Source organism: Dromiciops gliroides, chromosome 3, assembly GCF_019393635.1.
Source record: "Dromiciops gliroides isolate mDroGli1 chromosome 3, mDroGli1.pri, whole genome shotgun sequence".
Lineage (NCBI taxonomy): Eukaryota > Metazoa > Chordata > Mammalia > Microbiotheria > Microbiotheriidae > Dromiciops > Dromiciops gliroides.
This window is the reverse complement of record NC_057863.1, coordinates 668644273-668715444: the sequence shown is the minus strand read 5'-3', so window position 1 is coordinate 668715444 and position 71172 is coordinate 668644273. Positions and strand designations below refer to the sequence as shown.

Genomic DNA, 71172 nt, shown 5'->3' with positions numbered 1-71172 from the left:
AAAGGGTTTTATTTGTGGTAATAGGGAAGGAATCGTTAGTGTGGGAGAGACTGAAAATGGGTGAAGGACGGGGATATTAGAGGAAGAAGTATGTTGACACAGAAGAAGGAGTTGAAGGGGATCATTTTCACACATAAGGAGGTTTGCTTTAGCAAGCAGAGGGATGATCTTCTCATCTGTGACTGGGCCAAAAAGGAAAAGAAGACATCTGACTTATGTGAGATGAGAGAAGATAGCCCTGGATAAATGTCCAGTTTCTTTCAGTGAAATAAGAGAGCAAGGTCTCAGGTGAGAAGGTGTGGATAGGGGCTGGGGATGAATGAAAAGATGTAGAAAAACTGCTGTGCTGAGTAGCCCAGGGAGTCGGTCAGGGCGATCTCAAAGCATTGGCTGGCCATGATGAGGCCCCTCGGAGATTACGGAGCCTAAATGGGTAGTGGACCCAGGCAGCCTGGATGCATGATTTTCCCTCTCTCTCATCCGGTAGCACCTGAGGGTGGAGTAAAAGCTGCTGCCTTACTTTGAAGTCATCCAAGGAATAAATCATCAGCCCAAGTCCCTTTCCTGATTTCTGTGGCTCGGTGTCTGTCCCTTCCTTGGAGAATTGTTGGCCAGGTTCATGGAGGTGACCACCACCTCAGTTTAGGAAGCGGGGAGGGAGAGACTAGCAGGCATCCCATTGCATGAGATCCTTCGGGATCCAGAACAAAGCCTCTGGGATCTTCAGTATTGGCTCTGGTCAGGTTTCATCAGGAGGTGATGACATGCAAGAAAGAGACAAACGTGGCTGACTGGGGCAGCTAGGTGGCACAGTGGAGAAAGCACTGGCCCTGGATTCAGAAGGACCTGAGTTCAAACCCAGCTTCAGACACTTGACACTCACTCGCTGTGTGACCGTGGGCAAGTCACTTAACCCTCATTGGCCTGCCTACTCCCCTCGCCCCTCCCCCCAAAAAAAATCCACCATTGCTGAGGTCTGAATGTATTGTTAACAACCAGGAGAGAGACCATAATACAGGGACTGAGGCAAGGGGTAGTTCCTGGGGGCAGCTAGGTGGCACGGTGGAAAAAGCACTGGCCCTGGATTCAGGAGGATCTGAGTTTAAATCCAACCTCAGACACTTAATATTTACTAGTAGTGTGACCTTGGGCAAGTCTTTTAACCCTCATTGCACCCCCCCCCCCAAAAGTGGAGAGGAGTAGGTCCTGCTATCAGTCACGGGCCCAGTCAAGAAACACTGATTAAACACTTTCTGTTTTTATGCATTGTGCTAAGCCATGAAGATACAAAGGAAGGCAAAAGACAGTCCTTGCTGTCAAGGAGCTCAGAATCTAGTGCAAACAATGAAAGGGAAAGAGAAATGGGAAGAATAAAAGTGGAGACAATAAGTCTATTAATGTGGACAGAGCATGCCCACTCACAAGGTTTGTATTCTAGTCTTAGCTGCTGGGATATGGGTCAAGTCACCCAGCCAATCTGAGGTCATGGCCTGAGTTGTGAATGTGATGAAAATGCCAGCCCATCCTGTGTCACTGGTTTCTTGTGAGGATCCCATGTGTGTGTGAAGTTCTTTGTAAATTAAATCATCGTTGGGATGTGAGCTAATGACATTTTATAATCATTGATTTTGCCCATGTAAGTTTGAAGATTCTTTTCTTTGCCTGGGGCAACAGAATGTAAATGAGGTTTTGTTCTGCTGGTGAAGGCAAGGGAATATAAATAAATATGTGTCTGTAGAGTGCCAGTGTATTTCTGTTTTGTTATTTGTTTCTTTCAGAAGGAGAGATCAGACTTGAAATGAAGGAGAGTAGTGCAGAGCTAAGCCTTTCTCTGGAAGAAACTCACAAGCAAAGACTCACAAGTGACAGTCCCTGTGACTTCTCTTGGAGAGAAATCTGTGCCACACATCAGAGAATCCCCACTGGAGAGAAACTGTATGACTGTAATCAATGTGAAAAGACTTTCAGATCCAGTGGCCATCTTGCAGCCCATCAGAGAATTCATACTGGAGAGAAACCTTATGAATGTAATCAGTGTGGAAAGGCTTTTATACAGAAGTCTAGTCTTAATGGGCATCAGAGAATCCACACTGGAGAGAAACCTTATGAATGTAAGCAATGTGGAAAGGATTTTAGAAAGAGGTCTAAACTTAATGTGCATCAGAAAATCCACACTGAAGAGAAACCTTATGAATGTAAGCAATGTGGAAAGACTTTTAAACAGAGGTCTACTCTTCATGTGCATCAGAGAATCCACACTGGAGAGAAACCTTATGGATGTAAGCAATGTGGAAAGGCTTTTCCAATCAGGTCTAAACTTAATATGCATCAGAGAATCCACACTGGAGAGAAACCTTATGAATGTAAGCAATGTGGGAAACTTTTTACAATCAAGTCTAGTCTTACTGTGCATCAAAGAATCCATACTGGAGAGAAACTTTATGAATGTAAGCATTGTGGAAAGGCTTATACTACCTGGTCTAATTTTGAACAACATCAGAGAATCCACACTGGAGAGAAACCTTTTGAATGTAATCAGTGTGGAAAGTCTTTTACAATAAAGTCTGAATTAAATGTGCATCAGAGAATCCACACTGGAGAGAGACCTTATAAATGTAAGCAATGTGGGAAGGCTTTTATAAACAGTTCTAAACTTAATTTGCATCGGAGAATCCACACTGGAGAGAAACCTTATGAATGTAAGCAATGTGGAAAGGTTTTTACAAGCAGGTCTATTCTTAATGTGCATCAGAGAATCCATACTGGAGAGAAACCTTATGAATGTAAGCAATGTGGAAAGGCTTTTTCACAGAAATCTAGTCTTAATGTACATCAGAGAATCCACACTGGAGAAAAGCCTTATGAATGTACTCAGTGTGGAAAGGCTTTTTCAGATGGGTCTGTTCTTAATGGGCATCGGAAAATCCACACTGGAGAGAAACCTTATGAATGTAAGCAATGTGGAAGGGCTTTTGCAATGAGATCTACTCTTAATGTGCATCAGAGAATCCACACTGGAGAGAAACTGTATGACTGTAATCAATGTGAAAAGACTTTCAGATCCAGCTCCAATCTTGCTGCCCATCAGAGATTTCATACTGGAGAGAAAGCTTATGAATGTAATCAGTGTGGAAAGGCTTTCAAATATAAGAACAGTCTTGCTACACATCGTAAGATCCATACTGGAGAGAAACCTTATGAATGCAATCAGTGTGGAAAGACTTTTACACTGAGGTCTAGTCTTAATGTGCATCAGAGAATCCACACTGGAGAGAAACCTTATGAATGTAAGCAATGTGGTAAGGCTTTTAGAAACAGGTCTAAACTTAATATGCATCAGAGAATCCACACTGGAGAGAAACCTTATGAATGTAAGCAATGTGGAAAGGCTTTTACTACCTCATGTAATTTTGATCAACATCAGAGAATCCACACTGGAGAGAAACCTTATGAATGTAATCAATGTGGAAAGACTTTTACACAGAAGTATAGTCTTAATATGCATCAGAAAATCCACACTGGGGAGAAACCATTTGAATGTAAACAATGTGGAAAGGCTTTTAGAAACAGGTCTAAACTTAATATGCATCAGAGAATCCACACTGGAGAGAAACCTTATGAATGTAAGCAGTGTGGAAAGGCTTTTAGAAAGAGGTCTGGTTTTACTGTGCATCAGAGAACCCACACTGGTGAGAAACCTTATGAATGTAAGCAATGTGGAAAGGTTTTTACAATGAGGTCTAGTCTTACTGAGCATCAGAGAATCCACACTGGAGAGAAACCTTATGAATGTAAGCAATGTGGGAAGGCTTTTACACAGAAATCTAGTCTTACTGTACATCAGAGAATGCACACTGGAGAGAAACTTTATGAATGTAAGCAATGTGGAAAGGCTTATAGAAAGAAACACTCTCTTGTTCAACATCAGAGGATCCACACTTTGGAGAAACCTTATGAAGGTAATTGATATGGAAAGACTTTTACACAGAACTCCCATCTTACTCAACATCAGAGAACCCTCTCAGGAGAGAAACCTCATGAATGTGGAAAGAGTTTTACTCAGTGAGACACTCTTGCTCAGCATCAGAGAATCCACAGTGGAGAGAAACCATAGGAATGTAATCAATATGGAAAGGTTTTTACATGGAGAGATACTTTTGCTCTACATCAAAGAATCCACATTGAGAGCAATTATGCCCGAAGAATTATTAAACTGCCTATAGCCTTTGAACCAGCAATATCACTATACTATCTCTTCACAAACATGATTTGAGAAAAATTCTCTTTGTACTACAAAAGAACTGGAAATTGCAGAGGTGCTATCAATTGGGGAATGGTTGGTCACATTGTAATATACAACTGTGAAGGAATACCACTGTGCTATAAGAAATAATGAGCTTGGGTTTTGGAAAACATGGGAAAATTTGCACAAAATAATGAAGAGGAGAATAAGCAGAACTAGGAGAATTTTGTGTATAGCAATGCTGTTAAGTCATTTTGACTGTTATATATACCCAAATTAACTACAAAGGATATGAAGACAATATTTGAGAAAAAGATTATTTTGTTATTACATTAATAATGATTTTTATATATGGGTCCCAAATATCCTCTCCTTTTTGCTTAACTATTCAAAACCTCTTCTCTCAAGAACGTTGCTGATGTTGCCCAAAGAATTCACTCCACCCACACCATCTTATCTAAGTGGAATTCTTACTCTAGCCTCACCAGGTAGGACTAGGTGGAAAATAGATGCTTTTGTATAGATTGCTGGAGGTGACATGATCTAGGAGAGTGCTGACAAAATCAGTTATGTCTCTCAGTCCCTCCTGGGTAAAAGCTCACCTCATAATATTCATTCTCTATTATTGTGCTATAAGAAATAACAAGCAGAAAGGCCTGGAAAGACTTGTGTGAACTGATGTATAGTGAACTGAGCAGAACCAAGAGAACACTATGCACAGAGACAACAATATTGTTTGATGAAGAACTGTGAAAGCTATTCTCAACAATATAACGATCCAAGACAATCCCAAAGGACTATTGATGAAACATACTATCCACCTCCAGAAAAGAACTGATATTGATGGAAAAAACTGAAGCATGCTATTTTTCACTTTCTTTAAATTTTTTTATTCGAAATGACTAATATGTACAAAATAACTAATATGGTAGTGTTTTACATAATCATCCATGTATAACCCATATCTGATTGCTTACCACCTCAGGAAGGGGGGAGAAGAGTGAGAGAAGGAGGGATAAAAATTGGAACTCAAAACTACAAATAAAAATGTTTATTACTTTACCTCTCTCAATTGTTTTGGTTTTTTTTTTGGGGGGGGGGGGTGAGGCAATTGGGGCTAAGTGACTTGCCCAGGGTCACACAGCTAGTAAGTGTCAAGTGTCAAGATTTCCTGAAGTCTTATAAATTATCTTAGGTTGGAAGATTGTGTATCTCTGTCTTTTTGTAGGTTCTGTAGTTTCAGAATCTATTTAGAGGCTTGATTTAATGTTCTTTTTGAGGGAACCGAAGGAGAGCTCAGGCAGCTTGCTGGCTTCTCTCCGCCATCTTGGCTCCAAAAATGTTTATTACTTTAAAAAAAAAAAAAGATTCACTCGGGTGCATTGTCCAGACCTGTTAGGAGTGGAGAGGAGTTCACTACATTGCTCCCTCTCTTTCTGCCACCCCCAGAAACATTATCCTCAGTTTTCATAAGTTGAGAAAACTGAGAGAGATGTTAAGGATTTTGCCCAGAGTCACACAGCTATTTAGTGTTTGAGGCTTGATGTGAACTAAGGTCTTCCCCCAAGATGACTCTTTTTGTAAAATTTCACTCATGACATTAGCATAATATTAAAAGTATAAATTATTTGGGGTAGTGCTGTCATTTTTATTATATTAACAGAACTTAGCCATGAGCACTCAATATTCTTTGAGCTTTTAGGTTGGCCTTCATTTCTTTGGGAATTCCTTTGTAATTGAATCTGTACAACTCTTATATGCTTTGGGAGACTGATCCCCAGATATCCTTTGCATATTTTACTTGTTCAGAATAGGATTTCTCTTTCAATTATTCCTTCAATTACTCAATTATTCCTTCAGTTATGTACTTTGTTATTATCTAGAAATGCTTAGTTACTTTTGAACATTCATTTTGTAACCTGTAACATTGCTTAAGCTATTAATTGTCTTTTTGATACTTTGTGATTGCCTGGGTTTTTCCCAATAAATCATCAAATATATCATCAGTGAACAGGGATAGTTTAAGCTCTTTACTTGTCTGTATGCCTTTACTTCCTTTCTCTTGTCTTATTGCTATTGCTATCATTTCCAGAAGAGGGGAGAGAGTAACCATCCTTGCTTCACCCCTGCATTTATTAGAAAAGATCCTAATATAACCCTATTTCATGTGATACTTGTAGTTTTAGATATATGTTTTTGTGATACTGAAAATGGTCCCACCAACTCTATACTTTTCACTATATTTTTAGCATAAGTGGGTTGTCCTTTCAGACTACCAAAAAGTATTTCATTGAGCTAGAAAAAAATTCATATGAAAGCACAAAAGGTCAAGAATATCAAGGGAATTAATGGGAAAAAATGCAAAGGAAGGTGGCTTAGCGGTACCAGACTTAAAACTATATTATAAAGCAGCGGTCATCAAAACTGTTTGGTACTAGCTAAGGAATAGAGAGGATGATCAGGGGAATAGGTGAGGCACACAAAACACAGCAGTCAATGAATAGAGAAATCTCCTGTTTGATAAACCCAGACTCTCATCTCCAGGATAAGAACTCACTATTTGACAAAATGCTCCGAAAACTGGAAAGTAGTGTGGCAGAAACTAGGCCTAGACCAACATCTTACACCATACACCAAAGTAAAGTCAAAATGGATACAAGATCTAGACATAAAGGGTGATACCATAGGCAAATTAGAAAAGGAAAGAATAATTTCCTTGTCAGAACTGTGGAGAGGGAAAAATTTATGACCAAAGATGAGATAGAGAACATCATAAAGTGCAGAGTGGGTCATTTTGACCACATTAAATTAAAAAGTTTCTGCACAAACAAAACCAGTACAAACAAGATTAGAAGGAAAGCAAAAAGCTGGCAAACTGTTTTAAAGGTCTCATACCCAAAATGTATAGAGAACTGAATCAAATATATAAGAATACAAGTCATTCACCAATTGAGAAATGATCAAAGGATATGAACAGGCAGTTTTCAGATGATGAAATTAAAACTATTCTGAGTTACCACCTCATACCTATCCAACTGGCTAATTTGACAAAAAAGGAGAATGATAAATATTGGGAAAGCTGTGAATTGATCCAACCATTCTAGAGAGCAATTTGGAACCATGCCCCAAAGGCTGTAAAACTGCACACCCTTTGATAAGGAAATACCACTACTAGGTCTGTATCCCAAAGAGATCACGGAAAAGGGAAAAGGACCCACTTGTACAAAAATATTTATAACTGCTCTTTTTGTGACAACAAAGTGTAGAGAATTCAGAGGGCCAGAGGCCTTTTCTGAAGTTCCCCTCCCCGCGGTTATGCCCAAACCTTTGGGCTGGAGGAGGAATAGTCAAAATATTCTGAGATTCAAGGACAGGGAGTAAGGAAAACAGCCTGGGAAAAGTTCTCCTGGGTCTCAAGATATAACCTAAAGTCAGGTGCTTGAATATGCTCTATCTGTCACTTATAGCTTAATGGATGCTTTTGTTATTCAAAAATTTTCTCACGAATTCATGCTTTGTTTCACTATAAGAGGATAGCTAGGCAGGGGAACAAAGAAGCTTGCTGCATTTTAGAAAGGAAGCCTGCCTCCTGTGCTTCATCCTGCCTTCTGCCCCTTTTTCATTCCCCAGATTTGAAACACAGATCATTTCAGCAAGGAACTGGAAATTGAGGGGATGCCCATCAGTTGGGGAATGGCTGAACAAGTTGTGGTATATGAATGTAATGAAATGCTATTGTAAAAAAATATTAACTGCCTTACTAACCTGTAAACTTTCTATAGGCTGTCTGAAAGCTTTTAGCTGGACCCAATCTGTAAAAGGTTTAATATGTGAAGAGCCAATTGGGAAGCTCCCCCTCCCCCACTGCCTCTCCCAGCCTAATAACAAAAAGATTAGGAATCTCCTTTCAATTTAAGCAAATACCAGGGTTTATTGAGGTGAATAAACTTAGAAATAAGAATAGAAGTAGGATAACACAACCTGACTGTGTTTTAACTTTCTTCCTGCCGAAATCTCCTCCCACGTCTTTCGCCTGTGGGTGTGGGTGTGGCTGCCGCTGCCACGGCTGCCTACATTTACAACCGCCGAGCCGCATCTCCTTCTCTGGTCATGCCCCCCTTTCTCTGTAGTGTCTCCCTGCATCTCCTTTCTCAGTCCTTCTGCCAACCACCACTCCTCTTCACTACCTCCTTCACTCTTCACTCTCCCCCCAGGCTATATATCCCTTCTTTCCCTCAGAAACCTCAGGCCTGGGCCACCCCACCCCCCAAGCTAATTTGCTGGCTGCGTCCAGGGAAGGTGTTCAAGGCCAGCAGGGGCACTAAGCCCCTGTGCTAGGTATGCCTGGAGCCGGGGGCTGGGCCAAGAAACCCTGGTCATACCTGGGTTTTCCATGCATATCCCCGATGATCAGGGTGTGGGCTCACAAGGCTTACATGCCTGGGGCAGTTTTGGGGAGAGCAGTAATGCTGGGGGAAGGGTGCCTGAGGCTAATTTTAGCCACTTACACTATTGTGCTATAAGAAATGATAAGCATATGAATTTCAGAAAAACCCAGAAAGACATGAATTGATGTTGAGTGAAATGTTCTCCAAGAGAACATTGTATACAGTATCAAAATTTTGTGATGATCAACTGTGATGGATTTGGCTCTTCTCAGCAATGCAATAATCCAAGACAATGGAAAATGCTTTCCACATTCAGAAAAAGGACCCAGGCAGCCTGGTTTCATGATTTTCTCTCCCTCATTCAGTAATATGTGAGAAGGAGTGAAGGCTGCTACCTTCCTTGGAAGTCATGCAAGGCTAAGATTTTAATAAATCATCAGCCCAAATCCCTTTTCTGACTCCTAAATTTCTGTCCCATTCCTGGAAAATTGTTGGTCAGGTTCATGGAGGTGACCACCACCTCAGTGTAGGGAACTGGGAGGTAGAGACTAGCAGGTATCCCAGAGCATGAGATCCTCCAGAAGCCAGAAAGAAGCCTCTGAGACCTTCGGTATTGGGTCTGCTCAGGTTCTGTCAGGGTTAGGACCTGACAAAGGTGACTACTTAGAGGTGATTGAGTGCCAGAAAGGGACAGAAACAGGGCTGAGGCCTGAATGTGCATTTAACAACTAGGAGAGAGACCAGAGTACAGGGACTGAGGTAGAGACTAGGGCCTATTATCAGTCCTGGGTCGTCAGGAAATGTGGAAAGGCTTTTACATGGAGAGACACTATTGCTCTAGATCAGAGAATCCACACTGGAGAGCAATTATGCCCAAAGGATTATTAAACTGCCTATAACCTTTGACCTAGCAATACTACTACTAGCTCTATTTGACTTGAGAAAAAGGAAAAGAACCTCTATGTTCTAAAATATTTATAGCAGTTTTCTTTGTGCTAGATAAGAATTGGAAGTTGCAGAGATACTGTCAACTGGGGAATGGCTGAAAAAGTTTTACTATATCATTGTGATGGAATACCACTTTGCTATGAGAAATGATGAGCTTGTTGATTTTGGAAAAAACATGGATTTGCACAAATAAATGAAGAGCAAAATGAGCAGAACTAAGAGAATGTTGTGTACAGTGACAGCAATGTTGTTTCATGAACAACTTTGAGTGATTAAGTCATTTTGACTATCATAAATACCCAAATTAACTACAAAGGCACTATTTGAGAAAAATGATTATTTTGCTATTATAATGACTCTTATATATGGGACCCAAAGATCCTCTCTGTTTTGTCTGGATATTCAAAGCCTGGTCTCTCAAGGACATTTCTGACCTTGCCTAAAGAATTCACCCCACCCAGGCCATCTACTCTAGGTGGGATTCTTACTCTAACCCTACCAGGTATGACTGAGTGGGGAATAGATTCTTTTTTATGGATCACAGGGGATAGAATGATCTAGGAGAATGCTGACATGATTGGAGTAATGTCCCCCTGTGCCTCATTTGAAAAAGTCCACCTCTTATGATATTCTTTCTCATTAATGGTTGACCAAAGATGATTTCTTCCTTCAGAGGCACCCCCTTTTCTAAAGGCTTTTAAGCTTTCAAAGTTGGGGGTAGGTCTTTTGGTTGCCAAGAGAGACCTATGACAATCAATTTAGTAATTATATGCTAGACTAATTAAGAAATTGATTAATTACCAGAAACTCTGTCTCTCAGAAAATTTTTCTTCACCACATATCTGCATCTAGGTAAAGACCTGATCAATAGACATATCAATTTTGCATAGGTATATGTGTTTGTATCTAATGGTAGCCCTCTCTCAGTTGGATGTGGGGGATGGAAGGGAAAATAAAAGGGAAAAAAGAAATTGACATGATAACTTTATTATGTATTTAAAAGAAATAGCAAGCTGTACATAATAGGTTTGCAGTCTCATGTACAAACATCCTTTTTTCTCCTGTGTTATGGAAATGCATGTTTTGTTTCAAAAATTCAAAGAAAGGGCTGACAGAGGATGAGATAGTGTCACAGAAGCATGGGAGATGGAGGGTACAAGGGCTTGGTGTTGTGATGAAATAATGAGATTTAGCAGATACTCAAACACCCACCTGGAGATTAATCTAGACTGATTGAATCAAGTGAGAGTGATTAACTGCTGATTAGCCTACTTCAAGTTAACTGTATTGTAATCACACCTTGAGAACACCTTCAGAACCCTTTCCCTCTTCAAAAGTGTTTTGCTTTTGACTGCCCCCTCCCCCAATTTGTACTCCCTTCTATCACCTCCCCCCACCTTATCCCCCTCCCCTCCTACTTTACTGTAGGGTAAGATAGATTACTATGACCTATTGAGTATGTATGTTATTTTCTCTTTGAGACAATTCTGATAAGAGTAAGGTTCACTCACTCCCCCATACCTCTCCCATCTTCCCCTCCACTGGATAGGGTTTTTCTTGCTTCTTTTATATGAGATGCTTTACCCCATTCCACCTCTCCCTGTCCCTTTCTCCCAGTGCATTCCTCTCTCACCCCCAATTTTATTTTTTTAAAGATATCATCCCTTCATATTCAACTCACATCTGTGTCCTCTGTCTAAATACACTCCAGCCAGCTACCCTAACAATGAGAAAGTTCTTATGAGTTACAAGTATCATCTTCCCACGTAGGAATGTAAACAGTTCAATCTTTTAATATACTTTATGATTTATTTTTCCTGTTTACCTTCTTATGCTTCTCTAGAGTCTTCTATTTGAAAGTCAAAATTTCTATCCAGCTCAGGTCTTTTCATCAAGAATGCCTGAAAGTCCTCTCTTTTATTGAATTCCATTTTTCCCCTGAAGGATTATACTCAGTTTTGCTGGGTAGGTGATTCTTGGTTGTAATCCCAGTTCCTTTGCCCTCTGGAATATCATATTCCAAGCCCTATGATCCTTTAATGTAGAAGCTACTAAATCTGGTGTTATCCTGACGATGGCTCCACAATACTTGAATTGTTTCTTTGTGGCTGCTTACAATATTTTCTCCTTGACCTGGGAGCTCTGGAATTTGACTATAATATTCCTGGGAGTTTTCATTTTACGATCTTGTTCAGGAGGTGATTGATGGATTCTTTTGATTTCTATTTTACCTTCTGGTTCTAGAATATCAGGGCAATTTTCCCTGACAATTCCTTGGAAGATGATGTCTACGCTCTTTTTTAATAATGCCTTTCAGGTAGTCCAATAATTTTCAGATTATCTTTCCTGGATCTATTTTCCAAGTCATTTTTTACAATGCGATATTTCACATTGCTGGGGCAGCTAGGTGGCGCAGTGGATAGAGCAACGGCCCTGGATTCAGGAGGACCTGAGTTCAAATCCAGCCTCAGACACTTTACACTTACCAGCTGTGTGACCCTAGGCAAGTCACTTAACCCCAATTGCCTCACCAAAAAAAAAATAAATAAATAAAAATGAAAATAAATATTTCACATTGCCTTCTATTTTTCCATTCTTTTGTTTTTGCTTTATTGTTTCTTGATTTCTCATAAAGTCATTATCTCAATCCTAATCTTTTTGGGGGGAGGGGGGCAGAACAATGAGGGTTAAGTGACTTGCCCAGGGTCACACAGCTGGTATGTGACAAGTGTCTGAGGCTGGATTTGAACTCAGGTCCTCCTGAACCCAGGGCTGGTGCTTTATCCACTGCATCACCTAGCTGCCCTTCAATCCTAATTTTTAAGGAATTATTTTCTTCAGAGAGTTTTTGTACCTCCTTTTCCGTTTGACCAATTTGGCTTTTCAAGGCATTCTTTTCCTTGTTGGTTTTTTGTACCTCTTGCCATTTGGCCCAGTCTGTTTTTTAAGGTATTATTTTCTTCAGTATTTTTTTGGTCCCCTTTACCAAGCTGTTGACTTTTTTTCATAATTTTCTTACATCACTTTCATTTCTCTTTGTATTTTTTCCTCTACCTCTCTTACTTTATTTTCAAAGTCTTTTTTGAGCCCTTCTAATGTCCTGGGACCAATTCATATTTTTCTTGGAAGCTTTCACAAAGGCTGGTGAGCTCACTGGGGAACTTGCTGCCTTTGATAGTCATCAGGTAAATGGTCAATCTAATTTCAAGACTGACTGAAGGAAAAAAGCAGCATTTATTATGAAGCACCTACTAAGTGACAGGAACTGAGCTAAGCATCTTACCAATACCTCCCTTGATCCTCACAAGAAACCCTGAAAGGCAGGTGTCAATTAGCTTGAAGCAGTATGTAAGGGCCACCTCTCCTCCAGACCACAGGGAACATATGCTCTCTTGGCCTGGGATGCAGAAGGAGGAAGGATGCAGTTCATTCTCTCTCCCCTCTATCCTAGGTATGAAGGCCTTCTGAACTTTCAGACCCATGTGCTCTCTCTTTACTAATATTTAATATGCTTTAATAAGTGCTTAATTCCCAAAACTGGTGCTGTAGCCTCTAATTTCTAAGTTTTAGTATTTGTTATTTCCTCGTGGCTTCAATTTGGTATATTCAAATTTTTTAGAGTGGTTGTTGCTTGGCCTAGGTTTTGTATCTCTCGGCCAAGCTTAGCCTCCTTGAATCTTTCTTCCACAGCAGCTTCTGAACTATCAGAGTCATGTGCTCTCTCTTTACTAATATTTAATATGCTTTAATAAATGCTTAATGCCCAAAACTGGTGCTATAGCCTCTAATTTCTAAGTAACACTATATTAGAAACCACAGCTAATTTACCTAAAACTTAGGACAGAGATAGGCATCCCCATCTAATTTCTTTTTTTTCAGGGCAATGAGGGTTAAGTGACTTGCCCAGGGTCACACAGCTAGTAAATGTCAAGTATCTGAGGCCATATTCAAACTCAGGTACTCCTGAATCCAGGGCCAGTGCTTTATCCCCTGTGCCACCTAGCTGCCCCCAATTTCTATCTATTCTATTGCACTGGTCTACCTCTCTATTTCCTAGCCAGTACTAGATTACTTTGATAATTAATGCTTTATAATACAGTTTGAGATCTGGTCCTGCTAGACTACCTTCTTTTGTATTTTTTTCATTGATTCCCATGATATGGAAGGCTGCTTTTTTAAAGAATGGCTTTGCTCTGCCTCAAGTTCATAAGGGGAATGAATCCCTTCTTCATTACCATGATCACAAAAAGTAAGAAGCAGAAACTTGATCGAGTTAATGAGAAGTTTCTTTAGCATGAATGTAAGGGACCTGCAGAAGACTACAAAATACTCAAAATTGCCCCAATTTTTATACTCTTGGTCAAACAACTCTGATATCTTTCCTTCACCAAACACTGCTTCCCAGTTGACATTGATTGCAACTCCATTTCCTTATTCTGAAGACATTCTAATTTTGAGAATATCCAGATGTCTCTTTTTATACAATCCTGCAGTTTATGAACAACTTTATTGCTTCCTCTTGCTGTTTTGCAACTTGGTGAGTTGGCATGAATTATTTTCATTTATTTCACCATTATATTACAGGAAAATACAAAATTTAGCCAATCAACATCTCCATCTCCATCTTCCAAAGAAAGCCATATCCCCATTAACCACATTCATAAGATTTCATATACAGTTTGTACCCAGAGTTAATTTTCTTCTGTCCAAAAAGCTTTGTGGTCCATTTAAATGTCTTTCATCATTCATTACAGTGATAAGATTCCTATTTCCTGTGAATTCTCTGATGATAAAGAAGGGATGATTGTTGTTGGAAGGTTTTATCACACTTATTACATTCATAACATTTCTCTCCAGTGTGGATTCTCTGATGTTCTACAATACTCTTCTTATATTTGAAAGTCTTTCCACACTCATTACATTCATAATCTTTCTCCCCAGTGTGAACTGTCTGATGTACTTTAAGAAAAGACCTTTTCGGGGGCAGCTAGGTGGCACAGTGGATAGAGTACCGGCCCTGGATTCAGAAGGACCTGAGTTCAAATCTGGCCTCAGACACTTAACAATTACTAGCTGTGTGACCCTAGGCAAGTCACTTAACCCCAATTGCCTCACCAAAAAAAAAAAAAAGTACAGAAGAAAAGACCTTTTCCACATTGACTACATTCATAAGGTTTCTCTCCAGTGTGGATTCTCTGATGTATAGCACATATTTCTCTCTAAGTGAAGTCACACGGACCATCACTCATGAATCTCTGCTTGTGAGTTTCTTGCACAGAAAAACTTCGTTCTTCAGGAGTCTCTTTCTCTTTAAGTCTGATCTCTCCCTCTGAAAGAAACAAGTAATAAAATATACACACACACATATATATCATTATATTCCCTTCCCTTCATTGGCAGAATGTAAATTGAATTACATTCAATGTCCCGAGGCAAAGAGAAAAGTCTTTAAACATCAAGGGCCAGAGAAAGCTAATGTCTCCATTGAGCACATTCCTAAGACTTCCTTCCAGTATGAATCCTCTGATAGAAAGTAAGAGATGATCTCTGGCCAAAGGCCTTCCCACATTGAGTCTATATGTTGCTTGTGGTGTTGTTTTTCAGTTGTCTTGGTCACATCTGATTCTTCATGACCCCATCTGGAGTTTTCTTGGCAAAGATACTGAACTGATTTACCATTTACTTTTCCAGCTCATTTTACAGAGGAGAAATTGAGGCAAACAGCATTGAGTAACTTGCTCAGGGTCACAAGTTTTCTCTCTAGTCCCCATCAAGCTAGCATGATTCATACTGGAAAGACACCTTATGAGTATTTCAATCCTTTGAAAACACCATTAGCTCACATCCCAAGAATGATTGAATTGACGAAGAGCTTCATGGACAATACCACTGGATCCTCACAACACACCTGGGACCCAGGCAGGCCCAGCATACTCATTCCATTCTGAACCCAGGCTGTGAGCTTGTACAGAGACTTGACCCAAATCCCAGCAGCTGAGATGGGAAGCTTTCCTTGCCACTGCCTGCCCTTTCAGTCCTTTCTTCATAGATGCTGGGCCATTTATGCACATATAGTAAATATTCACATGATCCCATGATCTATACTATCTGTATACATAATATCATTTCCCTGGTGACTGCTCCTAGTCCTATTTTTCTGTTGTAGTATCTGAGATCAAAGGATGAAGACCAACACTGGTTTCTTCATTCCCCTGAGACATGAAAGCTTTGGTTTTGGCTCATTACTGTGAGATTTAAAATTGGATATTAGATCATAAATCTCCCCTACTTAACCTTTCCCTTAATTTATCTCCCAAACTAGTAAATGGAAGCAGCTTTTGGTTTTCTAGATAGACCTTTTTATTTATAGTTATGATAGTCACAAGGTGATGTTGATTAGAAGGATAGGAAAGTAGAAACACAATACAAATCGTCTTAAGTCTAAGCTTAGTCTATATTCCTTATAAAAACTCACCAAACCGACAAGGCCACCTTTGGAGAGAGAGTCTGTGCCGCGCCGTCAGGAGTCCCACCAAGCAGGCAAAACGGCCTACTCTCGTTCTCTCCACCCCGGAAGTCAAAAAACCCGGCAGGCAGTCTGACATGCGCAGCAGGCGGACTGTACCTGGCAGGCAGTCTGACATGCGCAGCAGGCGGACTGTTCATCTCCTCCCCAAAAGGGTGGTCCTTGAAAAACTGGCGTCTTTCAGTTATCCTAACCGACTGTTAAAAACTTTCATATTTTACCACATTACCTTGTTGGGAGAGTCATTACTTGTTTCTTTGTAAAGATTTATTTTTAAATGCCTTGGCTTTGGGACAGCTAGGTGGCACAGTGAATAAAGCACTGGCTCTGGATTCAGGAGGACCTGAGTTCAAATCCGGCCTCTGACACTTGACACTTACTAGCTGTGTGACCCTGGGCAAGTCACTTAATCCTCATTGTCCCGCAAAAAAAAAGGTTCAAATAAATGCCTTGGATTTACTAAAATAAACATAATATCTTTGTAATAAACACAATTTTTAAAATGTGTGCATTTTCCAATGTTTGAAAATGTTTCCCCTGGAGGAACTTGAGTCTATCATCTTTGGTAAGAAAGTAATAGTGAAATATTATAGAAACAAATGTTGAAAACTATCTCTCCATATAACTAGTGTGAGATTCAAAACTGGATATACAGAGCATTAATCTCCCCCTTTAAACTTTCCCTTTTATATATATATCTCCCAGGCCAATAAGAAAAGGAGCCTCTGAGCTTTAATCTGTGAGGGATAAGCTGTTATTGCTTGGGAATTAATTAGACAACAAAGGTGAAACCAATTAGGGAAATAAGGAAGTAGAAATACAGGTGAATAGTCTTAGATCTAAGCTTAGTCTATGTGATCCCAGAAATTAAGCTGGTTTAAAGGAATTTAGGATTTTACTTTATAAAACTCACAGAATCCCAAACTGCCCACCAGGCCAAGAACCAGCACACCCAAGACCGAACACCAACCACGTGTTTCCAAACTCCTCTCACCAGAGTGACACCACAGCTAAGTTTAACAGCCAGAGAGCGAGAACTTCCATTCCCACCCTCACTTTTAAGTTGGTGTCTTGGAAGTTCCTCACGTGTTCCTCCCCAAAAGGGGAGGTCCTTCAAAAGCCGCTTCAGTAGCATGCGCAATCTTTCAAATGATTCAGCTAAAACTTCCAATATTGCTCTTTACCACAAATAATTTTTACCACACTAGAAAATAATACAATAATTTTATGATTAAAAAAAGAAAGCAATAGTATCCTCTTACAGCCTCCACCCATCCCATTTGCTAGTTCACAAACCCCCTGGAGGTTCAAGACAAAGAATCCAAGGGATCTAAACTAAACATTTGTTCATGTCACCGTAAGCAATAAAGAATGGCTCAGGTTTGTTTTTCCTTGTGGACGACAAACATGAACATGTTACAACCATAATAGGTTTCTTTTGGCAAGAATCCTATACTGTCATGATCCATAACATAATGTTTGGGGGATTCATGCTGAATGACATCAAACTTTCAGCTGCTTCTGACTAAGGGTAACATATTCTTCAGTTTTTCAACTTGACATCAACTTGTTTCCAAACTTCCAGCAAGGTTGGACATTCATGTGCAGATGGCCCCAGGCATGCACAGACCCTCAGGGACTATCTATCACTACATCAGAGTAGTTCTCTCATACCTGGGTTATCTTGTAATCACACCTCTGGAAAGCTGGCATCACCAAATCAAGATGCTCCATAGGTTACCAGTCACTCAGCAGAGATGGCAACGTCTTAGAAAACAGCCAGGGCCACTCAGCATGCACAGTAGAGAGCTTTATACAGCCATCCTGGGCCACCACACCTGCTCTGCAAAAACAAATGTAGCCCTGCCACTCACTGCAGTGCTTAGGTTGTTTTCCAATTTGAACTTATACCACTCTACCTGGCAGCTTCTCAATGGACTTGGATAGGAACAGACGTTAGTCACTCAGTAGAGTTTCAGTGAGAATGTAACTGGTTCGCCAGTGGTAGGAAAAAGAAAGTTCTGTCTGAAGGTTGTTTTAGAAATAAACATTGATAGTTACCATCTAGCTATGGTGCTCCATGTTCCCAAGGCTCCGGGCTTCACCCAGATGCTGAAAGAAGGAGCTAAACATTATTCAGGATTAGAGGAAGCTGTGTATAGGAATATACAAACATGTAAGGAGCTTGCCCAGTCTACCCATACAGCATATGGACCAAATGGAATGAACAAAATGGTTATCAATCATCTGGAGAAGCTGTTTGTCACAAATGATGCAGCTACCATTTTAAGAGAGCTAGAAGTACAGCATCCTGCTGCGAAAATGATTGTAATGGCTTCTCACATGCAAGAGCAAGAGGTTGGGGATGGCACAAATTTTGTCCTTGTGTTTGCTGGAGCCCTTCTAGAGTTAGCTGAAGAGCTCCTGAGAATCGGCCTGTCTGTTTCAGAGGTCATAGAAGGTTATGAAATAGCTTGCAGAAAAGCCCATGAAATTCTTCCTGATTTTGGTATGTTGTTCTGCAAAAAATCTTAGAGACATTGATGAAGTATCAGCTCTGCTTCAGACCTCCATTATGAGCAAGCAGTATGGAAATGAAGTCTTTTTGGCAAAGCTTATTTCCCAGGCATGTGTATCTATTTTTCCTGATTCGGGTCACTTCAATGTTGATAATATCAGAGTGTGTAAAATTCTGGGCTCTGGCATCTATTCCTCTTCAGTATTGCATGGTATGGTTTTTAAGAAAGAAACCAAAGGTGATGTCACTTCAGTGAAAGACGCTAAAATAGCGGTGTATTCTTGTCCTTTTGATGGCATGATAACTGAAACCAAGGGAACAGTACTGATAAAGACTGCAGAAGAACTAATGAATTTTAGCAAAGGAGAAGAAAATCTTATGGATTCACAAGTTAAGGCTATTGCTGATTCTGGTGCAAATGTAATAGTAACAGGTGGAAAAGCTGCAGATATGGCTCTTCATTATGCTAACAAATACAATATAATGTTGGTCAGGTTGAATTCAAAATGGGATCTCCAAAGACTGTGTAAAACTGTTGATACTATTGCCCTTCCTAGACTGACTCACCCTGTACTTGAAGAAATGGGCCATTGTGACAGTGTTTATTTATCAGAGGTTGGAGACACACAAGTGGTTGGTTTTAAGCATGAAAAGGAAGATGGTGCCATTTCTACTATAGTACTTTGGGGTTCTACAGATAATCTAATGGATGACATAGAAAGGGCAGTAGATGATGGTATTAATACTTTCAAAGTTCTCACAAGGGATAAGCGTCTTGTGCCTGGAGGTGGAGCAACAGAAATTGAACTGGCCAAACAGATCACATCTTACAGAGAGACATGTCCTGGACTCGAACAATATGCCATCAAGAAATTTGCAGAAGCATTTGAAGCTATTCCCTGAGCATTGGCAGAAAATTCTGGAGTTAAAGCTAATGAAGTGATCTCAAAACTTTATGCAGTACATCAAGAAGGAAACAAAAATGTGGGATTAGATATTGAGGCTGAAACTGCTGCAGTAAAGGATATGTTGGAAGCTGGCAATCTAGATACTTATCTTGGAAAATACTGGGCTATCAAGTTGGCTACTAATGCTGCAGTTACTATACTCAGAGTTGATCAGATAATCATGGCAAGACCAGCTGGTGGTCCAAAACCTCCAACAGGAAAAAAGGATTGGGATGATGATCAGAATGACTGAACAGGTTAACTGAACATCTCAAGTTAAAAGATCCTGTTTGTATTCCAAAATGATAAATAAATACTATCAAATTAAAAAAAAAAAGAAATAAACATTGTTTTTATTTGTTTTGTTTGGGGCAAGGCAATGAGGGTTAAGTGACTTGCCCAGGGTCACACAGCTAGTAAGTGTCAAGTGTCTGAGGCTGGATTTGACCTCAGGTCCTCCTGAATCGAAGACCAGTGCTTTATCCACTGCACTACCTAGCTGCCCCCTAAACATTGTTTTTTAAAAAATCAAAGCAATACATGCAATTAACCAAGTACTTTTATCATGTAACATACTACTTGTCATGAGTCAATAGGAAAATAAATCTTCTATGGCAACCAGCCATTCATTTTATTGACTGCTTAAGGATCTAAAAACAAAAAAATGAATTCCAGTCCTTTAGCAAAACATTGCAGTTCTTCTCCAACTTTCCACTTCATACATTCATGGCCATTTTCAGGTTATTCTGGTTTAAAAATCAGAATCATAGCTGGTGATGGAATGGACAGAATGCTAAGCCCTTGTCTCCAACTGAGAAACTCACCAGCCCTGTGGCCCTGGGCAAGGACCTCTGCTTACCTCAGTGTTTTCATCTGTAAAATGTCCTTAATAATAATAGATAATATTGATAAAGTGTGCGGCCCCAGGGAGGCCGCATAAGTGATAGCTAGTGTTTTTATACTGTCATCTATGTGTTTGTTGACTAGAAGGTGAACTCCTTGATGACAGGGCTTTCTTTTGCTTTACTGTGTCCCCTCAGGGCTCAGCACAGGGCCTAGAACATAGATGGTGCTTAATCAATCTTGACTGACTGACTGACTGACTGACTGACTGACTGACTGACTGACTGACTGACTGACTGACTGACTGACTGACTCGGCCCAGTGCTGACACCAGGCCCAGCCTCTGCTTCTATCCCTGCTCTCTGGTCTCTCTCCTACTTGTCAAATGCAGTCTAGCTCTCAACTGCATCGTTCAACTGAATATTTTCTCTAAAATTACCAAGCATCTCAAAATCGCTTAATTCAGTGACCATTTCTTAATCCTCAGCCTCCTTGACATCTCCCCCTTTTCTGGATACTGCCTTCTCTAGGTTTTAGTGGCATTACTCTCTGCTGGTTCCCCTTCTACTGTTTCCAAAACCAAACTCATCCTTTTTCCCCCAACCCTGCCTTCTTTGTACTCCCTTAATGCTATCTGAGGCATCCTCCTAGGAGTACGTGCTCACAAATGTACGCCTCAGTGACTCTCATATTCATACTCCTGACCCCTATATTCAACCTGTTGCAAAGCCCTGTAGATTACACCTTTGTGACATCTCTCTCAACACTATCACTGTCTTGTTTCAGGCCCCACTCACCTCACACCTGAAATATTACAAGAGTCTGCTGGTTGGTGCAGCTGCTTCATCTACCCCCAGGCCAGTTGATCCTCCATCCAGTTGTCAAGTTCATCTTCCTAAGGTTCTTGCCTGACCCATCACCACCTTCTCAACAACCTCCAGTGGCTCCTCAGCAAAAGGATCAAGCATAAAACCCTCTGGAGCTGTTAGGGCACTTCATCACCTACCCCTCCGCTACTTTTCCAGGCTGCTTTCACCCTATTTCCCCCCATATCTTCTATACTCCAGTGGTACAGGACTCCTTTCCTTCTTTTTTTGTTTTTGTTTTTGTTTTTGCTTTTTTGTGGGGCAATGAGGGTTAAGTGACTTGCCCAGGGTTACATAGCCAATAAGTGTCTGAGGTGTTTTGATCTCAGGTCCTCTTGATTCCAGGTCCAGTGCTCTATCCACTATACCACCAAGCTGCCCCTGAAGAAGGACCAAGCTCATATTGGATAGCCTAACTCCTTTTCACACTTTCAGTAGAATTCCATGCCCCCAAATTCCAAGCAATAACTTATAGGATCATAGATTGATCCCTAGAAGGGAGCTGAAAGGCCTTGGAGTCCAACACCCTCACTTTAAGGACTGGCCCAGGAAGCCACAGCTAAAAATGTCTGACAAAGAAATCCAAGGCAGGTCTTCCTGCCCCTAAATCGAGCCCTTACTTCACCACAACACATTGAAGCCTGTGGAAATTTATTTTCATTTGGGGACCCTACCTTTAGGCTGAGATTAGAAAGCCTTAGGCCCTCAGGGTCTCTTCTGTGTGGGAGGGGCTGGTGCCCCTCCCCCTCTGCTTTAGCTGAGCCCAAAAGCCCCATGGGCTGTACAAGAGGCCAGGTCAGACAGCTGGGGGAGGGAGCACTAGCTCCCTCCACCCTGAGCGGAGCTATCTGAGAGATCCTGGGCTCGTCCAGGCTGGGCTCTGGCATAGCCTGTGCTGAGGTATGTGAGGCTTGAGCGCACCCCCACCCCCACCAGCCACAGCCCTTGCTGGCAGATTAGCTTGGTCTGTGGGGGTGCAGGAAGCCCCAAGATTTGAGTGGAGAGAAGAAAAGATATATAGAGACCTGAGAGTTAGACAGAGGGGGACTACAAGGACACAGGAGAAGGCTAAAGGACTAGGAGCAAGGAGGAAAGGCCAGCGGACAAGATTAAGAGAAGGAATGGGAACAGAGAAAAGGGAGGCTGAAGGACAAGATTAGGATACCGGCAGACAAGACTGAGGGAGGCTGACAAGATTAAGAGAGCAGAAAGACTGGAGCACTAGGAGAACAGAAGAAGAGGTCTGTGAGAGAGAAACACAGGGGTTCAGCGGTGGCAGTAAGGAGAGGAAAGTTAGACGAAGGGGGATTTACAAAGTGAAAGGGGCTTGGAGTTAGAATAAAGGACCTGAGTAGTGAAAGTGGAACACACCCTGAGGCAAGAGGTGGCTAAGGCCCTTATTGTATTAAAAAAAAGTTCCAGGGGCAGCAGGTGGAAGCACCGGAACAGAACACAGTCAGGTTGTACATTTTATTTCCCTGTATTCTTAATTTTAAATAGTATCTCATAAATAAACTCTGCTATGATTATGTAGTTAAGAGGTTTCTTAATATTTTGCTTATCAATTTGGGAGTGGAGCAGTGTGGTGGAACTTTATAAACGGCCCATGCTAAGTTAATAGCAGTTAGATAGCCAGTTAGTCAAAAGTCCCCAGATTAGTCACTCAGATAGATTAGTCCTCCAGTCAGCTTTAGCCCCCAAAATTAGCCCTGGTCATCAAAAATATTCCACATTTGAATGGCGACTGTGGCAGGATTTATGGCCCAATTATAATTTCTCTAAGATTATAATTTTTCATGTAATCATAATTTTTCATAAATCCAATTATACAATTTTTCAAGATTAGATTAGCTAGTTAATTTTTTTTACAAGCCTCTTGTGATGACGAGTCTCCATACCTGCTTTCGCCTCACACACCTGCACAGCAACACCTTAGGCCTTCTTGCTCCAGCATCCATGGTGCTTCCCTTGGCTCAAAATAAGAGAACACATCTTCTCTCAGAACTGGAAGCCCTGGGCAAGAAAAACCAGTTAGAGATGAGGATGGAGAGAAGCTTGTGATTTACTTCTCTTTAAGGAAAGGGGGTGGATACACAGTGCATTCCATTCTGTTCACCCATGTGTGTCTCTACTCACCCAGCAGTGCTGATAAATTAAGTGACCCAACAAAGCATGTGCCATGCTATGCTATGCTTTAGCAGCAGTTTTATCCTTGGCATCTCTTATCAGAGAAGGGGAGGTTTGAACTTTTGCATACATAAGCTTCTTCCTTCAAACCCTGAAGAAGAGGCTTCAGAGTTATTGGAATTGTAATAGTATAAAATCATATGTGAAAAAAAGGATAAAAAATTAGTTCCCTTACTGATCAAATTGTGAAGGGGACATTTTAAACAGCTGAATAAAATCATAATAAAAAGGGAAACAATGAAAAGAAGTAAGGACATGGAACAGCACTTACACAGTTCAAGCTATATTATAAAGTAGCAGTCATCAAAACTATCTGGTATTGGTAAAATAACAAAGAAATACATTAATGGAACAGAATAAACAAAGGAGATTCAGAAACAATAGAACTCAATAATCTGGCATTTAATAAAGAGAGGGAAGCAGAACCTTGGATAAAATTCCCAACTTGGTTAAAAACTGCTGAGAAAACTGGAAAGGAGTCAAGAAGGAAATTAGGCTGAGACCATCATCTTATACCATACTCTACAATATATTCTATGAGGATACATGACTTTGATATTAAATATCTTACAATGAAACAAATTAAAAGAGAAAAAGATCAAAAGATCTCTGTTGAGTTGTTATAATCTTGTCCAATTCCATGGGGTCTGTGACCCCATTATGGGTTTTCTTGGCAAAGATATTAGATTGGTTTTCCATTTCCTTCTGCAGCTCATTTTACAGATGAGGAACTGAGGCAAACAGGGTGAAGTGATTTGCCCAGGGTCACACATCTAGTGTCTGAAGCCAGATTTGAACTCAGGAAGATGAATCTTCTTGATTCCAAGCTCAGTGCTCTACCTATTGTGCGACCTAGATGCCTTTGTAGCCAAACAAAGATAGAGGCAATAAGAAAATTAAAACAGAAAACTTTGATTACTTAAAACTGAACAAGTTCTGTACAGATAATATAAATGCATCCAGGATAAGAAAGGAAATAGTCAAATGGGGGGAAAAAAACCAACAACTTGGTATCAAATTTCTCTGATTACAGCTTGGGATCCAAGATATGCAAATCATTTTTTTAAAAAACCTTTAATAAACACAAGGCTACTAGCCATTCCCAAATAAACAAATGGCCAAAGAATATGAACAAAGATTTTTCCAAAGAATAACTGCCAAGTATTCCCAACCACATGAAAAATGCTCCAAATCAATAATAAGAGAAATGCAAACCAAGAAAACAAGAGGTTTTATCTCATACTCTGCAAATTAGCAAAAATGACCAAAACTGACAACAGTTCACATTGGCAAGGTTGTGGGAAGACAGGCACAGTAAGACAGTGTTGGTGATGCTATGAAAAGCAGATCATAAAGACCCAAGTTCAAATCCAGCCTCAGACACTAGCCATGTGACCCTGGAAAATCATTTAACCTGTTTGCCTCAGTTTCCTGAACTGGGAAATAAGAATAATAAGAACAGCTACCACATCTGGTTGTTGTAAAGACTGTTGAGAGTGGATTTGGGCTATGCCATGTCACTCCATTTTGTCTGAATTAAAATTCTTTGCCCTTGAGCCCAAGGGCTCCTTCAGTAGGTCCCTTTCCCCTTCTCCTTCTAGGAATTCCAGGACTCCTTCCTCTTTATCCTCTCAATCCAGGAAGGTTCTAGTCTCTTAACTAATGCTAATTAACTAAGAATGGATAAAGATATGGCTCTTTTTTTAATCAAAAAGGCCTTTGAACATTTGAAGATGTGGCTTTAAAAAAAAGGCACCATTTCCATTTTCTTTTTTTTCTTTTCTTTTCTTTTTTTTTTTGCCTAAGGGCCCTACCCTGGGAGGTGTGACTGAGACATTTACTGTAAATGAAATTTGGAAGTCAAGGGCTCCTAAAGGCTACCACACTAAAGGCAAGACTCAAAATACAGCCTGAACAAGAGATCAAAGGTCCATCCACTTGCCAAGAACCAGCCCAACTGGCACAGGTCAGGTCATCACCAGGAGGCGGGCCAATTGGTGGTAAATTCTTTGAACGGGGCAACCCGTGAAGCAAAGAACAGGACAAAATGAATATCAATCCCATGACTGAGGAGATTTGTTTGTCCTGTGGCAAAAAAAGAAAAACACAGGACAGGGATAAAAAGAATAAGTTTAGACTTGGGTCCATCTCTTGTTTCTCTAAATGTGAGATCATTGTTCAGTGATGTTACTGGAGCAGCTGGTTTGTAGCAATAAATGAATGAAACCAGAACAAATCTAAACAGCAGTGAAATAGGGTGGTTCACAGGTTCTCCTTGAAAAGGCAAACAGAAAAATTGGCAGTGTTATGGTGTTATTGTGTGTCCAAAGACAACAAGAATGCCATTCCATGAGATATGTGGTCTTCACACAGCACAGTAGTAATGATAAGTAGTGTAAGACATGTTATAAGCCCCAACAACCATCATTCGAGGAAGCAGCTCCAAAGGAGAAAGGACCAGTCATCCCTATGTAAAAATATTATTACTGACTAGCCTAATTTGGGGGGCCTAATCTGACTGGGGTACTTAATCTGGGACTTTTGACTGGCTTGCTATCTGACTGCTATTAACTTAGTATGGGCCGTTTATAAAGTTCCACCACACTGCTCCCAAATTGATAAGCAAAAGATAAAGAAGCCTCTTAACTAAATAATCAAAATGGAGTTTATTTATGAGATACTATTTAAAATTAAGAATACAGGGAAATGGGGGCACCTAGGTGGCACAGTGGATAAAGCACTGGCCCTGGAGTCAAGAGTACCTGAGTTCCAATTTGGCCTCAGACACTTGACACTTACTAGCTGTGTGACCCTGGGCAAGTCACTTAACCCCCATTGCCTTGCCCAGAAATAAAAAAAAAAAAAAGACCAAAAAAATGGTTAATATTGGTAGAAAGAATCCACATAAACAAAGAATACAGGGAAATAAAATATACAACCTGACTGCGTTCCCGTGCATCTCTTTCCACCTGCTGTGCCTGGAACTTTTTTAATACAATAAGGGCCATTGCCACCTCTTGCCTTAGGGCATGTTCCACTTTCACTGGTCAGCTCCTTTCACTAACTCCAAGCCCCTTTCATTTTGTCAATCCCCCTACATCTAACTTTCCTCTCCGTACTGCCACGGCTGAACCCGTGTTTCTCTCTCATGACCTCTCCTTCCGTTCTCCTAGTGCTCCAGTGCCCTTCTCTGTTCTCTTAATCTTCTGGCCTCTCCCAAGCTCCGTACATCTGCCTCTTGCTCTAGTTCTTTAGCCTTCTCCTGTGTCCTTCTCCATTCCCTTAATCTTGTCAGCCCCTGTTCTCCTAGTCTAACTCTCCAGTTTATATATATATATATATATCTTCCTTCTCTCCACTCAAATCTCGGGGCTTTTTGCGCCCCCACACACACCAAGCTAATTTGCCAGCTGCCCTAGGGCTGCGGCTAGGGTGGGGGGGAGGGGCACTTGAGTGTCTCATGCATACCACACCCAGGGCTCCAGGGGCCTGTCCCCCTGCTGTGCTCCCAGGGACCTCGGCATGGGCTATGCCAGAGGCCGGCCTGGACAAGCCCAGGATCTCTCAGATAGATCCACTCAGGGTGGAAGGAGCTGGGGCTTTTTCCCCCAGCTGTCTGACCTGGCGTCTTGTACAGCCCACGGGGCTTTTTGGCTTAGCTGAAACAGAGTGGGAGGGGCACCAGCCCTTCACGCAGGAAAAACCTTGAGGGCTTAAGGCTTTCTAATCTCAGCTCAAAGGTAGGGTCCCCAAATCAAAATAAATTTCCACATCCACCAGCTGTCACTCAAAGGGTAAACAGGGTACTCTGAGGGAGTGACAGGAGAAAGAATGTGTCAGAGAAGTCAGACTACTATGTTCCTTTAGACCCTGATGGAGACAGCCCAGGTTGCTGAACCCAAGAGCCTGCAAACCACCATATCTGCTTGCTGCCCAGCCCCAGCTCCCATCATTGAGGGAAGGATGTCAAATACGGCTTCACCACCGACACCAGAAGCTGCTGACCAACTGCCATGAATAGTGAGATGAGTACAGGAGTCCTGGGAGTGGCAATACCCCTAGACCAGGGCCCTCAGACATCTTCCCAGGAAGTAACCCCTGCGGAGATGCAGTCTGGGAATGGCTGCTACAGGGGCTACTGTCAAGTGGCTCAGCCCGAGAAATTGACAGTATCTCTAACATTCAAGAGGCATGACCTTTCAAGTATACCTAGAGAACTGAGTCACATTTATAGGAATACAAGTCATTCCCCAATTGATAAATGGGAAAAGAATCTGAACAGGCAGTTTTCAGACAAAGAAATCAAAGCTATCCATAGTCATGTGAAAAAATGCTCTAGATCACTATTGATCAAAGAAATACAAATTAAAACAACTCTGAGGCAATACCTCACACCTATCAGAATAACTTTTATGAGAAAAAAGCTAAATGATAAATGTTGGAGGGGATGCGGGAAAACTAGAACACTAATCCACTGTTAGTGAAGTTGTGAACAGATCCAACCATTCTGGAGAGCAATTGGGAACTATGCCCAAATGGCTATAAAATTGTGCATACTCTTTGATCCAGCAATACCAGTGCTAGGTTTATATCCCAGACATCCAAGAAAAAAAAGGGAAAAGGAGCTATTTGTACAAAAATATTTATAAGCAGTTAAGAAATGAAAATCAAAGGGATGTCCATCCATTGGGGAATGGCTAAAAAGCTGTGGTACCTGATGGTAATGGAATATTATTGTGCTAAAAGAAATGACAAGCAGGATGATTTCAGAAAAACCTGGAAAGACTTGCATGAACTGATACACAGTGAAGTGAACAGAACCAGGAGAATGTTGTGCACAGTGACAGCAATACTGTCTGATGAACAACTGTGAATGAGTTAACTATTCTCAGCAATACAATGATCCAAGACAGTCCTAAAGGACTAATGATGAAGCATACTATCCACCTCCAGAGAAAGAACTGATATTGACTGAATACAGACTGAAGCCTGCTATTTCTCTCTTTCCTTTTCTTTTATTCAAATCTTCTTGTACAAAATGATCAATATGGAAATGTTTTACATAGTTGCACATGTATAAACTATATCTGATTGCTTACTGTCTCAGGGAGCAGGGAAGGAAGGGAAAAGGAATAGAATTTGGAACTCAAAACTTTAAATTAAAATGCTAAAAATTGGAAAAAAGAAAATCAAGTTATACATAATAAAGATCCAATTTTAGGTAAAAATTTTAAAAAGAGGCATGACCATCTGCTTGGCTACTACTCTCCAAGGACCATGGGATCTTTCCATCTGACATACAACTGAAACTTCCCCTATATGTGGCTCTTTCCATTAAAGTCTGAATTCCTTGGAAGCAGTGATGTTTGCAGACTGAGGTTTAGCACAGTGCTTTACATATCATAAGTGCTTAATGGTTTTGATTCCAATATTTACAACAACAACAAAAAAAGAATCCAGGAAAATGACCACAACTTATGTGCCAACACACCTACTAGTGACCAGTAAGACACTGGGAGATTCTAGAGAAGAGGATAAGACCCTGCCAAATTAAATCAACATTTTGATACTTATTTACTCCAATTAAAGGTGGACTGGTACGTGAGGATAGTGATAATAACTGACTGCAAAGTATGATTCAGGAATAAGGTGCAAGAAGCCAGACCAAAACAGTTCACAAAACTGTTGGACTCTGAGGCACACGCTATCAGACAGGGTCAGTTAATTGGTGTGCTCTGCCTCCCACTGCTCACCTTCTCACAAGGAAGAGTGATGGGGGTGGGTGGAGGGAGGTTAAGGAAGGGAAGGGATCAGAGAAGGATCAGTCTGCAATCTGATTTACATCTATTCTACTCATCAGGCTTAAGATTTCTCTCTAGTATGAACTGTTTGATGTTGTGTAAGTTCAGTCCTTAGATGGAAAGCCTCCCCACATTCATTACATTCATGAGTTTTCTCTCCAGTGTGAATCCTGTGATGGGAAGCAAGGGACGAGCTACGGTTGAAGGTCTTCCCACATTTACTACATTCATAAGGTTTCTCTCCAGTATGAATTCTTTGATGTCGAGCAAAGTGTGAACTCAGGCGGAAGGACTTCCCACACTCCTTACATTTGTAAGGCTTCCCTCCAGTATGAATTCTCTGATGAGAAGTAAGTTCTGATCTGTGAGAGAAGGCCTTTGCACATTCCTTACATTCATAGGGTTTCTCCCCAGTATGAATTCTCTGATGATAAATTAATTCAGTTCTCCGGCCAAAAGTCTTCCCACATTCAACACATTTATACGGTTTCTCTCCAGTGTGAATCCTGTAATGGGACGTAAGGGATGAGCTGCGAGTAAAGGCCTTTCCACAGTCCTTACATTCAAAGGGTTTCTCTCCAGTGTGAATCCTCTGATGACAAATTAATTGTGTTCTCTGACCAAAGGCCTTCTCACATTCATTACATTTATAAGGTTTCCCCCCAAGATGAATCCAATAATGAGAAGTGAGTTCTGACCTATGGGAGAAAGACTTCTCACAGTCACTGCACTCATAAGGTTTTTCTCCAGTATGAATCCTCTGATGATAAATGAGTCCTGTTCTCCTGCCAAAGGCCTTCCCACATTCTTTACATTCAAATGGTTTCTCTCCAGTATGAATCCTGTAGTGGGAGATGAGGGAAGGATTGCGTGTAAAGGCCTTCCCACATTCATTACATTCATAGCGTTTCTCTCCAGTGTGAATTATCTGGTGTCTGGTGAGTTCAGCCCTCAAGCAGAAGGTCTTCCTACATTCATTACACTCATAAGGTTTCTCTCCAGTGTGAACTGTCTGGTGGCGGGAGAGTTCAGCCCTCAGGCGAAAGCCCTTCCCACATTCATTACATTTATAAGGTTTCTCTCCTGTATGAAGCCTGTGATGGGAAACGAGTGAGGAGCTGCGATTGAAGGCCTTCCCACACTCATTGCATTCATAAGGTTTCTCTCCAGTGTGAATCCTGTGATGGGAAATGAGGGAGGAGCTTCTTGTAAAGGCCCTGCCACACTGGTTACACTGGTAGGGTTTCTCACCAGTGTGAACACTCTGGTGTCGATTAAGCCGAGTCCTCTGGAGGAAAGCCTTCCCACATTCCTTACATTCATAGGGCTTCTCCCCAGTATGAGTTCTGGAATGGGAGGTAAGTTGTGAGCTATGGGAAAAAGCCTTCCCACAATCTTTGCATTCATATGGTTTCTCTCCAGTGTGAACCCTGTAATGGGAAGTCAGGGATGAGCTGTGGTTAAAAGCCCTCCCACATTCACTACACAGATAATGTTTCTCTCCAGTGCAAAGTGACTGATGAGAAGCAAAGGGTGAGTTCCTGTTGAAACCTATCCTACATTCACTATCACTGATAAATATCTTCTTGGAGCAGATTCTGTTCCATTTACTTAGCTCTGCATCCTGCGTGAAGAACCTTCTGCAAGCCTCACTCTCTCTGACAGGTCTTTGCCCTAGCTTGGATCTTCTGCCAACACCCTTGGCCTCCTCCTCCTCCTCTCTCTGTTCCCTCTCCAGGCCAGCGTCCCTGGTGGCCCAGGCTTCTAGCCAGTGGACACTATAGGTATCATTCTCTTGGGATGAGTGTTCCATAGAAACGCCCAGCTTTGGGCCAAACTCCTCGGCCCTCGGTCCAGTCTCCCAATCTGAAAGAAAGAAAAAATGTAAATCTCCCCCATTCTGGCTTGGTACACACATAGTCCTATCTTCTCTCTCCTTCCATCCAGAAAGGTGAGAGTCACCCTTCAAGTGGAGAATCAATAATGTCTTATTAGCACAGCTATCCATGGTGTATAGAATGCTTTCAAACTCATCCTCATAATGACTTCCTGAATAGGAGATCACAGACTCAGTGACTCAATTGGCCGAGTGTCCAAAAACACCAACAGCCTATTAGGAATGGTGGTTAGGGTTAGCTGACCCCAGGTCTGCCTTCTTCCCCAGGCTGTTACACTGAACAGAAATTGGGTGGCCATCAGTCAGAAACACCTTAGTCTACATCTGTCTTGCACACACTCAGGCAGCCAGCCCAGTGCAGACAATACAGCGTCAGTCAGGACGGACTAGGCATTGGTCATCCTCTATCTCTACAATGGGAATGATGAGGTCAAAGCCAACAAGACAATAGATGTAAAACACTTTTCAAACCTTTGTCAGCCCCAAGCTTGTGTCTCTGTAATCCCAGCCCCAATGCTGTACTTCCTGGGGACATGAGTGGGTAGGGGATTGGGAAGGAGGAAGGTTGAGAAGGGAGAGAAGATAGAAGGGAGGGGAAAGGACTGGACATTGATAAGGCACTTCCTGTGGGCCTGGCATCGTACTATGTGTTTTAGGAATATGATCTCATTGTATCCTCACCACAACCCTGGAAGGGAGGTTCTACTATTTAGGGTTAAGGCCATTTTACCCTTGAAGAGCCTGAGGCAGACAGAGGTGAAGGGACTTGCCCAGGGTCACACAGCTGGTGAGTCTCTGAGGCTGGATTTGAACTCAGGTCCTCCTGACTCCAGGCCCAATGCTCTGTACTCTGTGGCGCCCTCTAGCTGCCCCTAGAAAAGCTCACCAAGGGGACAAACTAGAGAAAAGGGGAACCACACAGCAATAAGCCATGATGGGTGGAGGGAGGCCCCTGTTTGGGACACCTTTGGTGCCTCTCTCAACCAAGGCCTCCTAATTCCCCTGCCCTGTCATGTTGTGCCCCTACTCCTAGTGGTATTCCACCCACTGGCTGGCCCACCGCACTACTCCCATGCTCAGCCCTCACCTGACTCAGTCAGTTCCAGGTCAGCAGACCCCTCTGTCCACCCACCCCCAGGTTTCTGCTCACAGCTATAGTGACTCCCTCACCACCCCGTATCACTCACTGAGACAGAAGCATATTCTTGTGTCTACACCTCCATAATTTGGTTCTAATTACAACCATAATTCTGAGCTGGGAAAGTCTACTCAGTGAGATAGCAATCAGACCTATAAAAAGCTTCCACACTCAGTTTGAGAGAGTTCGTGGTTGAAGGTGGTCTCGTGGTAGAGGACTTGAGGAAGAACGAGACCAGGCTGGAACTCTAGGCTAGATAGGCCTTTTCTTAACTTTCTGAACTCCATGTGTTTTTCTTTTTACTAATAATTAGTATGCTTTAATAAATGCTTAATGCCCAAAGACTGATGCTAAAGCTTCTCATTTAAGGCGACAAAACATTTAGATTTTAAACATCACAAAGGATATGAGGCTGGATAACACCAGGGATGGAATAGTTACAAACAAAAACTTCCTGATCTTGACAAATCAACAAGCATTGATTAAGGACCTACTGTGTGCTAAGTGCCAGGGATACAGAGAAGGCAAAGATGCTAGTCCTTGCCCCAAAGGGGCTCCCAGTCTTCCTCTGGCTATGAGGTAGGCAAATGGGAAGTGACACTAGATCTCTTGTCAACAGACTGACTTTTCTAATGTCAAATCTCTTTCTGAATATGTGTCTGTCATTGTTTGCTGATATTTGGGACGGCTTGGAGTCTTCCTTGTAAAAAGCAAACACAGGAATCTAAACTAATTGAGGTCCAGATCTGGTCATGTTCTACCATCTGATTCCCAGACACACCTCCACACACCACCGAGCAAAGGTGCTGGGCTCCAGCAGAAGCATCGTCTCTGGGCCCCACTTCAAGCCCAAGCTCAGACAATGCCGAGTTGTCTCACTTCACCACTGCCTGCCTCAGTTTACACAAATGTAAAACAGGGGTAATACAACAGCACCTCCCTCAAAGGGCTATTGTAAGGAAAGTGCCCGGTGTATACACACAAACAGTAGGGACTTCATCAATGCTTGTTCCCTTCTCTCTCTGTGCCCTTTGGCTTCTCTGTTCCACAGGTGTCCAAGGGCCTGACTGTAGAGCTCAGATGCCTGCTAGCTGCAAGTCACATCATTTTCATCAGCCTCAGTGTTCTCATTTGTATAATGGGCATCACAGGGTTGTAAAGATTAAAGGAGATTCTACTGGAGTAAAGGCTTATTCACTTCACGAGTCAGAATGCCACTGGATAAAACTGAAGAGGATTGGGGAGGGGGAGCAATGTTACCCATTTCCTTGTCCCTCCTCAGTCCTGCCTTTGCCACACGGAGCTCACTTACCATTCATTCCATCTCTATTTAGAGAACCTTCCAGGCGTTACCTTGGACCTTCCCCCACAGCTCTCACACCTGGGCTCTGACCCTGACCACCAAAGTGGCCTCTTCTCAATCCTTCCCCCACTGGCCATAGGGACTTTTCTTAAGGGAAGATTGGATTCATTCAACCCCAGAGGCTCCGCTCTGCCTTTTGGCTCTGAAAGCCTCCTGGTCCCAGCTGTCTTTCCAGACTGCTCATTCCTGGCCCTTCTGATCTTTCTTTGGCTCCACAGTGCTGGGCACAGTGCCTGGCATACAGCAAGCACTTAATGTTTGTTGACTAAGACAGTGTCTGATCCCTTTATCACAAGACGGTGTCTCTCTTCACCTGCACCCACTCACCTCCCCGAGCCTCCTTTTACCCATCAACCCAATAACAAAAATAACCACATTCATGTAGCACCTACTATGTGACAGGCACTGGGCTATTTCATAGTTAATCCCATTTGATCCTCAACCTGCGAGGGAGGGGTTGTTGAGATCCCCATTTTACAGATGAGGAAACTGAAGCAGACAGAAGCAAAGCAACCTACCCAGGTCACCTACCTGGTATATATGTGATGCAGGATTTGAACTCAGGTCTTCCTGAGTCCAGACCTGCACTCTATCCACTGTGTCCACCTGCTGCCCCTTTAATCAAACCTCTCACAGCACCTCACCCAAAGCTCACAGTACAAGAAAGACCCTCTAGGGGCGGCTAGGTGGAGCAGTGGATAGAACACCGGCGCTGGAGTCAGGAGGACCTGAGTTCAAATCCGACCTCAGACACTTAACACTTATTAGCTGTGTGGCCCTGGGCAAGTCACTTAACCCTAACTGCCTCACTAAAAAAAAAAAAGAAAGGCCCTTCACATGTGAAGGCAGCAGAGATGGCAGAGAATGACAAAATTAAGAGGGGCCAGAGTCTGAGGCAATGGAATCCTTCCACTGCTAGGCTCAGGCCCCGTGGTCCCAAAAGGGAACGAACTAAGGACTTGGGGCACCTTCACTCACCTGTCCTACAACTTAACCCTAATTACTTAAGAAGAGAAAGATGGGTCCTTGGGGGACAGAGGGCATGAGCCAAGCGCCCTCAGACACAGGGTCAAAGGGGGAGGAGGGAGGCAAGTCCCAGCCAAGAGCTCCCCCAAGGACAGACAGGTTTCAATCAGGTTGGGGTTTGCTCCTTGTCCACCGAGGGGATGAGTGGCCCCCCTCACCTCCCCACACTTACCTTCTCCCTCTGGAGTCCAAGGGGCTTCCCCTCGCTCCAACTGGTCCATCACACTGGGCTGGGCAACAGCAAGTCCTGGGGATGGGAAATAGGACAGTCCTGGGGATGGGGAGCCCTGCCCCCTCACTGCACGGAGCCTGGGAGCAGCCCATTGACTTCTCTCCCCACAGACCCAAGGGAACTGGGGCACCACCCTCAGCCACTCCCCCTACCCACCCACCCTCCAAGGGGCAGCATTTGGGTCCTCACCCAGGCAGACCATGTTCCTGTAGTTTTCCAGCATGACCTCTTGGTAGAGAGCCTTCTGGGATGGGTCCAGGTGCCCCCACTCCTCAGGGCTGAAGGTCACAACCACATCCCTGAAGGTCACTGACCCCTGAAACACCAAATGCTTTTGTCCAGACAGACCTGCTGATCCAGGGTCCTGGAAGGAAAGGAGAGCAAAAAGGAGGGTAAAGGGGAGTCCTGGGGCTTTGCACCTTGGAGTGACCGAAGCGAGCACACGCACGCACGCGCGCGCGCGCGCACACACACACACACACACACACATTCTAGACTTGTCCAGCTAGACCCCCAAGGGGACACAGGCAAGACCAAGGCTGACCTGCTCTGACCCCAGGCCCTGCCCTAAGGCACAAACACAGACTAAGTGGATGAGCAGGCCAAAGACAAAGGCTGCCCTCAAGGAGCTCAAAGTCTAACATGGTCCCTTCTCTCCTTGGACACCAGAGTCATTACAATAGCCTGCCTCACATCTCTGCACTCAAGTCCACCCTCCATTCATTTATTCATTCATTCTGAAATCTACTAACCTAACCTCTCTGCTGACTTCCACTCCCACATTTCCAACTGCTTTTCAGACATCTCCAACTGGATATCCAGGAGACATCTTAAACTCTACATGTCCAAAAGTGAGCTCATTATCTTTTCCCCTAAACCCTCTCTGGCAGCTAGGTGGTAGAGTGAACAGAACTCCAGGCCTGGAGTCAGGAGGACCTGAGTTCAAATTTGACCTCAGACACTTGGTAGCTCTGTGACCCTGAGCAAGTCATTTCCCCTAGTTTGCTCCAGTTTCTTCATCTGTAAAATGAGCTGGAGAAAGAAACTGCAAACCACTCACTCCAGCATCTTTGCCAAGAAAATCCCAAATGGGGCCACAAAAAGAGGGACACAACTGAAAAAACGCCTGAACAAATCCTCCCCACCTCTTTCTTTTCCTATTATTGTTGAGGGTATCATCATCCTCCCCAGTCCCAAAGCTCACAACTTGTAGGAGTCATCCTGGACTCCTCACTATCTCTTACCCCCACAATGAAGTTGTAGCAACATCCCTGGTCGATGTCACCCCTGCAGCATCTCTGGTCAATCTCACCCCCTTGCAGCATCTCTGGTCGCCTTCATCCCCTTGCAGCATCTCTGGTTGATTTCACCCCCTTGCAGCTCATCTCTGGTCAATGTCACCTCTGCAGCATCTCTGGTCAATGTCACCCCCCCCTGGCAGTATCTCTGGTTGATTTCATCCCCTGGCAAAATCCCTGGTCAATGTCACCCCCTGGCAGCATCTCTTGTCGATGTCACTTCTGCAATATCTCACCAATATGCCCCTTTCTCTCTTCCGATGTGAGCCTCATCACCTCAGGCATGGGCGACCGCAATAGCTGCTGCCTGACTCAAGTCTCTCCCCACTCCACTCCATCCTTAATTCAGCCACTTAAGTGATTTTCCTAAAACGAAGTTCTAACCACGTCACCCCACTACTCAATAAACTCCAGTGGCTCCCTTTCACCTCCAGGATCAAAGTCCTTCATAGCCTCCCCCGCCTCTGCTTTTGCAATCTTCTTACATCTTATTCCCCAGTGTCACTGGCCTCCTGGCTGCTCCACGAACAAGACATTATATCTCCCTCCTCTGCGCCTTTGCCCCGAGGAAACCTAGCTCCCTTCCCGAATCCATCGGGCTCACTGTCACCATGGTCGACCCAGCCTCCACGCTCACCTGCCCAGCCGCCATGGCCAGTGGTGTAGCCTCAGTTTCCCCCTTTGTCCAGGGGCATGGGCACAGGAGCGGGCACAAGCCCAGCCCCGGACAACCTCTGACCTTTGACCTGCAGCCTCCCCCCAGATTGTGGGGGTGAGGGTGACCCAGAAGAGTACAGCGGAAACGAATAGGAAATAAGTTCCGAGGATGCCCCGCCCGGAGCGAGCGAGGCATTTTGGGAAACGTAGTGCGGAAGTGGGAGAGGGGAGGAGTCTGACCCATGTTTGCCCAAGGTTCCTGGACCCCACCTCTCCATTGCCCCACCCCCACCAGTACCTCCTACCTCCTGAGCTGCCCCCAGCTCTGGGAAGCTGGAAGGGAGGTGGGCGGGGGAGGAGGGGAAAAGAGGAGGAAGGAGGCAAGTGAGTCTTTTCCGTGTCTCCATGGCGGGAGGGTCCGGGGAGGAGCACCTGGTCTGTCTTTGGCCCTTGCGCTAAGTCCTCGGTGTCACTCTCTCTTCCAGGGGCGTCACAGTCCAGTGGCCTTTGAGTTTTCATGGTATCGTGCCTATTGGTCCTCCTCTTACCTGTCTCCTTCACTGGCTCTCCTTTTACACCACGCCCACTCACCGGTAGCCCTCATGGGATGATTCCCTGATTGACCAATCCAAGACCTAACCATGGCTCCTGACAGGCTCCAGTCCTTCATCAGTAGACCCTTCTTGCGATAGGAAACGTCACATAGTTTACCTGGACTTGTGGACACCTGACGTTTCCATATTGCAGTCATCTCTGGATTAATGTCTCCCACTCTCCTCATGCTTCCCCCTCAGCAAAGGGATCTAAATGACACAGGCAGCTTCCCGTGCCCAAAGTCTGCCCTCCTGGGGCATGAGAACCCAAGCAGATTTGAGGTGGGCTTGTTGATCTTTTCATTCACCCAAGAGATGGTCATGACGTTCTAATGAATCAAGTGAAGGAAGAGCACTGTGTATCAGGCCCAGTGCTAAGCCCAAGGGATACAACTGAGACCATCCCTCCCTTCCAATGTTCCAGGCAGGGGAGGCGACACACAGGAGAGCCCTGACTGTGGGAGAAAGGTCTTTTGGTCTGGGAAGTCTCAGGCATCCTGAGTGGACAAAGGGGAGATAAATGGAAAGGTAATGGTGGTGGTTCTCCAGAGAAGAATCCACAAAGGAAGGCTTGGATTGAGTCCATGACCTGCTAGGGGCCAGGACAGTTCAGGCCCAGGGTGCGAGGAGAGCACAACAGGAGACTGGCCAGAACGGACAGCTTGAAAAGATGGAAAGTAGATCTAGTCGAATAGGCTGTGGGAGTTTGCAGGACAGCTTAGCCCTGAGTTGGAAGGAGAGTTGTGAGTGGCTTGGGGGGTTCTCAGCGTTAGAGACTTTGTGGCCGATTAATTATGTCCTTTTCTTATTTTACTCTGGGTAGGTGGTAGCCCAGTGGATAGCGTCAAAGCCAGACTCAGACATTCACTAACTCTGTGACCCTGAATCGGTTTGCCCCACCTCCCAAGACTGTTGTCAAGATCCAAAGAGATTTGCAAAGTATTTTGTAAACTTTAAGTGCTCCATAAATACTATTCCTAATTATTATCACAGCAGCTATTAGGGTGAGAGGCAGTGACCACCTAACTATGGAGCTGGCCTCAAAGCCAGGAAGCCCAAGTGGATTCAGGTTCAGGGCTGTGCATGCCCTAGGACAGTCATGTCCAACTCAAATGCAGACAGAGGCCACCTGCCTATACATGAGGATCCCTGCAGGTTGCATACAGCCTTGGAAAACCACCTATTTACATTCTGTGTCGTTCATTTTGTTCAATATTTTCCCATTAGTTGTGCCCTACCTGGCAGAGCATTCCAAGCTCATATTAGTCTGATAGTCACAGTCACACACACTATAACTTGACTCTAACATAGTGATGTCATTTTGGTCCTCTTCAAGAATGAAGGACAATGGGGCAGCTAGGTGGTGCAGTGGATAGAGCACCGGCCCTGGATTCAGGAGGATCTGAGTTCAAATCCGGCCTCAGACCCTTGACACTTAGTAGCTGTATGACCCTGAGCAAGTCACTTAACCCCACAAAAAAAAAATAATGAAGGGCAAGATTCAGGTCAGAGAGCACCTCAGAGGATACTCAGAATGGGTGTGACAAATTGTCATTGGGGGAGTTTCTTATACCAATGGACCACAGGCCCAGCCCCTATGCCTAAGGATCTAGCAGATGGAGGCTGGAAGGCTGGAGACAGAGCTTTCCTACATTTTAGGCAAGCCTTTGATAAAGTCTCTTATGTGATTCTTATGGAGAAAATTTCAAGATGTGGAGTAGATGGTAGTAGAGATGCAGCCTGAACCACTTTGGTGGGGGCTGCAGCCCTCCCTCCTCAGCAAGCACAGCACCTGAAGATCCAGTAAAGGATGTTCTTGTCACCCAAGTCCTGGCAAACTGTCTGACAGCAGAAGCAGATACAGATTTATCAGAAGAAATAACACCAAAAAGGGGGCATGACTATCTGCTTTGCTATTGCATGCTAAGGACCAAAGGCCCACTCCAGTGGACTTGCAGATGACACTTCTATTCATTATCTCCTGGAGACCAGGGATTATCTTGCTTTTCTGTTTGTCTCCCCAGGGCTTAGCATAATGTTTTTCCTGCATTAAGTACTGAATAAATGTTTTATTCACTCCTGCAATACAACTAGATTCAGGTAAATTCAGAACTGACTGAACTTAAAGTGGAGTTGTCAATGATTTAATGTTACCTTGGTAGGAGGTTCCCAGGCAAGTGCCCCAGACATCTGGGCTTGACCCTGGGATACTAGACATTTTTAGCAATGACTTTGGCTAAGAAGATAAAAAGCAAACAGACAAGACAAAGCTGGAAGGGACCATTAACATGCTGGATGAGAATCAGGCTCCCAAAAGAATCTAATAAGATGAAATTCAATGGAGACAGCTCTGGGTCTGAAAAGATCTATCCCCCCTGGCTCCCACCCTAAGTGTATGGGTCTGAATTTACCCTCAGTGAGCACAGAATCATAATTTCTGATGCAGATGACATGTGTCACAGTAATGATGATGAGAAGTAATGTTTATATGGCACTTCAAGGCTGACAAAGCACTTTATCTTCACAACAACCCTGGGAGGTAGATGTTATTGTTATCACCATTTTACAGTGAGGAAACTGAAGCAAGCAAGGTGAGTGACAATTCATGGTCACACAGGTAATGAGTGTCTGAGGCCAGAGATGAACTCAGGTCTTCCTGACTCCCGGTCCAGAGCTATCCCTTGTATCCCTTGAGAGCCAGGACAAAGCTAAACCATGGGGTATTGCCTGCCAGGAACAAAGAACATGAAGACTGACACTTTAGCTGGACCAAAGACTGTGTGAAGGGCAGTAACATACAACAAGCCTGGAAAAATAGGTCAGATCCAGGTGGTAATAGGGAGCCACTGCAACAGACAGAAGAATCCAGACGTGACATGGTTGCTCCTGTTCATTACAACAATCCCTTTGGGGCAGCTAGGTGGTGCAGTGGATAAACCACCGGCCCTGGATTCAGGAGGACCTGAGTTTAAATCCGGCCTCAGACACTTGACACTTACTAGCTGTGTGACCCTGGGCAAGTCACTTAACCCCCATTGCCCCGCCCCCCCCCCAAAAAAAAATCCCTTTGGCAGCTATGTGGAGGATTGTCTAGAGTCAACGGCAGTGATCTGGTGAGAGGAAATAAGGGCAGGAAATGGATAGTGGCTGTGTGAGGAGAGAGAAGGGGACATCCACGTGAGGGGCTGTGGCATTACAATGAGACCTGGTAACTCATTTTGCATATGTGGGAGAAGGGCAACTGAGGATTCAAGGAGGACTTCAAGGACAGTGATGCCCTCCACAGAAAGAGGGCAGTTAGGATAGCCTTGGAAAAAAAGGACAACAAGCTCTGCTTTGGACATGCTGATGGGATGTCCATTGGGTGATATTGGCAGCTATGGCCAGGAATACAGATCTGGGAATCACAGAGATGATCATTAAAGCCAGGAAGCTGATGAGGTCCTAAGACTGTCAATCCCTACATTCATAAGGGTTCCCTCCAGGATGAATTCTCTGATGTCGAGTAAGCTCTCCATTCTGGCAGAAAGTTCTCCCATATGCATTACATTCATAAGGTTTCTCTTCAGCATGAATTCTCTGATGTTGAGTAAGCTGTCCTCTCAGGGTGAAGGCCTTCCCACATTGACTGCATTCATAAGGCTTTTCTCCAGCATGAATTCTCTGATGTTTAATACAGTCTAACCTACAAGAGAAATGTTTCCCACATTCTTTACATTCATAAGGTTTCTCTCCAGCATCAATTCTCTGATGATAAATTAGACAGAAGGCCTTCCCACACTCATCACATTCATAAGATTTTTCTCTAGTTTGAATTGTCTGATGTTGGGTAAGGTATTTTCTCAGGCGGAAGGCCTTCCCACATTCATTACATTCATTGGCTTTCTCTCCAGTATGAATTCTTTGATGTTGAATATGGTCTGATCTCCGTGGGAAGAATTTCCCACATTCAATGCTTTCACAGGGTTTTTCTCCTGTATGAACTCTCTGGTAGTGAGTAAGTTCTTTCCCATATTCATTACATTCATAAAGTTTCTCTCCAGTATGAGTTTTCTGATGTCGAATAAGCTCTCCCATCCAGAAGAAAGCCTTCCCACATTCATTACATTTATAAGGCTTCTCTCCAATATGACTCCTCTGATGTCGAATAAGCTCACCCATCCAATGGAAGTTCTTCCCACATTTATTACATTCATAAGGTTTCTGAGCAACATGGCTCCTCTGATGTCGAATAAGCTCACCCATCCAATGGAAGTTCTTCCCACATTTATTACATTCATAAGGTTTCTGAGCAGCATGGCTCCTCTGATGTCGAATAAGCTCACCCATCCAGCAGAAGGCCTTCCCACATTCATTGCATTCATAAGGTTTCTGGCCAGTGTGAATCCTGTGAAGGGAAGTGAGGGATGAGCTAGGCTTAAGAGACTTAACCTATATCTATCTAGCTCATGAGATTTCCTTTCAGGAGGAATTCTCTGGTGCAAATTAGGTACCTAATAAATGCTTGCTGAGTAATTGATATTCAACATGTATACTCTGGAGGAAAGTCCACCCACATTCATCACATTGATGAAGTTTCTCTCCGGTATTAATAGTCTTAGTTTTAATGGATGGCCTATGGACGACAGTTTACCCATATTATATCGACATGTTTTCTCTTGAAGATTAAATAGGGAGGGCAGCTAGGTGATGCAGTGGATAAAGCACTGGCCCTGGATTCAGGAGGACCTGAGTTCAAATCCAGCCTCAGACACTTGACACTTACTAGCTGTATGACCCTGGGCAAGTCACTTAACCCTCATTAACCCACAAAAAAAAAAAAAAAGATGATTAAATAGGATCTACTGTCCAACTGATGGATTTTCCCTCATTAATTATATTTAGAAAATATCTTCTTTCAGTAGATTCTATTACATTTACTTAGGCTCAATTAGAGTTGGAAATTCCTATGTATATCACTTTTATGGAAACGATTTACTATGTTTACCATCAGGTGGAGAAAAGGGACTGGTCCAAGACCAAGCATTCTGTTCCATTTCCTATATTCCTTTTACATCCTGGGAGTTTTCTTTTGGGGCATTTTATAGCGCTGAAGCTGTTTCTGCCAATTGTTCTAATGCCTCTCCCCACAGTATAATGTTTTTAGAACTGTTTCAGGTTGAAAATACAGAAATCACACCTTGGGAGCCTCTTGAGAAATGTTTCCATGGAAACGCCCGGCTTTAGAGCTGACTCTCTTGTTTTGGGCCTAGTCTCCCCATCTAAAAGAAAAAAAAAAAAATATATATATATATATATATAAGTACCTCCTGTACCCACCTGCTGTACACTTAGGCCTATCTCCTACAGAAAAAAAAAAATCATTGTCCAACCTGAAAGGGCAGATTTTACAATCATTTGTAGTTTATCAAAAGCTATCTTCACAAGAAGGTTGTGAGGAAGGAAAATCAGTTATTATATTGACTAAATAAGGAAACTGAGGTTCAGAGAAACTTAGTGATTGGCCCAAGGTCACCAATTTAATTGGTAGCCTTCAGTCAGTCAACAAGCATTTATGAAGTCCTTAACCCTGCTTGGACATGCTCTAGACAGGATAAACTGGAGAGAGCTCACCAAGGGCAAGCCCTAGCACAATGGGGATTGGGGCAGACCAGGAGGTGAAGGCAAAGAAAGGGAGAGTTCAAACAGCTGATGAGAACAGACAGAGCTGGGAGGGGTAGGACCTTGGGAGGCTACTGTCACTGGATTGTGGGCTAAGGGGAGCAAGAAAGGGAGCGAGGGCCTTGAATGCCAAGCAGATGGTTCTCTAAGGTGACAGGAAGTCATTGGAATTGACTGCAGAGGGGGAATGAGGATTAAGCACGAGCTTTAGGAAGAAGATGAACTGGGGAAGGGAGAAGCTTAGGGCAGGAAGATACTCCCAGTAGCTATTGCTATAGCCCTAGAGTGAGGTAAGGAGGGGTCAGGAGAGAAGGGGGCATATTTGAGAGATGTTGCAAACAGAAAAACAATAGGAATTAACAACAGATTGGATGGGGGGTGAGAGAGTATGAGGAGCCTAAGGGACTAGAGGGATGGCAATGCCCTCAACAACAGTAGGCAATGGGGAGGGTTTAAGGGAAAATATAATGAATGGAATGGGCAGCTAGGGGGCACCACAGTGCACAGAGTGCCAGACCTGGGGTCAGGAAGACCAAGAGCCACCATCCTATGTATCAGGAAAAAAGCCAGGATGTCTATTATCATGACTACTATTTGATATGGTGCTGGAAATGCTCAATATAGCCATAAGACAAGAAAAAGACATTGATGGAATAGCATAGGTAAAGACGAAACACTTTTTTCAAATAATATGATGGTTTACCTACTGAAACCTAGAATCGATGACAAAAGCATCGAATTTGATAACTTTATCAAAGTTGCAGAATATAAAATAATTCTTCCTAAATCATAGGCATTTTTGTATGTTACCAATAAAATCCAGCAGTAAGAAAAAGAAAAACTCCATTTAAAATAATCACAGAATGTATAAAGTATCTGGGTTTCTACCTACCAAGACACACAGAGGAACTTTTATGAATACAAATACAAAACACTGTTTATAGAAACAAAGACAGAAGTTAATAAGAGGAGGGATATTAATTATTAATGAATAGGTCAAATCAGTATCATAAAAATTACAATATGACAGCCAAGAGTCTCAGTGAAATTAACAGAATTAATGAAAATGAGGGACATGGGAGCTGAGCAGATCTCAGACTGCACTACTACAAAGAAGTATGTAACAAAATGAGAACAACCTGGGAACACAACACAGAGAAGCAGAGAAACACCCTGGTGTTCGACAAACTCACTGAGCCAGCTCTCAGATTTGACAGAACCTGCTGGAAAACTGGAAAGCCGCACGGCCAAAATCAGACTTAGACTGAGACTCCTCACCATAAACGGAGCAAGATGAGCTCCACAGGGATGCTTAGCAACTTAGCTATAAAAGGTCACCTCAGAGGAACAAGGGGAAAAATACCTTTCAGATATGTGGGTAAGAACAAAGAAAGAAGAGAAATAGAGAGGCTCACAGATGATAAAATGAACAATTTTGTACATATAAAATCAATGAAATTAGAATTAGAAGAGATGTAGTTACCTAGAGAAAAAAAAAAACCTTTGAAGTCAACTTTTTGGATAAATATCCAATATAGGAAGGAAAGAAATAAAAATGTATTAAGCGCCTACTATGTGCCAAGCACTATACTCAGAGCTTTACAAATATGGTATCATTTGATCCTCACAACAATATGAGAAGATGTGTCATTATTATCCATATTTTTATAGTTAGTTTTATAGTTATAGCTGAGGAAACTGAGGCAGGCAAAGATTAAGTGACTTTCCAAGGGTCATACAGCTAGTAAGTGTCTGAAATTGGATTTGAACTGAGGTCTTCATAACTCAAAACCCAGCACTTTATCCACCATATCACCTAGCCAATTCAAATAAATAATAAGAACTATTCTCTATTAAGTAAGTGGTCAAAGGATATCAATAGGCAGTTTTCCAAAGAAGAAGTCCAAGCTACCAACAGTCATGTGAGAAAAAAAAAATGTTCCAAATTAGTAAAAATTAGATAAATGGTCAAAGGATATGAACAGGAAGTTTTCAAAGAAACCAAAGCTATATATGAAAAAATGTTCTAGATCACTACTGATCAGAAAAATGCAAATTAAAACAACTCTGAAGTATCACCTCATACCCCTCAGAGTGGCCAATATAACAAAACCAGAAAATATTGGATGTTGGAGGGGATGTTGGAAAGCTGGGACACTAATCCACTGTTGGTGGAGTTGTGAATGGATCCCAACCATACTAGAGAGCAATTCGGAACTATGCCCAAAGGGCTATAGAACTGTGTATACCTTTTGATCCAGCAATACCACTGCTGGGTTTATATCCCAAAGACATCCCCAAAAAAGAGAAAAAGGCCTATTTGTACAAAAATAATTATAGTAGCTCTTTTTGTTGTGGCTAAGAATTGGAAATCAAAGGAATGCCCATCAATTGGGGAATGGCTAAACAAGCTATGGTATATGATGGTGATCGAATATTACTGTCATTTCTTATGAAATGACATGGGGCAGCTAGGTGGCGCAGTGGATAAAGCACCAGCCCTGGATTCAGGGGGACCTGAGTTCAAATCCAGCCTCAGACACTTAACACTTACTAGCTGTGTGACCCTGGGCAAGTCGCTTAACCCCCATTGCCCCACAAAAAATAAATAAATAAATTTTTAATTATAAAAAAAAAATGACAAGCAGGATGATTTCAGAAAGGCCTGGAAAGACTTGTGTGAACTGATGTATAGTGAAGTGAGCAGAAACAAGAGAACATTGTGCACAGAGACATTGTTTGATGAAGAACTGTGAATGACTTAACTATTGTCAACAATACAATGATCCAAGAAAATCCCAAAGGACTAATGATGAAGCATACTATCCACCTCCAAAGAAAGGACTGATATTGATGGAACACAGACTGAAGAAGGCTATTTTTCACTTTCTTTAATTTTTTCTTTTATTCAAGTTTTCTTGTAGAAAATGACTAATATGGTCGTTTTCCATAACTGCATATATCTGATTGCTTACCATTTCAGGGAGGGGGAAGAGGATGGAGGAAGGAGGGCCAAAATCTGGAACTCAAAACTATAAATAAAAATGTTTCTTACTTTAAAAAACTTACTAAAAATTAGACAAATGCAAATCAAAGCAGCTTGAGGCTCCATCTCACACTCACTGTACTGACGATGCTGATCAGAGCTGTGGAAAAAGAGGCCCATGACATGCACTGCTTGTGGAGCTATGGATGGGCCCAGCCATTCTGGAAAGAAAGCCATTTGGAGCCATGCGCCAGAAGTCACTCAAGTACACATGCCCTCTGACTAGGCCTAGATCCCAAAGATATCAAAGAAAGAGGCAAAGCACCCACAGGCACAAAACCATTCAGAGCAGCTCTTTTTGTGGAGTGCAAATAGGTCAAAAGGAAGGGAGGAAGACCCGTTGGAGAATGGAGTATTACTGGGCCACAAGAAATGAGGACATGAAGATGTCAATGAAACAAGAAAAATTACAACGACTGATACAGCAATAACACAGTATGAAGAAAAACGACTGGCTAATGCAGTAAGAAAACCCAGGGGCAGCTAGGTGGCATTGGGGCAGCTAGGTGGCGCAGTGGATAAAACACTGACCCTGGATTCAGGAGGACCTGAGTTCAAATCCAGCCTCAGACACTTGACACTAGCTGTGTGACCCTGGGCAAATCACTTAACCCTCATTGCCCCTGCCCCCCCTAAAAAAAGAAAACCCAAAGGCCAGAGAGCTTTCTCCATGCTATCCCACCCACCTCTGCACAGAAAAGCCACAACGGAAAAGGCAGAAAGAGGCAGCCATTTTCTGACGTGATCGGGATGAGGGTTTGTTTTGTTGGACTCTGGAGGTATGTTCTGAGGGCTTTGGGTTTTTTGCATTAATTTGCTCAATGAGCAGAAGAGGACATAATAGTAGGAGAGACAAAATATACTTTTTAAAAATCTGATATTTGAAATCTGAAAAAAAGAATTTAACCCTAAAAACAAGAAAACCAGCCCATCGAGACATTCTTGGTGGAACTATGAACTGATTCAGCAATTTGGAACAATGTCCCCAAAAGATACTGAACTGTGCCTACCCTTTGACCCAGCATACTGACCAAGTCTATTCCTCAGACATCAAAGAATAAGGAAAATAACTCATGGGTTCCAAAATACTTATAACTGCAATTCTTTTCACAGTGGCCAAGAAATGGAAGCTGGCAAGTTGCCCATCAAGTGGGGAATGGCTGAACAAAGTACATGAAGGCAATGGATTTCTTTTCTTTTCTTTTCTTTTCTTTTTTTTTTTTTTTTGCCGGGCAATGAGGGTTAAGTGACTTGCCCAGGGTCACACAGCTAGTGTCAAGTGTCTGAGGCCAGATTTGAACTCAGGTCCTCCTGAATCCAGGGCCAGTGCTTTATCTACTGCACCACCTGGCTGCCCAATGGACTCTATTGTGTTCTAAGAAATGATGGAGGGGATGGTTTTGGAGAAACTTGGGAAGATTTATACGAACTGAAGCAAAGTGAAGAAAGAGCCAGAAGAACAACATGTCCACTAAGAGCAGCACTGCAAAGACAAACAGGTGTAAAGCTTGAGGAATTCTGATCCAGGCAGGGCCCTGGAGAGGGTGCAGATTCCCAGGGCCTGACAGAGGAGATGGACACAGATGTGCAAGGAGGCACTGCCTTCTGGACGTGGCCTATGCTGGAATGTGCGAGTTTGCTGGGAGGGTTTGGTTTGCTTTCTTTCAATGGGGTCAGGGTCAGACTGAAGAAAAGGCTGCTCTGAGCCTGACTCCTCCTTCTCCAACGTTCTCCTAGGCTTCCTCCTTCACATACACCGCCCCCCATGTTCTCTGTCCTCACTTCACCGGGGCCTCCCAGAATCCCTGATTTTGTCCAAACTCAGCTCCAATACCACCTACAAATCTCAAGAAGTTTATCCTTATGTCCCCAGGAGAAAACATTTTATTTCAACATAATAGAAATTTCTATTCTAAATGCTGAACCTCACTTCCCCACCTCCCGTAAAATGGAAGTTCTTTTCCATTTTGTGTCTTTATGCCCAGAGTCGGGTTGGTGGGTGAGTGGGAGGGAGGGAGGGAAGGAGAGAGAGAGGGAAGGAGGGAAGGAAGGAAGGAAAAAGGCAAGAAGAAAAGGAGGGATGAGGGAGGAATGAAGGGAGGAGCCTAAGAGAAGCTGGGAGTTCCTGGGCCCCGCAGAGTGACCTGCACAGAGACTTCAGAAGGTGGACCTGAAGCACCCCTGATGCCCCCCCAAAATGACACTACAGAGACAGCTCCAGTCATGGCTCACAACATCTGGAGGGAAGCCACCACCCTGCTCGACATGGGCTTAAGAACCAGCAAGGCTGCTGGATCACTAAGAGGATCCTCGTTCCAAACTAAAATGTGTCCAGAAAAATTGTTGAAAGTAAAAAAAATGTTTTAGATCCGAGTCCACTTTAAAAAAGGGTGATAAAGGGGTGTCACTGAGAATGGACAAAAGCAACAACGGATCTGGGGCTATTGGAGCCTTCAAGAGACAGATGAGCGGGATGGGAGGGGAGGCAGGAGCCCAGCTGCCACTGAGGTGACCTTGAACAAGTCACTCTTCCCTGGGCCTCAGTTCTCTCTCCCATCTGTAAAACCAGCCTAGGATCTGGGCTCCCTCTTCCTCTGAGGCTGGAAGGACGTATAGAGATAAGGTCCAGACTCCAACAAGAAAGTGCTCCAGTAGAATAGTTGTCCAAGATATGCAAGGATTTTCTGTGGGTTACACACTGACTCACACTCACCTTCTCTCTCTGGAGTCCAAGGGGCTTCCCCTCGCTCCAACTGGTCCATCATACTGGGCTGGGAGACAGCAAGTCCTGGGGATGGCAAGTGGGACAATAGTGGGAACATCAAGCCACCTTGAGTCCAGGCCTGGCCCCTCTCACTAGGGCAGGCTCAGGGGGCTCAGGACGTAACACCCAGGATCTCCCAAGGGTATTCTTTATCGAGTCACCAGAAAGTATGTACTAATACTAATGAATCACTAAAAAGTCCCCGTGCCTGGAAACAGGTAGGTAGCAAAAATAACCCATCTTTGGGCCATCAAAGTATTAGCAGCTATGGGTTCCCCCAATAACTAGTTGCTGAGCACTAGTTGTAACTAGGGGTGCCACAGTAGAGAGAGCACTGGGCCTGGAGTCAGGAAGACCTGAGTTCAAATCTGTCCTCAGATACTTTCCAGCTGAGTGACCCTGGGGTTAATCTGTCCATTTCATCTGTATGGGGAAAACAATAGCATTTAGGGTTAGGGTCTGAACCCCTTAAACTCTATAGCAATGCTAGTCATTAGCTGTTACTATTATTATCCCTGTTGATGCCCCACGGCCCTCTCCCCCCCCCCCCCCGCCTGTCCTCCAAGGGTTCTCACCCAGGCAGACCATGTTTCTGTAGTTTTCCAGCATGACCTCCCGGTAGAGAGCCTTCTGGGAAGGGTCCAGGTGCTCCCACTCCTCCAGGGTGAAGGTCACAGCCACATCTCTAAAGGTCACTGATCCCTAAAACATCAAATGCATTTGTCCAGACTGACTGACCTGCTGGTCCACAGGCTCTCATCTGGACCCTAGTGGAAAGGTGGAGCATGCAGCAACTGGGGGCTTCGGGCGATGCTGAATCAGTGAAAAGGGACACAAATGAGAAGAAACAAGAAGACAGAAAAGAAAGGGCCTAAGGGAAGAGGGAAGAGGGTTAGCAACACAGAAGAGAATGGTGAAGAGGAATTTTAGGGAGGGAGTAACTGACTCCCTCTTGTCCTCTATTTCTTCCCCTTTCTGATACCTCTAACCCATGTCTCCTTCGGTACCTCCCTTGCTGCTAGTCACCTTCCACCTATCCAATAAAGTCATAATAGGAGCTTGACCAAATGCTAATTAAATAAATGGTTGATAAATAAGATAGTGGTTTTCTTTCCTTCGAAATACTTTAAGCACCTTAACAAATACCTTTTCCTGCCTATATACTCTTCCAGATCTTACCCAAATATGCTTTGTAAGACACTCCTCTTCTGTTCTTGCTCTGGGTCACTTAGCTCAGAAGAAAAGTATATACCTGTCTATCTGTATACTGTGTTGGACTTATTTATACAGAAGCTATCAAGGACCCTGAAAATTCTTACGACCATTTTGGCAACTCAGGTGGGACTGTTGGCTTGGACTCTGGGAGTCCTATCTTCAAGATCTTACAGCATGCACATGAAGAGGTGTGGGGGGAGGCAGGTCATCAGTTTGGGGAACTTCTAGAAGAGGGACCAAAAAAGCTAATAAAGTTGCAATATGGCATCTTTGGGCTTCAAATTGAGAAAAGTAGAGTTTACTACTTTTTGGTTCTGCATGGTCAGTCTTTTCTCCTCAGAACTGTCTGTCTGTCAGGCTGTTATTTATGATTACTGTATGGTCTTGACCACTCTTCCTATATAAATGTTCAGTGTGGTTTCAGAGCTAATGAAAAACTCCAGGTAGTCGGCAGGATTCCTATGACTAACGATATAAAGTTGACACAAGCCTCAATTATGACTTGAGTAGTGATTATGGAATGCTCTGTATTCCCTTGCTAAATAATAAAGTAAATCTGATATAGAAGTCATCATTGTGGGATCTAATCAATTTGTTTTAAAACAAAGTCTTCTTGGGCATCTGTTAGCAAAATGGAGGAGGGAGGGTGGGTCTACAGCTGCATTCGTTGAGTTCTATCAGTCTAAGTGGCCAACAATCACGGCCACCAAGTGGTACCTTTTACAACTTCTAAAGAATAAAACGTCCAATTCTGATGATAAAATATCCTTCCCAATAAACTGGACTTCTAGTGACCCTCTGATCAAACTTTAATTAGGATTTGTTTTAAGATCAGACAAAAAATAAGAGTTTTTCTTTTGAAAATTGAAAAGCTGTGAATTCCTTCATTAGATTGTGAGCTTCATGAGGGCAGGATTGAAGCTCAATTAGAAGATAACATGAAGAGGGCAGCTAGGTGGCACAGTGGATAGAATGACAAACCTGAAGTCAGGAAGATTCATCTCCCCAAGTTCAAATCTGGCCTCAGACGCTTACTGTGTGACCCTGTGCAAGTCACTAAACCCTGTTTGCCTCAGTTTCTCGTCTACAAAATGAGCTGAAGAAGGAAATGGCAAAACCACTCCAATATCCTTGCCAAATAAATAAATAGGCCAAATGGGGTCATGGAGAGTCAGACATGAATGAACTGAACAAGCAAATGAAGCAAGCACTCTGAATTCCCAAAAGGGCAGGTAGAACTAGTGGTTTTCAACCAAGTTGGGATGAGTCCTCATATTTGTCAGTTGTTATGTAGTATAGGCCAAGAAAAAATGCCTAGGATTTGATAGACTATTACAGAGAAGTTTTAAGGAAGTTTTAGATATCATTAGATAAGAGGAGAATGGGAAGATTCCTATTCCTGGAAATTGGTGACTTTGCTTGGAGAAATTAATATCATTTGCTTGGCTACTCCAATCAATACAGTGATCCAAGACAATTCCAAAGGACTCATGATGAAAAATTGCTATTGACCATCAGAGAGAGAACTGATGAACTCTAAGTGCATATTAAAGTATAATTTTCTTGGGATTTTTTCCAATATGGCTACTATGGAAATGTTTTGCATGATTTCACATGTATTACTTATATTACACCTCTTGCCTTCTCAAGTGGATAGGGTGGAGGGTGGTTGGGAGAGAATATGGAATTCAAATTTTTTTTTAAAAGTGCTAAAAATAAGTAATAAATTGGGGGGAGAAAGGGAACCTCTCTCCAAACAGAATGCTCATATGTTAAAAAAGGCTTATTATACCCAGGAAAAAAAACAACAACAAACCTGTGGAATCTGGATGTAGACTGAACCATACTGTTTCTACTTCTTTTTTGAGGTTTTTTCTCTTTTGTTCTGGTTCTTCTTTCAACATATGACTAATGCAGAAATATGTTTAATGTGATTGTACATAGATAACCTATATCAGATTGCTTGCTGTCTTGGGGAGGGAGGAAAGAGGGGAGGGAGGGAGAAAAATTTAGAACTCAAAATCTTATAAAAACAAATGTTGAAAACTATCTCTACATGTAACTAGAAAATAATAAAATACTTTTATGATAAAAATGCTTACTCAAATTACATATTTGTCTAAGATAAAGTCATTTGACTAGCAATAAGCTTTGTCTCAAGTCTATATTTTATATCTATGTTGTTTTTTGTTAATGTTTGGATATGGTCTAGTAATTGTCTGTAAGATCTCAAGCTTCAATACATATATAGAATTGCTTTAATTGGTTGGAAAGAAACTTTTAAATCATTATTTTTCCCCCTTGTCTGAGGTTGCTCTGATATCGAGCAAGAGAAGGGCTAATTTTACAAAGTCAAGCCCTCAAGGATTTTTTTAAGGAGCTTCCTCTAGCTTACAGATAGCATTATCCATGTAAAGTTTAGGGCTTAAGCAAAGACAGAAAGAACAAATGGTCTGTGAAAAACTGAAATTCTTCAAATAGCTTAATTTGACTTCTTACTATAGCCCTGATGGTCAAAATGTTAATTCCATAAGATTTTGATTGACTTTCACCATATGAAAATTTTACTAAGTTTTGTAAGGCCCTACCAAATTATACCAAGTCTTATCACTAGCAGGTAAAAGCAGCATTACCTAGGAAACGTCTTCAAGCAGCTTGGAGCCTGGAAAGTCAATCTACTGGAACCAATACCCCTGCAAAATCTACAGAAACAAGGTGTAAAGTCCATACCAGGTACTGTGAACAACTGACACCAATAACACTGAGATGCTGATTCAGGGAGGCACACTTCTAAGTCTGAGTGGACCGATCAGATGACGTATAGACATTAGTCTAGGACAGACCCCTTTGATACAGATTTTCCACAGAAAATGTTTCCCAGAAGCAGACAACTTCATGAAGTAGACAGCTAAAACCAAAGCATCAGAACAAGGAGCCTGCTGTTTAAATAAAGGTGCATTGGTATCCTCTGTCCTTGCTTTGTGTTCCCTTGTTTGTTACAGTGACCCTTATGTTGTCAGATTTAAAACACAACTAAAGTTTAAAATCAGGTCCTCTATGTTAGTTCCTTGCAAAATTGTTGTTCATTGTATCTCATTCTGTGACTGGGAGCACCTTGAGTCTTGCTAAAATTCTATTCTTGAGGCCTGGGTTTCCCCTATCTAAGTGTGGATAAATTTGCCAAATAAATTGCTACTGTTTAGATCAATAGCTCCAAAAGCTGCATGGGGTATGACTGGTTTGGGGAAATTATTATAACCCTCTAATCTTGTTAAGAGGCTATTTTTTAAGAATGTTTTCCTTGTCAAATTTATTATGGTCTATACAAATAGCTCATTTGTAGTATCATGAATCTTTAAGTGGCCTACTGACTTCAGTTTATTTTTTTTAATTATTATTATTTTTAATCCAGGGCCCAAAGGAGAACTTGTTGAAAGTAGATTTTTGGGAAAAGATAACTCTCATTTTGTCCTATATTTGCTGGTATTATAGTTCTTTCCTTTTCTGAGGCTTCTTTGACAAATATTTCCTTTGATACCTCCTTTCCCTCAATCATTTTTTACCTGTTCAATAAAGCCAGTAAAGCTCAAAAGATGCCAATTAACTAAATGATTGATAAAGATACCAAAAAAGTTTTCTTTGGTCTGGTGTAAATGGCCATGTTAAAGGACACCTTTTTCCTTTGTAATAATTTAAGTATCCTAATAATTACCTTTGGTGGGAAGGGGCCCCTCCTGGAAGTACCCTACTGGATCTCACCCAAAAATGCTTTGTAAGAAACTCTCCCTCTCTTCTGTTAGGCTCACCAGGTTATGTATCATGTATCCCATTGCTCAGGATAAAATAATATTATAGGGTCAGAATTGGGATTGGAGTCAGAATTTAGGATTAGGTTAGAAAGCAATTATGTCTATCACACCCAACTCAACCCGCCTCTCCTGACTCCTTTTCCAATTTGTCTCAAAGGCCTTCTCATAATGAAGATGCCTTCTACCCCAGAGGCCTCTTCCTCCCAACTGACCAATGCCTCTCCGGAACCTCCCCTGGAGGAAGGTGCCCAGGTTCAGCCTCTGGGTCCTAGGGTACCTCCCCCCCCACCCCACCCCTTTCAGCTTTCTGTGCTCTTCCTCCCCCTCCCCCCTTAGAATAAAAGCTCCTCTAGGGTAGGGACTGTCTTTCTTCTTGTTGGTACTTGGCACTCTGCCTGGAACACAATACTTTCTCTATCCTTATCTCAGCTGGAGAAGGAAATGGAAAATTCTTCTGGTATCTCTGCCAAGAAAACCCCAAATGGGGTTGCAGAGAGCCAGCCACGACTGAACAACAAATCTTTCTCTCTTCTCTGTACTCCCTTATTCAGCTCAGAGAAAGATGTCGATACACTGGAGAAGGGTCAGAAGGGCTCCAAATTCATGACCTATAAAGACAGGGCCACATGAGAGCTGCCTTCAAGCATGGAAGGGACCATCGCACAGAAGAAATGCTAGATATAGTCAGGAGTGAGAAGTTGGATAGATGTGAGGAAGACTTGCTTACAGTACAATGTCAAACTAGCATGGGCGGAAGGGCCGCTGGGACTCTCTTGGGGAGGGGTCTGGGCAGCTGGCTGATACAAACTAGCACCTTCAAGGATTTCCCTAAGGAATTTAAAGTCATTTCTGTTATTTTTCCAAAGAAATAAACTCAAAGACGGGGGGTGGCGGTGTTGCAGAGGGAGATAAGTAAAGAAAGGTAGAGATAGAGGCAGGTTTTATTGGGCTGGGAGGGGGGCAGTACTTCAGAAAATACTGACTTCGCTTGGTTGTCTCCCAGGCTGAAGCTCATCAATCAGCCAAAAAGCAGTCAGTAAGCACTAGGCTCCCAAATACAAAAAATACAAGTGGAAATCCCTGCTCTCAGTGGCTTCCACTCCAACAGGGGAGAGAACATAGACTTCTATAGGCAGATACAGAATCCACCTGGAAGGTAAGCAAGGCACCAGCAGGACCAGCAAAGGGCTTGACAGAGCAGGAGAGCAGTGGAGCAGTGAAAGAGGTGAAACAGAAACAGGAATACCAGGAGGAGGAAGGGGAACAGCCAGGGCAAAGGTGTGAAGATGGGAGATGAAATGGGATGTGTAAGGAACAAGAAGGTGGCCAATGTCATTGGACCATAGAGGACACAAAAGGGATTAATGTGTGAGGTTGGGAAGATGGGAGCAGGTTGCCTATGAAGGCTCTCAACACTAAACAGTATTTTATATTCAATCCTGTAGGGGGCAGAAATCACTGGAGTATATTAGGAGAGCAGAAGGGGTGATGTGATCATTCCTGCGCTTTAGGAACATCATTTTAGTGGCTGGAGCATGGGCTAGAAAGGAAGGAGCAGTAAGGCAGGCAGGATGCCCCCCCTCCCCAGCTACTGTAATAGTCTAGGTGTGGGGAGATGAGGGCCTGCACCAGAGGTGGGGCAGCATCAGAGGGAAGAAGGGGATTATTACTGAGATGCTGAGGAGGTGAAATGGACCAGAGATGCTGCAACCCCTTGACCCCTCAGTCCCCTCCCAGCCCCTCCCTCCTCTTCCCCCCATCTGGACCCCTTGGGGAACCACTTCATCTCTATACTGTCCTCCTCTTGTGAATCCCTCGACCTCTCATCACAACCCCAATCGTGCCCCCCCCCCAAGCCTGAGGCCTGGGTCACTCCCACCATCTGTCACCTTCATGCATCCACACATGCTGGTGAATGAAGGTGGAGAAAATCACCTTGTGGTGTGTACACAAGTTTATGGGACACCACCCCACTGGGCCCTCCCTGCTGCCCGGCAATCCTCCTCTCCCTCCCTCATCAGCTCACTCTCCTGCCCTCCCCAAAGCTCTTACAAACCTCCCCACACTGAGACCCTGCCTCCTGTTTTACAGAAAAAAACAGAGACCACGCACGGTGAGCTCCCTCTCCTCCCCTCTCCTGCCCTCCCATCCCTCAGGAGCCTTCTGCCCCCTTTCCTCCTTCCCCCCGTCTGCCATGATGAGGTGGCCTGACTCCTGACCAAGGCTGACCAGCTCAAGTGATCCCCTTCCATCCTATCTCCTCCAACAGATCGCCCCACCCCACCCCCATCACCTCCCTCTCTCACTTCTCTTCAGTCTCCCCCTCTCCTGGCCTGCAAACATGCCTGTGTCTCCTCCATGCTGTAAACACCCACTTGACCCTCCCCTCCCTGCTAACCATTGTCTGATATCTCTTCTGCCTTTTGGGGCTAAACTCCACAAAAAGACTAATCAGTGCATCCACTTCCCCTCCTCTCACTCTCTTCTTAACCCCTTACAGACTTGTTCCTTCCCTCATTATTCCACCCAAAGCAGGGGCAGTTAGGTGGTATCACAATGCATAGAGCACCGGCCCTGGAGTGAGGACAACCTGAGTTCAAATGTGGCCTCAGACACTTGATGCTTACTAGCTGTGTGACCCTGGGTGAGTCACTTAACCCGAGTTGCCTCAAACATCCAGGGCCATCTCCAGTCGTCCTGATACATCTATCTTGCCACTGGCCCCAGATGGCTCTGGAGGGGAGAGTGAGGCTGGTGACTCCACACAGCCCTGCCTCACTTCAATTCAAATCACTGCAAGTCATGACATCCCCTTCCTGACGTCATGATCTTCTTTGAGAATGAAGGACAAACAACAACAACCCAAACTGCTCTCCAAAGTGACCAGTGGCCTCTTCCAAATCCAGTGGTCTTTTCCTAGTCCTCAGTTTCCTGGATGTCTCTGCAGCCCTGGACACTGAAGGTCACTCTTTTCTCTCTAGGTTTTCAGGACACCCTCTCACCGCCCCCTCTCACTGCCACCCCCCCCCACCCCTTGGCTGGCTCCTCCTCCAGATCCTGCCCTCTCACTAGAGGTATCCCTCAGGGCTCCGCCCTAGGCCCTCTTTTCTTCTGCTAAAGTGCTTCACTCAGGGAGCTCCCAAGGACTAAAGTCCTATCTCTATGCAGATGATTCTCAAATCAACCTTTCTGCTCCATCTCCCATCTCCCATGGGATGTCTGGCAGATGCCTTCAACTCAACGTGTCTAAAACTCATGGGGCCGCAGGGTGGCGCATTGGATAGAGCACTGGCCCTGGAGTCAGGCAGACCTGAGTTCGAATCCGACCTCAGACACTTGATGCTTACTAGCTGTGTGACCCTGGGCAAGTCACTTAACCCCAATTGCCTCACACCCAAAAAAAACAAAAACAAAAAACACGGAGCTCACTGTCTTTTCCCCAAATCCCTCCCCCCCCCCCATAGCTTCCCTATCACTACAGAGGGCAACACCACCCTCCCAGTTGTCCAGCTCCCAACCCAGAAGTCATCCTGGCCTTCTCACTGTCTCTCATCATCCAGATCCAAGATGGCAGCATCTCTCAAACACTTCCCCTTCTCTCTTCTGACACTGTCCCCACCATGGTGCAGGCTCTCATCACCTCATGCATGGACCATTGCAATAGCTACTGGGAAGGTGGGGGGGGGGGGTGTTCCTGCCTGCCTCATGTCTCTCCCCACTCCAATTCATCTTCCATTCACCCACTAAAGCACAGATGTAACCATGTAGCTCCCTATCGCCCTCAGGAAAGCCCTTCATAACTAGCCCCCTTCTACCTCTACCTCTCCCATCTTCTCACAGCTCCCTCCCCAAGCTGAGGTTGGCCTCCATCTCTTGGCTCCTGGCATCACTCTTACTGAGCCTGTGCCTTCCTTTGAGTCCTAAATAAAATCCCACCTTCTCCAGGAAGTCTTCCCCAACTCCTCTTCATTCTAGTGCCTTCCCTCTGTGAATCATTTCGCAGTGATCCAGAACCTGTCTGCCTCCCCCATTAGCTTGTAAGTTCCTTGAGGGCAGATACTGACTTTTGCCTCTTGTTGGATCCCCAGCACTTAGCATAGTGCCTGACACACAGTAAGTGCTTAGTAAATAAATGTTTGCTAACTGTTATTACAACCACTGGGCCTAAGGATCTAACAGGAAGCTAGCTGGTGAGGAAGGCCTGGAGCTCAGGAGAAAGGTCAGGGCCAGATATGCAAATCTGGGAATTAGGACCCCTGAGAGAAGAGCCCGCTATGGAGACCGAGGAGGCGGAGAGGGAGAAATCACCCAAAGCAGAGGGCCGGAGCCCCCAGGAGCGGCCCCAATTCTCCCAATATGATACTTCAGAGTGAAGTCCTTGGCTGAGAAAACCCCGTCGTGGTCCATGAGGTCTGCGACAGGCTTCTTCTGAGTGAGCCCAGGAGTGCTGTGCCATCAGGGACCGACAGCAGGGCCAGGAGCCACGGGGCAGCTCGGGCCACTCCTGACTTCAGAACTCATGAGAGGTGGGACAAGGAAGAAGAAGAGGCCACCAACCAACCAACCAGCCTCAGGCCAAGCACCCCACCACCCCAAGGGGGGAGTACAAACAGGTCCACCCCAAGGGGGGTCGAACCCACCCACCATCACTCCTCTCGTCTCCTCCTTTAGAAATCCCTTTGTGATCTTACAGCGAGGTCCGAGTCTTGGGGCTGGAGCACGGCCAGCTGCACCCCTTCGGGTGGTCTGAGGCCTAGCTGCAAGGCCTACTGGGCATGTAGAACACGCCTGCTCCCCAACTGGCCGGCCGACTGCCTCCGGCACAAGGTCGCCCCAAACATGGGAGCCCCCTCCTTGGGACGAGGCCTCTCTTCCTGAGAAGACTTCCTGGTCAGCCAGTAACAGCGGCTTATCCGAGTGCTTCCAAAAAGGCGGCCCAGAACAGAATGGACCCTCCCAGAGGCAGCAGAGTGGCTGACCTCCCTCCCACGTGGCCATCCCTAGAGCAAAAGATGGGCCAGCACAGAGTCCAGATCCTTGGGGCTCCACTGAAACCATCCATGCACACACGTAGGGCCCTCTGATGCCCCTTGGGAACGTGTGAGCCCCTGCCCCATACCTTCCATTTGTGTCTATTTTCTTCCATCTCCATACATTCGTGGGTACAACTCCCAAGCCTGTGGAGAGACTGAGCAGTGTGGTCATTGGTGAAGTCATTCAAGGCCCGCCCACTCAGATCTTCCTGCCCCTTCCCACCAATGCCTATTTAGGAGAGGCCTGAGGATGCTGAGGGCCTGCTGTGGGCCTGCTGCTGTGTGCCCCTGGTGGAGGACCCCAGGGAAGGAGGACCCTGACCTCAGCTTCCTGTGCCCCCACCTGGAGCCAGCCAGCCGCAGGGAACACCGGAGCCATGCCAGCAGGCTCGCTCCTGCTGGGCACAGAATTCAGACCTGGGGAGCCAGAGGAGAGTGTGAGGGTGGGGCCTGGGCACCCCTTGCTGGCACCCCATCGACACATACACTCACAGGCACAGAGGGCTGGTTCTCCTTGGCTTTCCCTTTTGCACAAGGCTGACCATGGGCAGAGACCAAAGGACGACTCCCCCCCCCCAGCCCCCACATGCCTGACCACACCTCCTGAGCATCAACGGAAGAGGGACCCACTGAATCTCCCCTTCCCTGAGGACAGCACGGCCCCTTGGTCTTTGGAGTGAAAGGAGGGGAAGAAGGGAGGGAGGGAGGAGGGAGAGAGAGAAGAGAGGGTGGGAGGAGGGAGGGAAGAGTGAGGGAGGAGGAGGGAAGGAAAGAGGGAGGGAGGAGGGAGGGATGAGAGAGAGAAGAGAGAGGGAGGAGGAGGGAGGGAGAGAAGAGAGGGTGGGAGGAGGGGGAGGGAAGGAGGAGGGGGGAGGAGGGAGGGATGAGAGAGAGAAGAGAGAGGGAGGAGGAGGGAGGGAGAGAAGAGAGGGTGGGAGGAGGGGGAGGGAAGGAGGAGGGGGGAGGAGGGAGGGATGAGAGAGAGAAGAGAGAGGGAGGAGGAGGGAGGGAGGAGAGAGAGGGAGGAGGGAGGGAGGAGGAGGGAGGGAGGAGGAGAGAGAAGGAAGGAGGGGAGAGGGAAGAGAGGGAGGAGAGGGAGGAGAGGGAGGGAGGAGAGGAGGGGGAGTGAGGGAGGAAGAAAAGGAAGGAGGAGGGAAGGAGGAGGGAGAGAGGGAGGGAGGAAGAGGAGGGAGGGAGGGAAGGAAGAAAGCCAGGTTCCTGGCGACTTCCCCCAGGGCCCCTCCCGGACTGACCTGGTGCAGGTGTGAGAGAGGCCCGGAAGTGATAGTCGGAAGTGGCAGCAAGAGCAGGGGAAAGGAGGCAGCGGAAGTGACATCACACAGACCCGCTCCCTTTCCTTCCTCATCTTTAAGACCCTCTGGGAAATGTAGTTCAGCCCCCCCCCTCCAGCCACAAGAGTACGCATGCCCAGAGAAGCACCAGGACTGGGTGGAGGAAGGAGGGCAGAGGCCCAGAAGAGGGTGGTGGGTCCCCTCCCCACCCCCACCCCCCAGGAGTGATGAGCAGCCCTGCCTAGCCCTCCTTGCCCCACCCCTTGCCAAAGTCAAGGACTTAAGAAGGAATAAGCATTTATGGAGTGCCAACTAGGTGCCAGATATGAAGCCTCTCCCATCATCATTTAAGGCCGCATTTATTAAATGCCAGCTGTTTACACAAGTCTACATCTGACATGGAGGGAACAAGTTCAGAATTAGGGTAGCCCAGGAAAAGGCATCAGCCTGTGATTTTGGCTCTGAAGGCCCCAAGGAAAGCCAGTCCACAACCACTTATTGAGTCCCCAAGAATCGTGCTGGGCATAGAAAACAGGGCAGGGGGCATGGCTTGGCGGACCCAGCACCCACTCACCCCCGTGCAGGCTGGTGGGGCACCTGGGCCAGTGGGCAAGAAGGTCCTCAAGGTCCCTGTGTGGAGGCACCCCAGCCTGGATCTCGCACAAGCACCATCTGCTTACACTGAGCCTCCAGAACTGCATGAGTTCTCCCATGTTGGGGGACATGGGGAGGGGGGAGACAGAAGAGGAGAGAGGGTAAGACCCTGATGGTCCTTGATAGAGACTGAGGAAGACCAGTCAGGGAAGGAAGGAGGGGAAGAAGGGGCTAGAACCCAGAGAAATTCAGCGCAGTCAAGGCAGGAAAAAATATCCAAGGGGGGGGGGGCAGCACAAAATACTTCGTAGAGAAATGAGTGTGAGAAAGCTTTCTGCCAGAGGGCAGAGCTTATTCAGCACTAGAATATTCACATTGGAGAGAAACCTTTTGAATGTCATGAGTGTGGGAAGGCCTTCACATGCAACTCTTCCCTTATTTCCCATCACAGGATTCACACCGGAGAAAAACCATTTGAATGCCATGAGTGTGGGAAAGCCTTTAGCCCACATTTAGCCCTCATTGAGGAAAGGTAGGGAATGATGCAGAAAACTTCTGAAGGGAGTTGGGGAAACAAACTTCTGTCAAATCTCCACTCCTACCAGGAATCAGGGATCTCAGTCATTAGGCAGTATGTATGGGTGGGAGTGAGGGGGAGTCCAACAAGGGCTGAAGATAGAGTGACAACTTTAGCAAAGTGGGAAGAAGGCCCTTGATTGATCCCAAGGGTTTGCCTTTTGCCTGGATTCTCTGATTTTCAGTCAAGTCTATGCTCTGGCCAATACCCTTCTCCCAAACATGATTTTCAGGTTTTAGATTCATGCTGATTCCCTTCAGTATGAGTTGTCTGATGTTGAGTAAGTTGTGTACTCTGATGAAAGGATTTTCCACACTTGTTGCATTCAAATGGCTTCTCTCTGGTATGAATCCTGTGATGGGAAGTAAGAGAGGAGCTGGGCTAAAGGCTTTCCCACACTCATGACATTCAAAAGGTTTCTCTCCAATGTGAATATTCTGGTGCTGAATAAGCTCTGCCCTCTGGCAGAAAGCTTTCTCACACTCATTACATTCATATAGTTTCTCTCCAGTGTGAATACTCCGATGTCGAGTGAGCTGTTTACACCAACGAAGGCCTTCCCACATTCATGACATTCATAGGGTTTCTCTCCAGTATGAATACTCTGGTGTCGAGTGAGCTGTACACTCAGGCGGAAAGCTTTCCCACATTCGATGCATTCATAAGGTTTTTCTCCATTGTGAATTCTCTGATGATACATTAGTTCTGTTTTCTGACTAAAGGCCCTACCACATTCATTACATTCATAAGGTTTCTCTCCAGTGTGGATCCTGTGATGGGAAATAAGGGAAGAGTTGCATGTGAAGGCCTTCCCACATTCAATGCATTCATAAGGTTTCTCTCCAGTATGAATTCTCTGATGTCCACTAAGCTATTTTCTCAACCGGAAAGCCTTTCCACATTCATGACACTCATAAGGTTTCTCTCCAGTGTGAATTGTCTAATGGGAAATAAGGGATGAGGTTCGAGTGAAGACCTTCCCACATTGGTTACACTTATATGGTTTTTCTATGGTGCAAATACCCTGGTGTTGAGTAAGTTCTGTTCTCTGAAGGAAGGTCTTTCCACATGCATTACATTCATAAGGCTTCTTCTGTCCAGTGTGAATTTTCTGGTGTCAAATAAGTTGGTTGTTCCGGCAAAATATCTTCCCACAGTCAACACATTCAAATGGTTTCTCTCCAGTATGGATCTTATTATGGGAAGTAAGGGATGAACTGTGGGTGAAGGCCTTCCCACAATCACTGCATTCATATAGCTTCTTGCCAGTGTGAATGCTGAATAGGATATAAGGGATGAGCTGCAGTTACTATGTTCATGATGGGTTCCCAGATGTTCAGTAAGTTGCAAGCTCTGGGAAAAGGCCTTGTCACATTTGTTATAGTTCTGGGTTTTGGCTCCAGTGTGAACTACCTGAGGGAGAATAATGGTTGCGCTATGGTTGAAGGGTTTCCCACATTGATTCAACCAAGAAAAGATCTTTTTGGAATGGCTTCTATTCCAAAGAGTGGGTTCAGAATACAGACTGAAGCTCTTTTCCTGTACATGACATACTCTCTGCTGCAAAGTACAGGCCCTATACAGACCCCTCTATCATACTGCCTACACTCATGCTCACCCACTTTATCAGGAGTGTTTCTTTGGGTGACCTTGACTTGCTGAGAATAGTTGTCCTCACTGATATGCAGCATCTCTAAGCCACCACTACATTCCCAAGCTTCTCTTAGGCTGGAGACAAAGAGATCATTCCTTGAAAATCTCTCCAGGGATGATTGTAACATAGAAGTGCCCTGCTTGGAAAATGGCTCCTTGATTTGAAGGCTAGTAACCCAATCTGAAAGAAATTTTTTAAAATGTGAACAGTTCCTGTAGTTACCTGCTATAACTTTTAAAGCCGGGAGGGGGAGAAGCAGAGAGAGAAAGGAAGAGAGAGAAAACAGACACTGGAGATACAAATTCAAGTAAGCATCTGCTAACTACAAACACACCCACACCTCCACTATCCTCCAAAAGAACATTGCTTGACACATCCAGACCACTAGCTTTCAACCTCTCTCTCACTCCACCCTCTCTTTTATGACTAAACTCTTTGAGAGGGCTTTCTACATCCTCTCAACGTTATCAGATCTGCCTTCCAAACTCATCATTCCCCTTCCTCCCAAGTTACTAATGATCTCTGGGATGCCAAATCCAGGGGCCTTGTTGGCCTCTCTGCACCTTCTGGTACTCTTCACCCCCCCCCCTCCTCAATACTCTCTTCCCTCTAGATCTGTGGGACACTAGTCTCAGTTCTCCCACCCGTCTGACCTCAGTCTCCAGTGACAGATCTTCATCCAGGACACACTGTGTAACCATGATTATCCCCCAAAGCCCTGTTTAGGGTCCTCCCCCCCCCCTGCCTACAATATTTTACTAGGTGATTTTATCAGCTCCCATGGATTCAATTATCATCTCTATGAAGATGATTCTCAGATCTATTTGTCTAGCCCTAAGCTCTCTGACCTCCAGTCTTTTAACTCTGTTAGACATCTCAAATTAGATGTCCTATAGATAATTCCAAAACTGAACACATTACCTTTCTCCCCAGTCCCCAACTTCCCTCCCAGTCATCCAGGCTGGGATGCTAGGTGTCACCCTTGATTCTTCACTTTCTCTCTCATCTCGCACACATAATTAGTTGGTAAGTTCTATTGTTTCTACCTTTTTTTTTTTGTGGGACAGTGACGGTTAAGTGACTTGCCCAAGGTCACACTGCTAGTGTCAAGTGTCTGAGGCCAGATTTGAACTCAGGTCCTCCTGAATCCAGGGCTGGTGCTTCATCCACTGCACCACCTAGCTGACCCCTGTTGTTTCTAACTTAGGAGCAATTCTATGTCCCCTTCTCTGACACTGCTGTGTAATGACTAGAATGATGCCACCTGCTGGAAAGTTACTGTAGGAAAGCTCCACCATGAGGAGAAGGCGTCTGAGGGCAAGCCATGCGGTCAGGTCCTTGGCGTCAGGAAGTGACGTTTGCTTGTGGGTATTGTCTATCAAAGCTACCAGCCAATTAGCTTGGAGCTGTGTGTGTGTGTGTGGGGGGGTGTTCCCAGTTTCACAGGAGGCTTCCAGGAGGAAGCAGGAAGCATTGGGTCCTTTTGGTTCCTGACCTTGCCATGGCTGGTCGGATGATGGGGTCTCTTAGAAATAGTTAGATTTTTACCTTTTTCTCTGATCCTAATGCTCTTTTTGTTTGTTTGTTTGTTTGTTTTTTTGTTTTGCGGGGCAATGGGGGTTAAGTGACTTGCCCAGGGTCACACAGGTAGTAAGTGTCAAGTGTCCCAGGCCGGATTTGAACTCAGGTACTCCTGAATCCAGGGCCAGTGCTTTATCCAGTGCGCCACCTAGCTGCCCCCGATCCTAATGCTCTTTAATAAATACTTAAACACTTAAATACTCTTGCTAAAGCTTATAATTTATTGGCGACCACTCATTAGATATTTTAGACAGACGAGCTAGAATTTTAGCCCCTCACAGCTGCCACCCTGGTGCAAGTCCTCATCTCCTCACACCCAGACTCAATAAACTCATGCCTCCTTATGGCCTCCAGTACCAAATACAAGACCCTCTCCTTGGCCCTCCATCTCCTTCATGACCTGAAGCTCCTCAGCCTTGGCTGCCTGCCTCCAAGTCCTCTTGAGGCCGGTGACACTGGCCTTCTGTTCCATGACCGCCATCTCCAGGCCTCGTCCCTGCTAGGATCCCACCTTCTCCAGGAAGTGCCCCCACCCCTCGTGATCCACATCACTTTCCTCTGTGGGTTGTCTGCTTCATCTGAGCTGTATTTTGTTTGCAGCAGTTTGTGTGTCGTTTCCCCCATTAGGCTTTGAGGTTCTGGAGAGCGGGGCTGTCTTTTGCCATTCTTTGTGTCCCCGGCACTTAACAGGATAGTTGGCATACAGTTGGTACTTCATATATGTTTGACTTAAATGAAGAATTTCTGACTTCAGGGAGCAGATATTTTAATGGGGCAGCTGGAAGGGAGTTGGGGGAAACAAATCACCATTATGCCCCACCCAGTGTTGGAGGGTCACTTCACAACAATTTCATCCAGTAGGGAGACCAGTTATGCTACTTCCCCAAAAAGGAAACCAAGGCTCAGGATGATCCAGTGGCTTGTCCGAGAACACACACCTGAGAGGCAGAAGCAGGGCTTGAACCTGTCCTTCTTAACTAGTCCCTCAATGGCCTTTTGGCCACAGCATGCCACTTGCCCTCCGTTGTGAGACCCAGTCAAGCTATGTCTACATAGCTTGTGAGAATTTGGGCTTGTGAGAAAATAATGGGATTTGGCAGATGCCCAAAGGCCCCACCTGGAGATTAATTTACAACTGATTGAATTAAGTGAGACTGACTGAGAGTGATTGACTTTGCTGATTAACCTACCTAAAGTTAATTCAATTAAAGCCACACCTGGCTGACTCCCAAGAGGGAATGTTCTCAGAGGCTGTAGACTACACAAGACCACCCTCAAGTCCAGTGAACCAATGGATTTGGATGATACTAACCGATTAGCTTGAAGCAGTGTGTAAAGACTGCCTCTCCTCCAGACCTATAAAAAGCTTCCACACTCAGTTAGTGGCTGAAGCAGGCTTGTGGTGGAGGACTTGAGGGAGAACCAGACCAGGCTAGAGCTCTATGCTAGATTGGCCTTTTCTTAACTTTCTGAACTCCATGTGTTCTCTTTTTACTAATCCCTGGTATGCTTTAATAAATGTTTAATGCCCAAAGACTGTTGTTAAAGCTTCCAATTTAAGGCAACCACACATTTAGGTTTTAAACATCACAGGGCTGAACTGCTCCTCAGGAAACAAGGACAGCAGGATGGAGCTGGAGAGCCCCATGTCATCACAGACACCTCCTCTGTCTGCTCTCGCTCAGTGCCATAGTGAATTGAATACTAGACATGGAGTCAGAAAGACTCCATTCAAACCCTACTCTGGGTCAGAAACCATGCCCTGCCCTCCAGAAGGTGAGGGAGATAGAACATGCTCATGTATAAGCAAATGTAAGGAGGCTGGCTCACATAGCAGGAGATGAGCTAAATTTTTTTTTTTTTTTTGGTGAGGCAATTGGGGTTAAGTGACTTGTCCAGGGTCACACAGCTAGTAGGTGTCAAGTATCTGAGGCCGAATTTGAACTCAGATCTTTCTGAATCCAGGGCCAGTGCTCTATCCACTGCAACACCTAGCTGCCCCAAGATGAGCTAAGTTCTGAAGGAAAAAGCTACGAAGTGGAGCTGAGAAGGGAATTCACTCCAGGCATGGGAGACTGACAATACAGCAGTGCAGAGACAGGAAATGGAGCACTGTGTAATAGTCAGAAGGCCAATGTGACTGTGAAACACAGGATGGGGCCAAGTTGTGAAAGGTTTAAAATGCCAAGCAGAAGTATTAATATTTGATCCTAGAGGGACCAGGAAGCCACTAGAGTTTGCTGAATAACAGAATGACAGGAGTAAGATGGAGAGGAGATGAGAACCTGCATCAGGATAGTGGGAGAGTCAGAGGAGAGATGTTGACAGAGGTGAAATCTCTAAGAGAAGATGCAGTGGGGGTGAAGGTGAAGAAAGAAAAAGACATCAAAAAATGGGGGAAAGGGCAGCTAGGTGGCACAGTAGATAGAGCACTGGCACTGGATTCAGGAGGACCTGAGTTCAAATCTGGCCTCAGACACTTAACACTTACTAGCTTGTGTGACCCTGGGCAAGTCACTTAACCCCAATTGCCCCTCAAAAAAAAAACAATAAAAAATTGGGGAAAAGGACCTATTTGTATAAAAAATATTTGTAGCAGCTCTTTTGTGGTAGCTAAGAATTGGACATCAAAGGAATGCCCATCAATGGGGGAATGGGTAAACAAACTGTGATATATGATGGTGATGGAATATTTTTGTGCTATAAGAAATGACAAGCAGGATGATTTCAGAAAGGCCTGGAAAAACCCAGGTGAACTGATGTAGAGTGAAGTGAGCAGAACCAAGAGAACCTTGTGCACAGTAACAGCAATATTGTTGGATGAAGAACTGTGAATGATTTAACTATTCTCAGCAATATGTAACAATTGGAATGATGCCACCTGCTGGAGAGCTACTGTAGGAAAGCTCCACTCTGAGGAGAAGGCATCTGAGGGCAAGCCATGTGGTCAAGGTCCTTGCCATCAGGAAGTGACGTTTGCTCATGGGTACTGTCAATCAAGGCTACCAGCTAATTAGCTTGGAGCTCTGGGGCGGGGGGGGGGGGGGGTTGTTCCCAGCTTCACTGGAGGCATTGGGTCCTTTTTGTTCCTGACCTCGCCTGGCCGGTCAAATGATGGGGTCTCTTAGAAATAGTTAGATTTTTACCTTTCTCTCCGATCCTAATGCTCTTTAATAAATATTTAAACACTTAAATACTCTTGCTATAGCTTATAATTTATTGGTGACCACTCATTAGATATTTTAGACAGACTAGCTAGAATTTTAGCCCCCTACAGATGACTGACCAGGAAGAGGAAAGCTGAACCTCGATCTTCTGATTTTCCAGTTGGGTAAGAAATTTCCCCTACCCTGTCCCTTTAAACTTGAAAGTACTGCTAAGTACTGGCTGTTTTCTATTTAAATTTTCAAATGGGCTTTTTCAACTCCCTAAGTGCCCTGTTTCTGATTTCAGTCTGTTTAACCAGACAAATGGGGGATAAGATCATGTTAATGCTTTATTTTTGTGGATTTTCTATTTTTATTTTTATTTTTGTTAGAAGAGTGAGCAGGGTGCTCACACAAGGGAATGTGGATATCCCGCCCCCCCCTCTCCCAACCATGCCTTTTCAGAGAAACCTCAGACTCCTGCATTTTTTTCAAATTCTAATGATAAGAGTTTCTCTTCTTTGGCATGGCTGGAGGCAATGCCCCAACCACATCTAGAAGCAGTACATGGAAGGGAAATCAGGCCTCAGTTTGAAACTGAGCCTGATTCAAATTGTCTTGGTCCCCCTCCTCTCAGAACCCCATCTCCTCCCCCTCCTCTGGTGCCACCTCCTACTCCTCCCATGACCAAGCCCCTTGATCCTACTGCCAGGGAAATCCAGAGATCTCATCCACCTTCCTCAGGTCCTGATCTTGAGCATGTGCAGCTTTCTCTACCTGCATTTGTAGCTTCTACTCAGTTGCTGAAGCAGTCAGGCTCAGCCCTTCCCCAACCTGGCTATGATTCTGACTCAACCTGCTGTGGTTCTTTGAAACCAACCTTGGAAAACCCTTTAAATCCCAGATATGCTTATTTTATTCATAATTTTGTTAATCTGCTTTTGTCTTTAATCAGTAACCTTATAAAGCATTTGTATTATGAAAGGACTGACAGACAATATAGAGGGATTAAAGAAGACAAACTTAAGCTGAATAAAAATGACAATCATCATCATATTTCTCTCTTTTTTTTTTTTTTGGTGAGGCAATTGGGGTTAAGTGACTTGCCCAGGGTCACACAGCTAGTAAGTGTTAAGTGTCTGAGGCCAGATTTGAACTCAGGTACTCCTGAATCCAGGGCCGGTTCTTTATCCACTGCGCCATCTAGCTGCCCCCATCATCATATTTCAAGAAGACATATTTTACAGAAATGTAGAAGTAAACACCAAGGTATTAATATGAGTATTGGGGGTTTTGGAATATTGGAATCAAAAATGTTCTAAATTCACTCAGAGAAATAATGTCAGTTCAGAGGTTACATAAAGATTATTATGCTATTACATCTACATTTTGAAATTAATGGTATGGGTTTATTTTCATAGAGATTTTCATGCTTTTAAGATTGTGTTTTATACTTAGTTTAAAAAAGGGGAGAATATTTGTAAAAGCTTTTTATAGTCATGTGATCAAGTTTATATTTTCTAATACTTTTCTTAATATTGAGTTCATATTCATTTAGATTTCCCTAATTTGAATTTCATTGTCTTTCATTCTTCCATGAGTATTTTGTTGTATTTGTTTATCTCTATTTTTGTTTTTTGTTTTGTTTTGGTTTTGGTGGGACAATGGGGGTTAAGTGACTTGCCCAGGGTCACACAGCTAGTAAGTGTTAAGTGTCTGAGCCTGGATTTGAACTCAGGTCCTCCTGAATCCAGGGCTGGTGCTCTATCCACTGAGCCACCTAGCTGCCCCCCCCCTTTTTTTTTAAAGTATTTTATTTTATTTTGTTTTGTTTTTTATTTTTGTTTTATTTTTGGGTTTTTTTGCAGGGCAATGAGGATTAAGTGACTTGCCTGGGGTTACACAGCTAGTAAGTGTCAAGTGTCAGAGGTCGGATTTGAACTCAGGTCCTCCTGAATCCAGGGCCAGTGCTTTATCCACTGCACCACCTAGCTGCCCCTCATAATACAATGTTAATTCTGGGAGTAATGTGCTCCCATATTCTGAGTTGTTTGTTTTTGTTATTTTTTTCTCTCAACTGATTATTTGATCAAATTCTATAAAGCATTTCCCTGGCAAATTGGTTGCCATGGCAAATGTAAATTGATTATAGAAGTATTATTTTTGATAAGCATATTTTTTTAAAAAGAGGGGAACATTTGTAAGTTTTCTTTTTTCAAAAAAAAGTTTTCTTTAAGATTGTGTTGTGTTTTAACTTGTATTTAAATATTTTCCAATTTTTCACAAAAGTAGTTGTATACTTAGTAAAAAGAAAGGTATTATTTGAAATTATTGCATAATTGTATATTATATTCTGAGTCAAGATACATTCACATTTTTTGTGATCATTATTATCCTCAATTTTAAAATCCATATGAGACTTGGATTACGGGAACTTATCATTTAAGACATTAATTGCCTTCATTCTGAGTTATCAGATGCCAGTTGGCCAGGATGCCATCCGATTACAAGAGGAATACATGCAAGAGCAGACATTGAACTGTCACATGAGGGAAGACATTCATGAAGTCAAGGTATGGCTGAGGGAACAGCTTTTGACAAATGTTGAGGTTGCTTTCTCTTGGTTTAATTTCCCCCACACACACACAATATTGTACAGATGGATGGAAGTTTTCATCCCATCCATCTCATTCTACATCTGGCTTCTATGCCGCCTCCTGATGCCATGGATATCTCAATCCCATACATCTGATTTAAGTCTGACTCAGTTTCGTCCAGTATGTTTGATGGCATGGATGTATATCCCATCCACCTATTTTAAGCCTGGCATACTGCATGAGCAGTATACATTGCTCAAGTGTGGGAATGCTCATATCCCATCATTTCTGTTCTTTTAAGGTGACCCCCATAATTATCTCAGGTGTCATAATAAATACAGTGTTGGATTTGGCCTTGACATCTGTTACCAATTATATTAGATTTTTAAATTTCTCATAATGGCATGAGGATAATTAGGCAGATGCTGCAAAAAGTGGTCAAAGATAAAAATTATTTTTTTAATTAATATCACAGCAAATGTCTTCTCAATTTACCCTCCACAAGGGGAGGACCATAGTAATATTAAGTTTTAGAGAATGTTTCAATTTTTGTTTTATTATATGTTTCATGTGCAACAACTAAGATTCTGAATTCCCTTAGACATGTTTTTAAGAAATCTCATTGTTTGATTTGATTATTGACAAAGCTATTTTAAAGTTGTGTTAAGCTCAATTTCCTAGGAAATTTTCCTGTCTGATTACCAGCATCCACATGTCAACCCCTGAAAAGAC

General features: G+C 43.9%; 4 protein-coding genes across 6 annotated transcripts in view; 2 read left to right on the top strand and 2 right to left on the bottom strand.

Annotated features, from left to right (window-relative positions):
* LOC122745598 (zinc finger protein 420-like) overlaps nucleotides 1-4960 on the top strand; it is an 11913-nt gene extending 6953 nt beyond the window's left edge. The window contains exon 4 of the mRNA XM_043990966.1: nucleotides 1779-4960. Coding sequence (XP_043846901.1) covers nucleotides 1779-3967 — 2189 coding nt within the window. The 3' untranslated portion in view covers nucleotides 3968-4960. The remainder of the gene's footprint in view (nucleotides 1-1778) is intronic.
* Nucleotides 4961-18169: 13209 nt separating this feature from the next.
* Nucleotides 18170-19885, top strand: LOC122749162 (T-complex protein 1 subunit theta-like). The gene is given in 2 exon segments (XM_043995372.1): nucleotides 18170-18610; nucleotides 18612-19885. Coding segments are annotated over 2 exon segments (1647 nt in total). The 5' UTR covers nucleotides 18170-18175; the 3' UTR covers nucleotides 19824-19885.
* An 8701-nt stretch (nucleotides 19886-28586) lies between these two features.
* LOC122745499 (zinc finger protein 883-like) lies at nucleotides 28587-38800 on the bottom strand. 3 transcript variants are annotated; one of them, XM_043990836.1, is made up of 4 exons: nucleotides 37184-38800; nucleotides 35113-35287; nucleotides 34864-34938; nucleotides 28587-31133 (listed from the first exon to the last, which is right to left on the bottom strand). In XM_043990836.1, exons 1-4 carry the CDS (start codon nucleotides 37283-37285, stop codon nucleotides 29329-29331), a joined length of 2157 nt encoding a protein of 718 aa, XP_043846771.1. In that variant the 5' UTR covers nucleotides 37286-38800; the 3' UTR covers nucleotides 28587-29328. The 3 variants fall into 3 exon arrangements, with proteins under 3 accessions (XP_043846771.1, XP_043846772.1, XP_043846773.1); XM_043990837.1 differs by lacking the exon at nucleotides 37184-38800 and adding an exon at nucleotides 36168-37037; XM_043990838.1 differs by lacking the exon at nucleotides 37184-38800 and adding an exon at nucleotides 36859-37037.
* Nucleotides 38801-40533: 1733 nt separating this feature from the next.
* On the bottom strand, nucleotides 40534-60288 carry LOC122751108 (zinc finger protein 157-like). Its single transcript, XM_043998047.1, has 6 exons — nucleotides 60253-60288; nucleotides 59086-59154; nucleotides 49518-49644; nucleotides 48892-48966; nucleotides 42651-42732; nucleotides 40534-41858 (listed from the first exon to the last, which is right to left on the bottom strand). Exons 2-6 carry the CDS (start codon nucleotides 59116-59118, stop codon nucleotides 40925-40927), a joined length of 1251 nt encoding a protein of 416 aa, XP_043853982.1. The 5' UTR covers nucleotides 59119-59154; nucleotides 60253-60288; the 3' UTR covers nucleotides 40534-40924.
* Between the last annotated feature and the right edge of the window lie 10884 nt (nucleotides 60289-71172).

Coding starts and splice junctions, on each gene's coding strand:
- LOC122745499 (XM_043990836.1), bottom strand. CDS start 37,285: ATGGAGACACGGAAAAGACTCACTTGCCTCCTTCCTCCTCTTTTCCCC. Junction 35,288..37,183: donor AGCTGGGGGCAGCTCAGGAG/GTAGGAGGTACT, acceptor CTTTCCTTCCAG/GACCCTGGATCAGCAGGTCT. Junction 34,939..35,112: donor CAGGAACATGGTCTGCCTGG/GTGAGGACCCAA, acceptor TCCCATCCCCAG/GACTTGCTGTTGCCCAGCCC.
- LOC122751108 (XM_043998047.1), bottom strand. CDS start 59,118: ATGGAGATGGAAGAAAATAGACACAAATGGAAG. Junction 42,733..48,891: donor TTGGACTCCAGAGAGAGAAG/GTGAGTGTGAGT, acceptor TTTTTCTTTTAG/ATGGGGAGACTAGGCCCAAA. Junction 41,859..42,650: donor TTTCTCAAGAGGCTCCCAAG/GTGTGATTTCTG, acceptor TTCCCTTCACAG/GATTCACACTGGCCAGAAAC.